Source organism: Prionailurus bengalensis, chromosome B2 (assembly GCF_016509475.1).
Source record: "Prionailurus bengalensis isolate Pbe53 chromosome B2, Fcat_Pben_1.1_paternal_pri, whole genome shotgun sequence".
Lineage (NCBI taxonomy): Eukaryota > Metazoa > Chordata > Mammalia > Carnivora > Felidae > Prionailurus > Prionailurus bengalensis.
In genome coordinates, this window is record NC_057349.1 from 17,267,612 (window position 1) to 17,339,700 (window position 72,089).

At 39.8% G+C, this 72,089-nt stretch overlaps 1 protein-coding gene across 1 annotated transcript; it reads right to left on the reverse strand.

Annotated features, from left to right (window-relative positions):
• Positions 1-12,743: 12,743 nt before the first annotated feature.
• TMEM170B (transmembrane protein 170B) lies at positions 12,744-44,660 on the reverse strand. Its single transcript, XM_043590825.1, has 3 exons — positions 44,059-44,660; positions 25,700-25,870; positions 12,744-14,749 (listed from the first exon to the last, which is right to left on the reverse strand). The coding sequence occupies exons 1-3, from the start codon at positions 44,375-44,377 to the stop codon at positions 14,619-14,621; spliced, it is 621 nt and encodes a 206-aa protein (XP_043446760.1). The 5' UTR covers positions 44,378-44,660; the 3' UTR covers positions 12,744-14,618.
• Positions 44,661-72,089: the final 27,429 nt, after the last annotated feature.

Consider the following 72,089-nt stretch of genomic DNA (forward strand, 5'->3'; position numbering starts at 1 on the left):
CCAATTTGACAATAAATTACATATTAAATAAATAAATAAATAAATAAATAAATAAATATTTTTTAAAAGCCCAAGTTATTGGTAGCTTTGGACAAAAGAAGTCCAGGCTGAATTATCCACAGCCAAGATAACTACAGAACTCTTTTTGAGGTGCACATCCAAAAACTGGAACCTTCCCAAACGATTTGATGTATTTCTGAAGTGGACATCGGATATGTTCTAACAATAAAGACACTAAATGGATAGTTTAAAAAAAATTCTTAGTTATTTCTAGCTTGATTGTTCTCATTTCAGCATATGGAAAAAGCCCTGATCCTATGACAGAACCTGTTTCTTTCTCTTTTTTCTAAGTTTATTTTATTTATTTTGGGGGGGGGGGAGAGGATGCGTGCCCATGAGAGCAGGGGAGTGGGCAGAGAGAGAAGGAGAGAGAGAATCCCAAGGAGGCTCCGCACTCAGTGCAGAGCCTGACACGGGGCTCCTCGAACTCATGAACCGTGAGATCGTGACCTGAGCTGAAATCAAGAGTTAGACGCTTAACCAACTGAGCCATCCAGGCGCCCCCATGACAAAACCTATTTCAAGGGCTTATTTTGTAAACTTTCGGGGACTATTCTTTTGCCAAAAAAATCTTATCTTCTTGATCCATCTCAATTCTGTATTCTGCACGTAAAGAAATCCTTTGACACTGGACCACTTCTGCCCCCCTTCCAGAGACGGCGGCGAGTGAAGACAGTTGATGTGCATTTGAGAAAGAAACGCTTTAAGAGATAAAATATTTGTAAAGTGGTGCAAATTTCAATGTCAGGCAAAAATTCCTTGGGACTTATTCACTGATTTATGATCTCTGCCTCTTGTTTCCTCCCATGTGAAGGAGCTGACAGAATGTTGAGCCTATCTTTATTTATGGGCACTGTTGTAATCTAAATTTTGGTTCAAGCTTTTCATAATTTTCCCAACGCTGTTTCAAATGCCACAAACGGATTCCTGATGTCACGGGTGGATATGTGTTCACTTAATTCTGATTCGTGCTGTCAACTCTTCCTATCAGAGCCAATGAGCCCACTGCTGACATCCTGCAGGCCCTGATCTACGGATGTCCCTGGAGCACGGATGTCCCTACTTCCCATCCCTATGATACCCAAACTACACCTTTGTCTTTGTGTCTCTTTTGAAAGCAAAATGTCTAGGAAGACTCAATGTTTTGCTTTGACGTGGCAACTTTTCCAGTCCAGGTAATTTGTGGTGTGCGTTGAACCCGTTAAGGTGAATCAAGAATCTTTGACAATCACGCCACTTTATTTATGAAAGTCATGGCCTGCTTGGTTGAGCTAACTCTTGGGAAAACCTTAGTTAAAGATGACGGCACTTCTACTGACATGAGCATTCTATCAACACTGGTGCGTGAGTCTTAGGACTAAACACATTCATCACAAGGGAGATATTTCTGATGGAAGAGAACAGGTTAACTCCCCAATAAGGTCTCGAGTGAATACATATGGGCCTTCTGCATCCTTTCTTAAAATGTCTTAAGCCAAAGCATTGTGGAAGAAGAATGAGCTAGTCGTGGGTTATCCAAGAAGTAATCAGTTTTCAAGGGGATCTCTTTGGGTCTCTGAGGATTACCTAACTCCAGGCAATGAGGATGCTGTGGCCATTCCCAGTCTGCTCTTATCAGCATTCGTCCAAAGAGCTGCCCATAAAATACCTGTGTTTATTCAGGCAAATGGCTTTGACTTAAAAAAAAAAAAAAAGAAGAAGAAGAAGACATTTAAAAAAATTAAAGCATTTTATCTTTTCCTCAAATAAGAGCAAATTATGAGGATAAAGTGAGATCATAGGTGTGAAAAATGGTTTCAGAGTAAAAGTTGAATATCAACATTATTATAAAGCTTACCCTGGGGCACCTGGGTGGCTCAGTCGGTTGAGCGTCTGACTTCAGCGCAGGTCATGATCTTGAGGTTCATGAGTTCGGGTCCCACGCTGGGCTCTGTGCTGACAGCTCAGAGTCTGGAGCCTGCTTCGGATTCTGTGTCTCCCTCTCCCTGACCCTCCCCCACTTATGCTCTCTCTCTCTCTCAAAAGTTAGTAAATAAACATCAAAAAAAAATTTTTTTAAAGATTATCTTATTAATAATAAGGGTTTACGTATTTCCTCCAAATACTTGTAAAAAAATGTTATACTTCAGGTTTGAAAATTTCTTTTTTACAAATGTTTTTTATTTTTATTTATTTATTTTTTATTTTTTTAATTAATTAATTTATTTTTTTTAATGTTTATTTATTTTTCAGACAGAGAAAGACAGCATGAACTAGGGAGGGTCAGAGAGAGAGGGAGACGCAGAATCTGAAGCAGGCTCCAGACTCTGAGCTGTGAGCACAGAGCCCGACGCAGGGCTCGAACCCACGGACCGTGAGATCATGACCTGAGCCGAAGTCGGACGCTCAACCGACTGAGCCACCCAAGGCGCCCCGACAAATGTTTTTTATTTTGAGAGAGCATGCACATGGGCGGGCAGAGGAGGGGCAGAGAGAGAAGATCCCAAGCAGGCTCCCCACTGTTAGCATGAAGAGCCCGATGCAGGGCTTGATTCCATGAACTGCGAGATCATGAGCTGAGCCAAAATCAAGAGCCGGGCGCCTAACTGCCTGAACCACCCAGGCACCTCTAGATTTGAAAATTTCATCCCTTCTCATTCATCTTGCAAAAAGCCTCCCAAGTTAAACAAGCTCCAAATAAGAAATCTAAAGATGAACTAAAGCTTGGAACTACAACAGATATGATATGGCAAATGTCAAATTCGTGATTCCAAAGTCATCTGGGTCCGTGAAAGTCCGTGAATGATGGATCTATACTGATGCTGCCCCCTTGAAAGTTTCAACCTGCATTTAAGAGAAGACAACAGAAGCTGATCTGTTTCCAGAAGAAACTGGCATAGAGAGATGGGGCCTCATGTGCCCGAGGGGTCAGAACCAGGGAGAAGTCCCAGATCTGATCCCTTCCCAGTCAGTCAATCTGCACGGAGCTTTCCAAAGTCCCCAGTCTCTCAAAAATGTCCCTCCCTCAGCCCTACATCTCCCACCATCTCTGTCCCTCCTCCTGTTGGCGGCATCAAAGATAACACAAGTGTCTTGTATCCCAAGTTGGGCTCACCCACCAACGCCAATTCCCGCGGAAAAAAAAATAAGCAAAGGGAAGGGGAGACGTGTCTTTTTATGAAAATCTGGTTGGTACCTTCTCTGGTTGCTGAAGTTCGGTCTCGATTTCTCAAGGACTCTGAGCGCAGGGGCATGTTTCTCTGCATGGCTTCTGCAGACCACCCTGTGTAAGGAGGCTTTTTTTTGTTGTTGTTGTTAATGTAATTTATTGTCAAATGGGCTAACATAACAGCGTGTAAAGCGTGCTCTTGGTTTGAGGGGTAGATTCCCGTGGTTCACCGCTTCCCTACAACGCCCAGTGCTCATCCCGACAAGGGCCCATCTCAGGGCCCATCGCCCATGTTCCCCTCTCCCCTACCTCCCCTCCATCAACCCTCAGTTCCTTTTCTGTATTTAAGAGTCTCTTATGGTTTGCCTCCCTCCCTCTGCGCTCTTAAGGTCCGAAACTCTAGAGCTGAAAAGACCGACACTTCCCTGAGTTTGAACTACAGGCTGTCTTTGCAGAACAATAAACAAAGCCACGAACCCCCTCTCACAACAGGATCTGAGGGCTCTGGGCACAGCTGACAGGAGAGTCACAGCCATCGTTGGTGGGGTGGGGGAGGGATTTAATTTATGTTGGCTGCTTTGGCTTCCTCATCTTGTACGTATTTGGTTTGTGGAATGCAAGGAATTTGCTTGCTGGGCAAGTTTAGCCATTCTTTCTTTCTTTCTTTCTTTCTTTCTTTTTTTTTTTTTTTTTCTTCCTAACCAGGCTCTTTGCTACTGAGGTATGTTTCTGAAAAATTCCCTCAGCAGATTGCTGCCAAAGCAGCACACGGTTCCGTGGGACAGTTTCAACGTGAAGGAAGCCCTCTCTGGAAATGCGCTGTGTGTTGTACGCAAACAGAATCCGGCTCCGACTTTGAAATACATAGCTAGCCGGGCTTACTACCAAAACTCAGCACAAAGTCTAGAAGGACATCCCCTTCCTGGTGCACTCAGTACACAAGAGGGAGAAGCCAATGGGACAGAGTGCTGAGCACCCATCATGTGCAACATGAGAGAACTAAAGGTCACAGAAGTGAAAACCCTTGGCCAAGTTCAAATACTCAATGGCAGAGCAGGAATTTTAAACCGAGTCTCATGATACAAGGCCCATAGCGTTACGCTGGTGTATTTGCTTTTTTTTTTTTCCAACAAGTTGACCAACGCTGTAACTCTTACTACAATATTGGCTATTAGATTAAAAAAAAAAAAATGTTTGTGTTAAGAGTCAGAATAACAAATTTGAGAAAAATACATAAATCAAGGTCCAGACTGATGACTTACCAAAATCGTACAATTAATGTGCTTTTCTGATTTGCAAATAACCCCTGAACGCGATCTTAACGTTCTCTGGCAAGTTAAATTGGTTGGTGATAACCTGTAGCTCTTTATTGTTCTCATATTTAATTTCCTCACGCGTATTTTTTTCAGAAACAATGAACATCAGATGTATCCTACGGAAAGGAATCCAAAAGCGCCCGTGGAGTTTGCAGGTAATGGCGAAGACAAAAGCAAGGGAAAATAAGATAGAACCACTGCGCCACCTAGTGATGAAACTCTCGCTGCGCAAGAAAACCAACTGATGGGATTCCATCTTGCCAATCCGTCCCCAGGATTCTCTGAGCCTGAAGGCTCTTCACAAAACTGGCCGAAAGAAAGATGTCTGATAACAACGAATAATGGAGAAATTAATGGCATATCAACAAGCACAGTGGAATGGGGAAGATTCTTCTGTTAAGATTCCCTTAGAAACTGGAGGTGAACCCAAATTCTACTCCTCAAAGATCTGTCAACAGGTCCCGCTAACCTTTCTCCCTGTACCTTAAAACGAATTAACAAGGGTTCAACTTTAAAATATGGGTGGCATTAAGTACCTATTCAGTAAGTCTGGGCTAGTCTTCCTCCACAAGTGCGACCCCGACCCATTCTCTGTCATGGAGCTCAGTGTCATAACTGAGCATCCTTCCCCCAGGTTAGCTTTCCTTCTGCTCTTGTTCTGCACCCATGGCAATAAATCTGAAACTGACATTTTCTCTTCCATGCTTGGTAAATAGCAAAATTCCCAAAGGTAGTTTACCCATTTATAAAAATGCTTCAAGAGCCAAAGATAACAGAATCAAAATGAAAATGTCTTGTATTTTTAGAGACAGAGAGAGAGCGAGAGCACGAGTGGGGGAGAGGGAAGGGGGAGGAGAGAGAGAAAGAGAGAGAGAGAGAGAGAGAGAGAGAGAGAGAGAATCCCAAGCAGGCTCCATGCTCCATGCAGAGCCCAACACGGGGCTCGATCCCAGGAACCCTGAGCCGAAATCAAGAGTTGGCTGCTCAACGCACTGAGTCACCCAAGCGCCCTGAAAATGTCTTTTTAATCTCAAGATTTATACTTTGCTCAAGAACTTTTTTAAGATGGAAGGGAATAATAATATTACAATTCTTATGGTTGAATGAAAAAGTTATCTAGAAAAAATAAAGTACATTTCAATTCAGTAATGACATGAATATGTCAGTGTACGTGAAAAAGAAAGTTCACCTCCACTTTGCACAGTTTAAAAATTTTTTTTCAACGCTTATTTATTTTTGAGAGAGAGAGAGCGACAGAGCACGAGCGGGGAAGGGGCAGAGAGAGAGGGAGACACAGAATCCGAAGCAGGCTCCAGGCTATGTCAGCACAGAGCCGGACTCGAACCCATGAACCATGAGCTCATGACCTGAGCCAAAGTCGGATGCTTAACCGACTAAGCCACCCAGGCGCCCCTGCTGGCACAGTTTTTCACGTTAGCTAGCTGTTACTCCCGCGGGGCTTGTAACAATTACAGTGACTGGCTCTGTTGGTCCCAATCTTTTCTCAGGCAGGAGAACAGATGAGCCTAATTGGGTACCTAGCCCTCGCCCCTAGAAATCCCTAACAAAAATTCAAAATATTCATTAAATTTGATGATACAAATCCTGAGTCGATAATTTTTCAAATCCCCAGAATGCCATCTGGTCTTGGTCAAGAATGAGATTTTATCTTACTACAGGTAGGAGCTCCCAGAATGCTCTGTAGAAACCAATATAGCACAGTGCAGAAACAATAGGTAATAGAGTAAGAAAACCCCGGCATAGCATTTTTAGCTGTGCGACCTTGAGAAGTTTCTCAAATGCTTTGTCTGTGAAGGACTGCCATAGCAAACCTTAGTAATCCACTTAAAGAATCCCCGGAAAGTGTTAAAGAATGAACGTGAAGTATCTGAACCGATAATAAGCACTCAGTAAGTGGTAGCCATTTATTAACAAAAGCAATAGTGTGCCTTTCAAGACAATCGTTCTTAGAAGAAGATGTTTACGTGGCCTCCAGCTGGTCCTAGGCAAAACTATAAAGTCAGCCGAGTTTGTCTTTAGGACCTCTCGCTTACTTTTCGGTGCCCCTCCAAAACCCGCACGCAGAACCGGCCCAGAAGAACCGACAGGAGGGTACGAGAAAACATTCGTGACTACAGGGAGTTGAAAAGCTCTGTCATCAACAGTCAAACGCCCCATAAAGCTTTTAAAGACAGGTTTATTTATATATAAGTGCATGAAATTGAATACAGAAATTTTATTAAAATACTGTATATTACAAATTTTTAATCCAGTAAATTTCATGTAATGACAACACTGAAGTTCTGGAGTTGCTTTTAACAGCTGTTTCATGTGTGTGTCGGGAAAGGGTTCGCTCTGTCTATTACAAAGAGGAGAGACACATGGGCCTCGGAAACGGTCCTGTGATTAGACAGTGGATGATACTAATTGTGCATCTTTTCTTGAAAGCAATGGGCTGGAACCTCGGTCTTGTCTTTGCAGACCAACTTTCTATAGTCACAAATAACTCACATGTTAAGTTTATTGCTGCCCTTTGAAGAAAATGAGTGGTGAAAAAGAATTTAAAACCAAGACCGACATCTCTAAGGCTAACCTGATGCTTACCACAATTGAGATAATTCAAGTTCGCTGCAAAATTTGTGTTGTCCAGGAAATTACGCTATGTACACAATGAGATTTATACATGAATTGGGAAATAAAAAAATTGCTTATATAAAATTAAAAATCAATAGTATACAATATTTACAGCTTGTTAGGTATTATACATAAACATAGTCTTGAAAATAATCCTTCAAAATTAAACGTATTATGTAAACATGCACAATACAAACACATACTCATACAGTGTAGTTTACAGTCTTAACAGAAGGGGGAGACCGTGTTCACATAATGTAGGGTACTTCATCACGTATGCCTTTGTTTTTGTGCGTTACCCCGTTCAACATGTATCCTTCCCGTCTTTGAACTTCACAGTACATTAAGTATTTCTATAGTAAAAATAAATCCCTGATGGTAAATGTATGCCTAAAGGTTACATAAAGTGTCTGCCCTTGAACTACAGTATAAAACTGACACGGCTCACACCAGAATTTCGAGTTTCCAACAAAACTAAATTTTAAAATCCCACGTTAACTTGTCTGGACTACATTTTTCTCCAGCTCAAGCTTTCTTGTAGAAAAGAAAAAGATACAGACCAATAGCACATCACGAAAGCGTAATGAGAAGAACTGTCATCTGTCAGAGTCAACGGCAAAATGGCTGATCTTTACAAACCACGAGGAGTAATTTCGATTACGCCGTCCCTAACCGCTAAGCCTCCAGTGACAATGTGCCAATCCTGAATCCTGCCACATTCACTTTGCAAACGTGTCTTAACTGCAAGGCACTAACGCATCATTTAGCTTTTAAAAACTGGACTGTTTTGCTAAACGATTCATCGGTGGTCTGAGACTTAACACAATTTGAAAGTGAGTTTTTAATACCTCTCGGGTAAACTATATTTTTGCTATTTAAATCAAGACAGTTTTGTTGGTGAACGTGAAGTTGATCCCCTTGTCCTAGAATGAGTAGAGTCAGGGGTTAATACTTCATGGTAGAATCCTACAAATTTTACCAAGTTATAGGACTAAAATGAAAAATACTGTGCACTTTTGTTTGTTCATCTAAATATACAGAGCTCGCACACGTGTGTGTGTGTGTGTGTGTGTGTGTGTGTGTGTGTTGAGAGCCAAAACTGTAAAAAAAAATCTCTCCATCGTAGATGCATCTGATATCACAAATACCAAGAAAGTGTAGACCATCAACTCATCCAGTATTGAAAGTAAATCACTTTTAATTACTTTTCCAACAAGTGCCTCTATTTTGCTCTCCGTGGAGAAAACTTTTAAATGTTCCTTCCCACAAGATACTTAGTGATGATGTGCAAATATTTTCATTTAAAAACAAGAGTAACTTAGCAGCAGCAATACTACCAAGTTCATATTCATTCGTACAGGGCTCTAAAACAAGAGATGATCTTTAGCAATTATCAGTATGTGTTTAGGAGAAAACGTGTTACCGTTACGGTAAGTGTGAATTATAGTTCCTCTTTCTATATGTATGTGTGACACAGCTTTCTAGTTTCAGTTGCACACCTAAAGACGTTCCCCAAGAGGAGACAGTTACATTACCACTGAAGGAACATCTACATAGGTGCAGAGTGTAATCTAAAACAACATGTAAGAGGTTCATGCTCTCTTGGCTTGCCTGTAGCATTTATTTTTCGGTAAGGTTACAGCTGCATACCTACCCATAAGGTGTTAAGAACATTTTCTTCTAAACCAGCTCTTTTGAGTCTATGAACGCACCGTACGTATGTTTAAACTATAACATATGACATCTGTATGGAATGGAGAGGGAGGTTTTTAAGAAACTCAAAATTAGTTCTCAAAATCCAGAAAGCGTTATTATGTAAGTTCAACATACGTGCAATGGCCGCAAAGAATGTAAAAGTGAGGCCTCTAAACGCGGGAGAGGAGACAGTTACAGCTCAGAGCTCAGTTCACTCAAAGAATGTGGGCGTTCCTGTCCATTAATAAAATATTAACTGGTACATCCCCACATTTACTGAAAATCCTTTTTATGTTAATCACTACTTCCCCAAACAAATTCACAGATAGGTTTTTAGATAACTATTTCAGCAGCCTCCTCAAAAACACTGTATTGCCTACACCGAACAGAGACCCTTTCATGAGAAAGGAAAACCTACCACACACGCGCGCGCGCACACGCACACACACACACACACACACACACACACACACACAAATGTACTAGGATTTCAAATGCTCTGTGGCCAGTTAAGCCTCACAAATAAAGAAACAGCATGTTTCAACGTGCAGGAGACTGACTCATACAGTGTAGTTTACGACCCTAACACAAGGGGGAGCTGTGTTCACATCACGTAGGGGCGTTCATCGCGTGCACCCAGGCTTTCCTGCGTTACCTCCCAGCTTTTCTTCCCATCTTTAAACACCCCGCTGCTACAAAATGCTGCCACGTGCTTGAAAAACTTTCTCATCTGTAATCAAATAATGTCCTTTTGCACCTGAAGAGTCTCCCTGCAAGACGTTATAAGAAGGACTGGGAGTTCGGGGACATTATGAGCCACCTGGTCTGACGGATGACCAGCCAACTGTCAGCACCGAGAGTCTCACCTCTGGTTCTTAAAAGGAACAACTGATGCAGCTGCCCAGCAAGTTTATTGCCAACTTCCCCGTAATTTGGGCTTACCAGAATTTCTTCCTAACTTTCCGTGTTCTTCACATCTTACAAGCAGGTAAGGACTCTCGGAAGAGACTCTGATTAAGACTTTTCTGAGAGGGAAGCATTTTAGTAGCAAGAGTGAAGTCGTTAGAGAATATTTCAGACAATATTCTTAGCATCTTGTGACTTCCTGAATTATAAAGTGGACATAAATGAAAAGCAGCAGTATTCCCTTGAAGTTGGAAACAAACAGGCTGGGCGTGAGCACCTTTGGTCCGTGGGAGGAAGGACTTGGCAGGCACTGAAGCCCAGTTCTCCTTCTGACACAGGAAGCCCAAAGGCCAGGGCGGCAGCTTGGAAAGATGGGACTCCTAAAGGACACCCTTTCCCATCCCTACCAGGATAGTAAGCTGCAGGTGGGAGAGATTCAGTGAATGTTGCCTGAATGATCCAAGGGAAGTGAGCAGGATAAGGCAAAGGAGTCAACGCCGGTTACCCTCACCCTTTTCCTCTTTTAACTAGTGGTGAACACGACTGGCAATTTAGCCCTGCTGGTCCTGGCCATTTCCACCACCACCACCTCCCAGAAGTGGTCTTAGAGGAGTATCTGCTGATTTTCAAAATCAAGACGGGGAGAGGGAGGCGCCCGGGGGACTCAGTTAAGCATCCAACTCTTGGTTTCAGCTCAGGTCATGAACTCGCGGTTTGTGAGTTCGGGCCCCGCATTGGGCCCTGTGCTGACAGTGTGGAGCCTGCTTGGAATTCTCTCTCTCTGTCTGCCCCTCCCCTGTTCACTCTCTCTGTCTCTCTCTCTCAAAATAAATAAACTTTAAAAACTTTTAAAGAGAGAGAGATGGAGAGGAGGTAAAGGAAGCAAGATTATTAAGAGACATTTTTTAGTTTCCTTCTTAAAATATATGCACGGAAAAGGTGGAAATTGAAGAAAACAGATGAATTTTATAAAACAACGTATTCAGTTGGTATTAAAAAATGTAATTAAAAAATTCTAACGACCATCTATTGGTCATTTGCTACCAGACATGTACTGCTTTGCGTTCACGAACAAAACATCAACGAATGCTGTGCCCTGGATGGAAATCGATGTTGCTGGCTTAGTATTCTCTCCACTCTGCCCCAGTAATGAGATCTCGGTTGCAGATATTTCCTTTGGTGGATAAGCTGGGAAAAACAGAATTTGAGGGGAGGGAACAGGACTTAAGCTCTCAAACCGAAACTCGGGAAGCCAAGTGTCCCAACCTTTTTAGGATTTGTATTCATCTTGCCGGCTCTTGGAGGACTCAAGGGCAGGATCCATCTCGGTCATCCCTGTACTTACTACAGGAAACACTCAGCACAGCGCTTTGAAGACAGCAGATCCACCAAAAACATTCACAAAATTGAGTCAGTTGGTGAGTGTCGGCTTCACATGGCGGCCCCGCTCATGTCTTCATTAGATGTTCTCTAACAAAGACCTTTTCGACAACACTGATTTTAACTTACCCCTCTTCCTTATATCACAAATGCATGCTATACAGGGCAGCTCATCTCCTTAGCTCTCACTTCAAGTACAGACAAAACCCTTACTTTGGGCTGTGGAAACCTACGTTGCAAATACTAAGAAAGTATACTGGGTAATAAACCATAACACTGGCCAGTATCCACTGAGATCCAGAGTAAGAGAGACTAAGCCGCAAACACCGAACAGGGCCGCCTCCTGTTCCTCCTCCTAGCAACCAGTAGGAGTCACCCCTCAGTGCAGAAATCTCCTCCTCCTAGCAACCAGTAGAGTCACCCCTCAGGTGCAGATTCATTGCATCTCTTGCATTGAAAAGGGTGATTTATTACTTGTAGCTTAGATGGCTCCGCGCCCCTGATTAATTCTGCTCTATGGACAGTTCTCATCAGTCTGTTAAATAAGAATTTGTTTGGGCACTGGGCCAGAGGTCTTTTCTTTGGGGAACTGATTTCACTGTCAGTGGTATTTTAATAAACACTTTTTTTAAATAAGGAGTGTAAACGCTGAAGGATTTCCCCCTTCCTTCCCGCATATGTCACATAGAAAGTTTACTGCTAGATCCCATATAAATTTTAAGAAGGTGTCACCCAAATACATCAATAAGGGCTTCTGTCATATCATTAAAAAGGGTCTCCAGCATGACTAAACCAAGAAAAATTTCCCCAAATTCAAAAATCTCACACATCCTTACCTATTTAAAAGATCACTCAACTGAACAAACACAGAAAATTCTCCACTAGAACATGAAAAGCGTTCACTGAACAAAAGCTTCCCAATTAGACTATATTCATATATAGCAGCTTTAGATATATGTATGTAATGATATATACGTGTGTGTAGATACATATCATCAAGCGTCTATTGTCTCTGTAGGAAAACCGATTAAAAAAAATCTCGCCATAGAAATAGCTATTAAGACAATTTCATCAATTCACTCTATTCAGCTGCATTTCAAAACATCAAGAGAGGGACAGTTGCACAAAATCCCAACGAAAAGAACTAAAAACAGCAAAGAAACCAAAAACTCCCCTAATGTTTCAAAGTATACACACACATACACACACACACACACACACACACACACACACACACACACACTTCATCACGTAAAGCAACCTGATGGGGCAGCTGCAGACTAATTATTCTCCATCCAATTATACTTCCATTCCAGAGTAAAAACAGGAGTTAAAATCTCTTTGGTCCACACCTTGATGGATTTAATGTGGCTAATTTTGGATTCCAAACCATGAGTTCCCTATTCCCTTACCATGATAACTTTCCTAAATCATGAAATAACCATATGTTGAAATAAATACCCATTTTGTAGATACATCTGAAACAATGTAAACACATTATCAGTAATTCCTCTCAAAGAATATGAACACTTGAAATTATTGACAGAATAGGCAAAGTAAAGAACACAATTCAAGTCTGAAAGAAACGGAGAAATCAAACCGACTTGGGAAATGTATGCCTACATTTAATTTAGGAAAACATCAGGAATAGAAAGAACACATGAACATAATTCTAGGCTTGTACATAATAAAAAGAATCAATTTTAAGATTTACTCCAAAGATCTCTAGGGATGCATAGTTGCTTATTCGTTTCTTTAAAAACAGATTTCCAAGCCACAGCATTAGTAAACCCCCCAAATTGGCCTCCATACTGGTAAAAGTATCCCCTACCCCAACTCCTTATTGGTAAATCATGCATACATATTCTGCTTTTTGGTGGACAGAAGTAGTGTGGGCAATGAATTTCTTACATTTGAACAGGACCTAATAGAAAACTACTTTTTACCAAATCATTTATAAAACAGTGAGGCTAGAGTATGCAGATTATTTTCTGAATTGCCCTTAAGATATTTTCTGCAGTGGCTTTTTGAGTTAGTACATTTGTAAGAATACCTGGTATTTTTAAAAATCTCAGTAGGAGACAAATTCAACCAGGCTCTGTGTTTTCCCTTATTCCTGTACTCTTAAAAACGATTACATCTTGCCAGAATCTCTTAAAGTGTTGTATGCTCAGGGCTTTTTCATTCTAGTAAATTTAAATAATAGCATAAAACAAGAACTGAACAACAGAATCACTCTACTACATGCTCAGGACTGTACTGATATGCTGAGATTAACTGCCAAATTTTAAAATTATGTACTATATACCCCAATTTTTACTTAGCGAAATCATGTTACCACATGCCCAAAGTAAGATAGTTTGTTACTCTTCGTATATAACTTACTTGTTACTTATCTACAAATGAGGCTTTTTGTTTTCACAGCCTAATTTAGGCCACTCTTTAAATACAGTTAATACTCCAGAATGAAAGATTAAAGATTGTGTATGTTTTGTCAAAAATCAAGATATGTGCAACAAGTAATATAATCCCACCAAGATACTAGTTATAAAGATGTTTTCTCCATGACTCACATGGCAAAAACTTTCTTTAGAAGGGTCAAAGAATGCAACATGCATTTCAGACTTCTTTTCTTACAAAGGTTATAAGAAAATTTTCAAATTATATTTTCATGACACACAAACTACAATCAACGTGTGTGACCCATAAAGTTTCTGAATTCATATCAACAGAATAGTTTCGTAGGAGGGAAACTATTAAAAGAGTGTTATTTAAGTGACTGGAAAGGATGCACCCTACAGGTCTACTTTGAGTCCTTAAAAGAGTTTAGCTAGTTTTCCATTAAGTATTATTTTCCACATAAATTAAAGTAAATAACAATAATGCCTAAACATATTAAAGCCCTAAATCCCAGAAACGCTCAACGTGAAAAATCAAGTAATTTCCCTATCATATTAAATGATCCGGTATTCAGCACTCATACGGGATTTAGCGTTACACGACAAAAATCTCACTAGTTACCTGAATTCATGTCGGATGTGGTTCACAGCACTCGTCTACATCTACACTTGCAAATTGTCACATGATCAATGTTAAAAAACAAAAAAAGAAGAAGAAGAGGAGTTTGGCACATATATCAATTCCTCCAAACGTCCCTGTAACTTAACACAACACTGTTAACAACGGTGATTCAACACCAGTGTTAACCTGATTGGCAGCTAAACAAGGTGCTTCCTCTCGTAGCTTCCGGTAGTGTAATGCGCCTGGCCCGGGACGGAGGCACGTAAGGTGCAGTGCGGTAGTGCAATCACTTGAACACCAGAGGGCGATCTTTGCACACAGCTCAAGGCCTTCCTTCGCTTGTGACCCGGCTCCTTCCACGTTCGGGTACCATTTCACTCCCGCCCGTTAACAACGCCATTTTCTGAGAAGCTGTACATCTGTTTCCTTCGGTGACGTGAGACATTCCCACCGAAACCTCAGAGTGTGGCGAGGATCCTTGAAAAGGAGATGATTAATGTCAATACAGTCTGTCCCACGCCCCACACCAGCGCTTCCAGGGGGGCCATGTTCTTCCCTGCTACTCTGTAGATGCCGGCGACGGCTGCACCTGGACGAGAGAGGGGCAGAGAAACAAGATCACACACGCATTCCCTCCGTGACCCCCTGCTCCGAGGCGACGTCGGTGTTTGCATTTCAGCAATCGATCATTTTCATTTTGTGAACCGTCCGCGGAAGTTTCCCTGGGACTGGCAAAAGTCACACTTTACCACGTCACGTAACTGGAAGACAGGCCTCTTATTTTCCTATTCAACTGTAAAATACGTATTTATAGTACACGCTGTCACTAGGCACCGAACAGGTTCATAGAAAAGGAATAATTTGCTATTGGAATCTCTCACCTGGGCGTTGAACTGGCCAGACATCACCACTACTTGTATCAACATACAATGCAATGTATTAATAATTATTAGTGAAAAGAGAAAATTACAGAAGTTAATCAAAATTCTAAATTAACTAAGAAATTTTTTAAAAAATTAACTCTTAGGTGTCATATAAGATAATCAGAATAGCAGACTGCTACATTTCAGAATCTACCATATAAAGTAGTTTATTGTAGTTCTTAATAAAGCATACACCTGTAAAGTTATTTAGAAACTAGTATCTTGACATCTAATAAAAATGGAAGATGAACTCAACACCTGTTCTGGGAGAAATGTTCAGATGATGCACACTTCTGAGAATGAGAGAATCCCAGAGATTCTCCAGGAGAATTCCTGAGAGAACTCCCAGGAGTCACAGGGCCCATATGATTGAATACTTCACCTTGTTAATATAATATATATAATGCAACATTTAAGTTACAGTATGCCTTCTTACAGACTGAGATGGCCTTAAAACTTTCCTCTAGAAAAAAACTGTCTCTCTATCCTAGAATGACCAAACAAAAAGCAAGACCAGAAGTAGAGGATTCAGAGACACTGAAATGACCATTATTTGAGATAGAAATCCATTCATAAAAATTAGCTAAGAATTATCTCTGTACTTCTCTTAAAATCTCCCAAATAAAAGGAACCATATTTCTCTAAAGCGATACACAAGGGAAAAACAAATTATTAATCTAAGCCAAGGACTTTATATGCACATTTTTAAATGTTTGTTTGCTTATTTTGAGAGGGAGAGAGAGAGAGAGACTAAGCTGGGGAGGGGCAGAGAGAGAGGGAGAGAGAGATCCCACGCAGGCTCTGCACTGTCAGCATAAAGCCCGACGCGGGGCTGGAACTCACGAACTGTGAGATCATGACCTGAGCCGAAACCAAGAGTCGGATACTTAACTGACTGAGCCACCCAGGCGCCCCTAGACACATTTTTTAAGAAGGAAATTAAAATGTGTATCATATTTCCTACATACTATGTTTCTTGATAGTACCTTTACAAATATTACCTGGTTTAAATATCCACACCACTCCAGGGTATTATTACCTAAAGATAGAAAACAGAGGTTCACAGAGGCTCAATTACTAGCCCGTGGAAATACAGTAAGTACAAGAGCTGGAATTTCAACCTAGGTGAGTCTGGCTGTAAATCCCCAAAGCATTCTATCATTTCACATTGACACTATTTGAAAGAGAGAACAAGGAATTCAGAAAATCATAAAGTGAATAATTATCATCTCAACATTAAATAAAACTTCTAATGGCACCTGCATTTGCTTAATCAAGTAATAAGCTTTACTAGTGTAATTGGTGATATCCTCAAATCTTAGAATTGGATAACAGTCTTTAAAAATTGTAAAGATCTGGGGTGCCTGGGTGGCTCAGTCGGTTAAGCGTCCGACTTCGGCTCAGGTCATGATCTCACGGTTCGTGCGTTCAAGCCCCGCGTGAGGCTCTGTGCTGCCAGCTCAGAGCCTGGGGCCTGCTTCGGATTCTGTGTCTCCCTCTCTCTTGGCCCCTCCCCCGCTCATGCTCTGCATCTCAATAATAAGCAAACGTTAAAAAATTGTCAAGATCTTATGCTTTCTCTGTTATCAGAAATTATATTAAACCTGAGAAATACTCTGCTTTTATGAGGATTTACCCCAGATTTCCAAGACTATCGCCAATTTTAAAAACACCATTTGGCCTCCATCCTTCCAGCATGAAGTTTTCAAAAATGATCCAAAGGAGAGGAAACACTGAGCACTCAACTAGCTCCAGCGGCCTAGGGAATGGGAAGCAAATCTGTCAAGTCAAACTTCTTCACACGTTTACATGACGCGAAGAGCGTGGGTTCTGGAGCCAGACCTGTGGATTAAAGTCTGCGATCCACCACCTTCCAAATGGGCCACCCACGGCAATCACTTCCCCTCTTGTGTGCCCTGTTTCCTCAGCTGTAAAATGGGCGCGGGTGAAGACGAACAGGTGACGCTTGGTAAATCTTGGGAGAGTGACTGGTCCTAGGATGCGCTCTCAACTTTGGCTGGTAGTTGCCACAGTAGTGGATGAGACAGGTGTTTCCCATGGGTCATTCGGCATTCGGCAGATGGTGCCGGAACACGTGGCTGCCACTGGACGCCATAAATCTAGGTCCCTACTTCAAACCGCTCCCCAGAATAAATTTCAGATGGGTTAAAGAGCAAAATGTTAAAAACGAAACTACGAATGTAGATTTTAAAGTATAAGAGAATATGGGGCGCCTGGGTGGCTCGGTCGGTTGGGCGTCCGACTTCGGCTCAGGTCATGATCTCACAGTTGGTGGATTCGAGCCCCGTGTTGGGCTCTGTGCTGACCGTGCAGAGCCTGGAGCTGCTTTGGATTCTGTGTCTCCCTCTCTCTCCCCCTTCCCGCTCATGTTCTCCCTCTCTCTCTCTCTCTCTCTCTCTCTCTCTCTCTCTCTCAAAAAATAAATAAAAATGCTAAAAAAATTTAAATATAAGAGAATATATTTATGATCTTAGGAAAAGAGGACTGCTGAAAGACTACACAAAAATAAGCAGAACCCATCAAGGGACAGACTAGAACACTTGATTAATATACTTGATTAATGTCCAGAATACAGACACACATATACACACACAAACACACATAGAATAACCGAGGCAGTACTTTTTGTAAAAGCAAACAGAACAAAACAAAACAAACAAACAAAAAAAATAAAAACACAAAAAAGAACCCTGAAACTCCACAAAGTCAAAAGCAAGAACCCAAGTCCATCAGCCTGGAGTGGTTAAACTATACCAAGTCCACACCATGAAACCCATACAATTTCAAAGGAAAAATATAAACTTTATGAACCAACTCAGAAAGGACCTAAGACATGTCATTTATGCAACAAAGACAATGGAACACAAGACTATATATTCTCCACTAGTACATACACCCGCATGTAAGTGCACCTATATGTAAACATGTCTATAGGAAAATACAAACAAATGTAAATAGAAATCTGGGGAGATACATACCAAACTGAAAGTAGGGATTACAACTGAGCAGAGCACTGATTTGGGGGTGTCGTCAAAAGAGTGTTATGCAGAGAATAAAACAAATGAGAATATAAATTTCATTTTCTTTCCTGTTGATAATCAGCTAGGGACCAGTTTGGAAGTTACCACCTCGCTCCAAGAGAAGCAGATGTGCAGAAGTCCTGTATGATTTCACACCCAGAAGCACTGGTCAGAAAAGACTGCGTCAGTGGAATTCTCGATCTAAAAGATCTGCAGGCAAACAATTTCGTGTGCCTCTTAAATGTACTTGGGAACACTGCTATTGAATAGTGAGCAGATAGGAAACAGTATTTATAAAACTACACGTAGGTTATAAAATAACAAATTCCCAAGTACTGTTATCCAGCTGAAGAAAAGAACGTCTCTATTTCCTTTGACGTTCCCGTGGACTCTGCTCAGTCACGTCCCATTCCCTCCCTGTATTTGTTTTGTTTTGTTTTTGTTTTTTGACCATTCCTTTGCTTTTCTTTGGCTTTACCACCTTCCTGTGTCCTAAAAATATATATGACTTAGCTTTCTGAATAAACTAATTTTTTTGTAAACGGATACTGTGCACCTTACAGGTCTGAAAGGTATCGTGCGTGTGGCGTGGGTATAATTCATGCATTTTCGCTACTGCATAGAATTCTACCCGTGAATATACCACAATTGATCCATTCCACTGCCAACGACCTTTGTTTCCAGTACTGAGCAATGACAAACACTGCTTCTGTGAACATCCTTGCGTGCAACCCTTGGCACACAGAAGCAGTCAAAAGTTTCTCTTCATCACACGGGTGAGAGTAGGACGGCTCCGTCTCATGTTACGGGCATTTTCTTTTTTTTTTTTTTTAATTTTTTTTTTCAACGTTTATTAATTTTTGGGACAGAGAGAGACAGAGCATGAACGGGGGAGGGGCAGAGAGAGAAGGAGACACAGAATCGGAAACAGGCTCCAGGCTCTGAGCCATCAGCCCAGAGCCCGACGCGGGGCTCGAACTCACGGACTGCGAGATCGTGACCTGGCTGAAGTCGGACGCTCAACCGATTGCGCCACCCAGGCGCCCCATACGGGCATTTTCAACTTGGCTAAGGTGATGCTAAACTGTCTCCCAAAGACGTTGCCCCAGTTTATATTCTAGTTACTCCATAGCTTCAGAAGCAGTTGGTATCTTTTTTTTTTTTTTAATCTCTGTCAGTCTGATGGGTAAAAGGTATCTCTGTGATTAATTTGCATTTCCCTGATAATAATTAATGTGACTGAGCTTTTCTTCACATATCAATGGCCAGTAGGGTTTTCTACTTTTACAAAATGTTTGTCACATCTTTTTTTTTTTTCTAATTTTTTAAATTACGTTTCTTTCTTTTTGAGAGGCAGAGAGAGACAGACAGAGTGTGAGTGGGGGAGGGGTAAAGAGAGAGAGGGAGACACAGAACCAGAAGCAGGCTCCAGGCTCTGAGCTGTCAGCACAGAGCCTGATGGGGGGGCTCGAACTCACGAACCGTGAGATCGTGACCTGAGCCAAAGTCAGATGCTCAACTGACTGAGCCACCTAATCGCCCCAGAAAACATTTGTCAAATCTTTTGTCCTTTTTTCTACCAAGTTGTCTTTTCTTATTTGATTCGTAGGGTTTCTAGAATATAGTTTGGATATTAATCTTTCTATATTTATATATGCTAACAAAGGTCCTCCCCCCAATTTGAGCTTTAGTTTTTACTCTCTTTAAGGTCTATTTGGCTGAACACTAGCCAGCTGAAAGAATACAAATATTATGGTCTTTATTTTCTTGGGGAAATACAAGGCTAAGGTCTGCAAGAATGAAGAAGACACAAGCAAAACAGGATGTTTGAAGTAAATGATACATGTTCGGAACTGCCCCTCCCAACAATGGCAGACAGAATCAGTTAGAAATAAGGAAAGACCCCATGAGGACCAAGGGACTAGCGAAGGCTGGCAGAGTGAGGATGAAGTGGGGAAAGCAATGCTGCGATGGTGTGGAGGCCAGTGAAAGATACGAACCTACAAGGACAGGAGAGACTAGACGAAGAGCCACCAGTGGACAGAAAATGTCAATATCCAACAACACAAAGGGCCCACGGCGCCACACCAGTGAAAGTGATTCGGGTCGCCCTCCATAGTTCCTGAGAGAGAGAGTGGACGTGAAGGCCAAGGCAGATTTGGTTTTAACAGTGTGGGTTCCGTCAGCTCGTGCGGTCGGATGAGGGGCTGGCAAGCGGTGGTCCGTAGGTCCAGCCTGCACCCCGCATCACATGGACGCGGCATGGGAGCTAGGAATGGTTTTTACATTTTTTAATGGTTTTGAAAGAGTCAAAAGAAGAATATTGCACGATGCATGAAAATTACACAAAATTTAAATTTCAGTTTCCATAAATCGTCTTTTCCTGGCATACAGCCATAGTCATTTGTGATCCCAAATTATCTCTGTATTCCTAGGATAACACTCACGAGGTAAATGAGCCCATACCCTCCTATTCTTGTGCACTCTTTATGCTGCTTACCCATATTACTTTGGCCTCAGCAAATAAGCTGTGCACAGCTTTTTCTCTTTCCGTTTCTGCAATCATTTGGATAAAACAGGAACTAAACCGTTCCTTCAAAATTTGGTAGAACTCCTCTGTGAGCCCCGTTTGAGCCTGGAGTTCCTTTGGGAGGAGAAAGTCTTCAACATGTCAATTGTTTAAATATACTGATTGTCCCATTCATATTTTCTTTCTTCTTCTGCCAATTTTGACAGTTTATATTTAGGAATATATCTCTGTTCAAAAAACTTTTATACTTCTTTATTCTACATTATTGAGTATGTAGTTATTTATTCTATTTTGTCTATATTTTACTTTTCTGCCTTCAACTTTTTTAAATGAGTTTGCCAGCAATCTATTCATCTTAGTATCTTTCCAAAGAGCCAGTTTTTTGCTTTGTTAATCTTTCAGTTAATTCAGAAAACTGAACGGTGTTGGAATGCCTGGGTGGCTCAGTCAGTTAAGCGTCTGACTTTGGCTCAGGTCATGATCTCATAGTTTGTGAGTTCGAGCCCCCCGTCAGACTCTGTGCTGATAGCTTAGAGCCTGGAGCCTGCTTCTGATTCTGTGTCTCTCTCTCTCTCTGCCTCTCCATGTTCACGCTCTGTCTCTCTCTCTCTCTTTCTCTCTAAAGTAAGTGAATATTTTAAAAAATTAAAAAAAAAAAAGAAAACGGAATGGTGTTTCTCTACACCAATAAAACTAAGCAATGTCCTCGAAAGATACCAAGCACAACCACCATAATATAGGAAGAGTCTGAGAATTAAGTTCACCAAAAGTATTCAACCCTCTTGTTGAGAAAAACATTTTTAAACTCTAACAAAAGACTAGAGAATGACCTAAATAAATGGAAATCTATTAAATGTTGTTGGGTGGAACAGTTTAATATGCCAGTTCTTCCCAAAGCAACCTCTCCATTCAATTAAATCCCAATAAAAACCATAATTATACTTTTTGAGCAACTGAGTAGACATATTCTAACATTTATATGAAAGAATAAAAGCCCATAAATAGCTATGCCGACTTTGAGAAGGAAAAGAGATGAGCGGAATCTAGCCTTACCAGGTACAAAATGCCACAAAACTGTAGCGATAAAGAAAATGTGACCTTGCTGTAAGAACGCATAAAAAGACTAACAAATCAGAACAGGGTTCAGAGACAGACCCTTGTACCTTGAACATAATACGCAAACAAGGTGAATCAGTGCGGAAATGATGCATTTTTTTCCAGTGGGTGGTGTGGTAGAAACTGACTTACTATGTGGGAGGAAATACCTGGAATGCTGTCTAATACCAAACCCAAAATGAGACTCACCAGGACCCAAGTCAGGAATTGATGAAATTATGTCTGAATGCCAGGCACCTGTTTTTGTAAATAAAGTTTTACTGGAAAAAGCCATGCCTATTCATTTACACACGTCTATACGTGCTCTCACACTACAATGGCAGGGCCGAAGAGCTGTCACAGAGACCACCTGGCTTGCAAAGTTTAAAATATTTCTTATCCAGGGGCGCCTGGGTGGCTCAGTCAGTTAAGCGTCTGACTGCTGATGTCCGCTCAGGTCATGATCTCACAGTTCATGAGTTCAATCCCTGCATCGGCTGACAGGTAGAGCCTTCTTGGGATTCTCTCTCTGTCTCTCTCTCTCTCTCTCTCTCTCTCTGCCGCACCCTCCCCCCCCCACACTTGCAGGTGCTCCAAATAAATAAACAAGCAAACATTAAAAAAATATTTCCTATCTAGCCCTTTAAGAAAATGTTTACTGACTCTTGTTTTAGATGAAGTAAAGATCTTTATATCAGAGGTAAAATTATAAAATTAACGTTAGAAAATATATCAGCATATATTTTGACCTTGGTGTGGGGGAGAACTTCTTAAATTAAATCATAGACCATAAGGCAAAACGCTCTTTGAGCTGACCACATGGAAATTAAGGATTTCTAGAGGAAGGTAACTGATAAAGGACTGAGAAGTTCCTTGTGAAATCCAAAACCAACAAGGGACCCGTATCTCAAATGTGTAAGAAACCCCTGTAGTTTAATGAGAAGAAAAGAAGAACCCCCAAGAAAAGTAAACACATAACTTAAGGAAGCAATCTGTAGGAAAAGAATTCTAAATATATAAGCATGGGAAGAGAAGTTCAAACTCATTAGTGATCAGAACAAAGACATGTCACTTTATACCTTCAGATTTGCTAAAATTAGCTCTACACTGCCAGCTGATGGCATTATATGGAAACCCAGTTTCTCCCAACTCTCATTAATACCAACTAAGATGAAGGGTGCCTGGGTGGCTCAGTCGGTTGAGTGTCCGACTTCGGCTCAGGTCATAATGTCACCATTCGTGCGTTCAAGCCCCACATCAGGCTCTGTGCTGACTCAGAGCCTGGAGCCTGTTTCGGATTCTGTGTCTCCCTCTCTCTCTGCCCTTCCCCTGCTCACACTTTGTGTGTGTGTCTCTCTCTCAAAAATAAATAAACATTAAAAAAATACCAACTAAAATGAAAGATCACTGTATTCAGAATAAAATCTAAGAAGTAGCAAAATTTAATAGATGTATCTATATTCAGCCAATTTTCCCATTCAGAATAGATATTAATCAATCGTCTGCAGACCTGAATATACAGCTATGAGTGCACAGACACAAACATTGAGAACATAAATATAGTTAAAATATTCACACTTCGACTAGTTTTCTTAATTCAAGTATCTCCAGGTCAAGAGATTAGCCAGAAGAAATTTAAATGTTTTATTGCTAACCTGGAATCTTTACTTGAAATTATGCCAGACTATTTATGTTTTTAAGGGCGTAAAATATAAGACTGCCGTCTCTAAAATCATTGGCTTATTTTATTCTTGGATGAACTGCAAGTAGGTAATACATACACAGATGCATCATTAGAGATAAATGGAAATAGAAGGACATTTCTCCTGCTCTCTAACCTTTTACAATAATTTATGCCAGTAAACTCACGTATATCCACACACTACTTACAACCTCTGAACAAGCTATCCCTTCTTCCCTCCTCTGGTGGTGGGTCCACAATTATAATAGTGGTGCACATCAAAAACACTGGCAGTCCCTTTCAAGCCTCTCTGTATGACACCACAGTGAATAAAACCAACTCGGATTTTTTCCCTTTGCCGTTGTCCATAGGTCATCTCCAACCACACCTAGTTTAGATCCCAGGCTCAAGTTCAGATCGCAGTTAATGCCTCTCAATCCCTCTTCCTTCCCCTTGTTTCTCCCTTCTTCTCTCCCCCGTTTCTTCCTCTCTTCCCTTTGCACTTCCTCCCCTACTCCATCTATCCCCCCAACCAGTATTTTCTGAGTATCTATTATGATCCAGGTATCCTTTTATTGTTGGGAATCCAGTAGGGACGAAGGCGCTTTCAGAGTGCTTTCTCGGTCCTTTACACATATAATCTATTAAAACATTTTTTTCCACTGGACTGCTTTGTTCCTTGCCAACCCCATTCAAGACTCTCATTTTCCATGCCCTGCAGGAAAAAAGGCCCAAATTTTCTGGCTCACCTTCCAAGATCCTCTAGGATTTGGCTCTACTGGATCTTTCCAGCTGAATCTCTACTCCTTTACTATGCATATCCTGTGCTTCAGCTATACTGGAGTACTTGTTTTAAAGCCTCTTTGCGGCAGGGGTGCCCGAGTGGTTCAGTTGGTGTGTCCAACTCTTGATTTCAGCTCAGGTCATGATCTCACAGTTTGTGGGTTCGAGCCCCACATCAGGCTCTGTGCTCACGGTGCAGGGCCTGCTTCGGATCCTCTGTCTCCTTCTTTCTGGCCCTCTCCCGCACATGCTCTCCCTCTCTCTCAAAAATAAATAAGCATTAAAAAAGGTTTTAATAATCATAAGGCCTGTCTGTGGCAAGATGGACGACATGCCATATGATAAAGTTATAGGCTGCGGGGAGCAATGACGAAAACCTAATACAGAATAACACAGAAAAACCAGACGGTAAATGAAGGATGAAAAAACAACTATTTCGTGACTGTCATATCAGTGCCACGGGACAGAGGCAGAGACATGGAAACAGGGCTCTCCTCCCAGGGTGCAAGGTATGCCGGTCACTCTGGGAAAAGGTGACGGTGGGATACAAAAGGAGGCCTTCGAACTACAGAAGGAAAGGACTCACTCTTCTCTCGGGGCTACGAACCAACCAGAGAGTTCGACATCCTTGTTGTGGCAGCAGTGAGCCGTCCCAGAGGGACAGATGGAGGCCGGAAACTAAGGGCCACGGGAGCCCCCACTATTCACTGGTTGTGACAGAGACCAACGGCAGCAGAGCCGAGCAGCCACTGTCTGCAGGGCCCTGCCCTGGCAGCGGCTGCAGTGTCCTCCGGTCCCAACAGGATGCAGCTGGGTCCTGGCTCGACCGGTGCAGGAGCTGGAACTCGCTGAACCAAAGGCAGAGGCTGGGGCCTCCGTCCAGTGTTAAGAAACGGCCGGAGGGGAGGCACCTGAGGAGGGCTTGTAGGAAACGCACACGGGGTGGTGCACTAGCAAAGTTGTACGCGGCCAGGGGACCTTCTCAAGGGGCCAATTTCTACTAGGTCAGGGGACATTCGTGTCATAATAACTTGTGCTTCAGAAGAAAGTGCGGTTTTATTTTGTAGGCACAGGCAGAAAACGTGAAGGACCTACGGGCTATATTTTCACTTTTTTTTTTTATGACAATTACCAAAGTCAAATTTGTGTGCCTACCTCTCTCCCTTACTAGACGGGGAGTTCCTTTAAAGCAAAAACTACATCCACTAGACGAGAAATTTTCCCGTGAGTTTCTTCGCCCCTTGCCAACGTTTACAAGTTTTTCTATTTCCCACCAAACCTTGCGTAACGAGTCTTCACCCAGAAGCACAAAAACTATCTGGTCGACGAATAAATGAACTGATCTTTCCTTCCAAAAGTGTGATCAGGGCTGAATATATTCCACACGGAAGATTACACTACCGTCACATGCATCATAAGAACAGAGTTACTAGAACCGTTAGGTGCACATACAATTAGGTCCTTGAACAAAACAAAATCAACTTACTAGTGATCATCGCTCCAGTTACAGAAGCCAGAAATCCGATGCTGACTGCAATGACAGAGATTACTCTCCCCTGCCTATGTCTCTGCAGCATTACAAACATCAACACTCCTGCAGCACCGTGGACAAACAGAGAGGAGAAGAGAGCCCAGAGAAAGATCCAGTACCACATCTCTGAAAGGAAAAGCAGAGTGTTAATAATTCAGTTGAAAACACCCGGGAAAATTCGGTTTAACAAACGGTGAGCCCCCACGGTCTGGAGGAGGGTTAAGTGAGGTAACAGGTATAAAAGCGCCCAGTACAGTACCTCATACATAGTATGACTAAATACTAATACTAACCACTGGTTGGCAGTTATCATCGTCACTAATGCTTGCTGGGGAAATAGTTCCAGGACTTCAGAAGGTTAAGGCTACATTCTAATTTCCTCTAAATGTCTCCATCATTGAGCTATAATCCATCAATGTGTCTGACGAACCCCTGATATATTTGCAGAGCTCTTGGAACAAAGTTAACGAATTGCTGTTTGACATGTCATTTTCTATGTTCTACACTAAATAACAGTGTTAAGACATTTCTGAAATCTACTCCTTAATTCAAATCGTTCCGGAAATCAGTCAGTGATTCTCTTTTATGATTTTAAGAATTTCAGGCAATTCCCCTCTTGGCTTTCAACTTTATATACTAAAGCATCACTCGGAATTTTTTTTTTTTTAATTCTCTGCCTCAGATCATTTTAAACGGTCCTTACCCAGACCTTTCCAAGCACCACTGTCCTTTCTTCAATGTGGCCTCGGTTGCTGTCCATTTTAGGTTACAGTTGATAAGCACACCTTTCATTCTGTCTCTCTGCTCATTCCCTTTCTTTCTGGCTACCTACTGCCTCCCAGTCAATCCACACATCTCCTGATGGCTTTGCCAGGTCCTTGCATTGACTCTGTCTCCCTAACCAAGTCTGTCGTGAGGTACATCATGGCAGGCAACTGGTCCCAGCTAGGCCAATCATTCCCTTCCCCCAGGAATTCTGGATTGGGACCACGGGAGCATCTCAGTCATTGGGTGGCCGAAGGTTTTGTGAACAGCCATTTCATCAGCACATGAGGAAAGCCGCGATACAGGATCAAAGGAAAATGGATCCCTCAATGAGATAGCCAAGTCCCTTATTCCAGTGATTTCTAAGGCCTGCCACATCACTACCCTTAGGTTCAATGTAGCACCTCCGTTTCCTTGTAATCAAATTCCCTTTTTACCTAAAATGGTTCAGGTAAGGTTTCTGTTACTCATACCGGAAAGAGCGGACATCAAAATGCTTGGATGACACCTTGAGAATCATCCTTGGTGTGCAAACATTCTATAATGCAAAATATCTGCTATTTGTGCTAGTGTTCACTAGCAAATGTGAAGGAAAAGCCAACAAAACAGTCATGAAATAAAGAGAACAGAAATGGAAGAATTAAAACTTGTTCATCCCAACATCATTCAAGTACAGGTATACAGTGCTGATGGGAAAGGAAAATGGTGCAGGTGCTATGGAAAAAGGACGGTGGTTCCTCAAAAATTTTAAAAAAGGACTACCATATGATCCAGTAATTCCACTTCTGGGTATGTATCCAAAAGAATCCAAAGCAGGATCACACCTGTGTTCATAGCAGCATCATTCACAACAGCCAGGAAGTGGAAGCAGCTCGAATGTCCACCAGTGAACGAATGAATGAACGAACAGTGGGCTGCACGTGCACACGGAATATCATTCAGCCTTAAAAAAGGAAAGTACTCCTTTCCTGGGGAGTTGCTGTTTAATGGGTACAGAGTTGCAGTTTTATGAGATGAAAAAGATATGAAGATCTGTTATACTCGATGTGAATGTACGTAACACTACTCAGGGGTACACTTAAAATAGCTAAGATGATCGGGGTGCCTGGGTGGCTCAGTGGGTTGAGCGTCCGGATTCGGCTCAGGTCATGATCTCGAGGTGCGTGAGTTTGAGCCCCGTGTCGGGCTCTGTGCTGACAGCTCAGAGCCTGGAGTCTGCTTTGGATTCTGTGTCCCCTCCTCTCTCTCTGCTCCTCTCCTGCCCATGCTCTGTCTCTCTCCCAAGAATAAGTAAAAAAAAATGTTTTTTAAAAATAGCTAAGATGATTAAATTTTATGTGTTTTCACCACACTAAAAAACTAAATAAATTTTTTTAAGTGTGGCTATAAATTTAAAAGATGATTCTTTTAAGTCATGCCCACAAATGACTAGAAACAAGCAAAAAGCTCGTTAAGGAAGGAAGGTGTGGATGTAAGAAACTAATACTAGGGACCTTTGTGGCAATGGAACTATTCTGAATTTTGACTGCAGTGGTGGACACGTACACAAGGGATAAAGCTGTACAAAAATATGTAATACACACACACATAAGTAAGTACACATATACACATAATCCTGGTGAAATGTGAATGAGGTTCATGGATCAATGTCAGTATCATGGTTTTGAAATTACACCGTGGTTTGCCAAGATGTTCCCATTGTGTAAACTGGATAAAAGGTACACGTGTTTTCTCCGTATTATTTTTTACAAATGCATGTGAATCTATAATTTTCTCAAAGTAAAAAGTTTAATTTTTTTAAAAAAGGATACACAAAAAAACAGATTTTAAAAACAAAATCATTTCCACCCTGCCAAATTCTTAAGAATCAACACTCAGAATGGACTCAGATAATGTGAAATCATTTGGAGAAAAAGACAGCAGGTGTATTTTCCAGTGTGTGGTGAACTGCCGGGCCTGCTTCTCAACGGCCTAAGAGACAGATGCTGGTCATTAAGGAAAAGTGGACAAAGCCTGCCTTTTAAGGTCTTTCTCTGCCAGCTTTCAGGGAAAGCGTGCTTCTGGACTGTCACTCCCAAACAACCGGCTTCAGCTGATAATAAATGCTTTAAGGACACAAAGGCTTCACCTGCTCAGAAGGCATTTCTATTTTAAAATATATAATTTTCTGAAGCGAACCTAATAAAGCGGGAAGAGAAAGGAATAATAATATGGAGCAGGGCATTTTCATCAAGGGAGCTCAGAGATAAGGAAAGGTTCTACAGCAGCAAGCACATACTCTTAAACAGAAGTCAATAATCAGCCTCAGCTCCCAACCCCCGTTCAGACAGCTTACCAGATCTATGTTGTTCTTGAAATACAAACAGAACGAAAAATTTCTTGACTATATTTAACAGTATGTGTGAGGGATTATTTGACATTACAAGTAATGGTGTCTGCCTAGTGACTATACAGTTCTCGGCCTCAACCATAAATTGACCTAATCATTGGGGAATGTAAATTTAATGTTCTATAAAGCCCCAAGATATCAAAGACATTATACAGCTAAAATAGAACCTCAAATGGTCCTCTCATGACCAGTCCAGGGTTATTGCTTGGGCAGACTGAGCACAAACTATATAAACTCAAACTTATTTTCCCATTTCTCACTCTTTTTTAAAAACCTTATTATTTCATCGTAGAAAACACTGAACTCCGCTGAGAATATCTACAACTAACCTAGGTTTCAGGTTACTACTATTCTTGTCAATTCTCCGCTAGATGCACACAACCCGGTCAGCGGACAGGGCCTAAGACCTTGATCTACTCTGCATAAGGCAAGTCTGTCTAAGGCCCCTGCTCACTATTGGCAAACTCAGGAAACCTACTGGGCTAGTTCAGGCAAAGAGAACTGCAGTATCCTAAGAGCAGAGCAAGAACATACATCCGCGAGGCCTAGAGGAAGGACAGGTACTAAGAGGACAGGTATGAAATATCGCCACCTTTTCTTAAACAGCCCGGGTCGCACAGCTAACGTAGACACCCACAGGCCCACTGGTCCATCTGCCGCATCCAACCTTCTAGAAAGTGAGCAACAGTGGAAAGAGGATGCCAGAGGGAGCCTTGGCTGGTGCTAAGCAAGATGCACAACAAAATTTTAAAAATACAATGCACAAAACCGAAAACTCTGAAGCATGCCATTGTACAAATCACCTTAATTCACTGGAAGGAAATATTCCTTCTTCCTGGGCACACCTCCTGAAGTCCTCTCGTTATTTTTTCCCAGTCAAGGCTACCATAAGCTTCAGCCTAGACGAATTTTGCCTGGATTGTTGCACTGTGTTTGTTGCCGGAGAACTGTGATGTGTCCCGGCCTCCAAACGAGACTAGAAATAGCCCTGCTCCCAATCTCTGTCTCTCATCAGCCCCCGTTGCCAAGTTGCTCAAAATTATCTTCTGTGCTTTTGTTTTGAATCCTTGGACAAAATTATTTATGAGAAATGGTTTTCGCTAGATGTTTAAAATATACTAGCTGAGTAAAAACAAGTCAAAGAATGGTACCTATTGTATGATCTTATTTGCTGAAGAATGTTTGTATATGCACAGAAAAATACACAAACAGAAGACAGTGGCTATCTTTTAGAGATAAGAGATGGGTTATATTATTGTATACATTATTTTTAGCACCTGCCTGAATATATATGCATATATATATATGTATATATATATATAAATTTTGCTGCAAACATACTGTCTTTAAAAAAATAGTTTTGATTCTAAAATTCATCAACGAAGACGCCCCACTAGGCCAAAGGTTCTCAACCCAGGCTGCTCGCAAAACTTAACCTATAGAAAAGGAAAGCAGCCTCTAGAGGTAGGACGTAAACAGCAACACTGCCGTCAGCTCTATCAATCACAGCACGAGACAGAGACAAATCACTACTCTAGGCTAAAGTTACTTAAGAGATATTTATTAAAACATCCAAAAGTCCTAGAAACAACAAAACCATCTCATTAGACAAATACTGAACACATTTTTTAATCCTCCAGAGGATATTTGACCGTTCTAATAAAATCATTAACCAACAGATATTGAGCCCTAACTGTGTACTCAACATAGTCTATGCACCAAGCTGAAAATACCATACCAGTAAGCCCATAGTTTGAAACTGTTTATGGTTTCTACCTTCTTTATAGAAATGGTGCACATTACGGGGCGCCTGGGTGGCTTGGTCGGTTAAGCGTCCGACTTCAGCTCAGGTCATGATCTCACGGCCCGTGAGTTCGAGCCCCGCGTCGGGCTCTGTGCTGACCGCTCAGAGCCTGCAGCCTGTTTCAGATTCTGTGTCTCCCTCTCTCTCTGCCCCTCCCCTGTTCATGCTGTGTCTCTCTCTGTCTCAAAAATAAACAAACGTTGAAAAAAACATTAAAAAAAAAAAAGAAATGGTGCACATTATATGTTTAAACAGTCTGTGTTCACATTAGGTTATCTCAAGCTTTGTTCTCATTCCAGCAAACCTAAGGTGTGGAATCCACAGCCTTTAATTTCTAACATCAGTGACTTCTCAGTTTGGGGATATGTCCCATATAGGTGGCTTATTAGACTCTCTGGGGGATGATGCATTTAAAAGTTGAAAAAGTCCCCTCAATCAGACGTCAGCAAAGTATGGTCCATGAGCCATAGCTGGCCCACCACCTGTTTCTGTATAGCCTGTGCGCTAAGAATAGTTTTTACATTTCGAAGTGGTTGAAAAAAAATCAAAAGAACAGTATATCACGACACATCAAAATTAATCCGAATTTGAATTTCAGTGTCCATAAAGTTTTACCGAAACACAGTCATACTCATCCATACTGTCTATGGCTACTTTCATGCTATAAAAGCAAGCTGAGTAGCTATGACAGAGATAATATGGTCTGCAAAGCTGCAAATATTTACTGCAGTACTTTAATTTTGTACAGCACTTTCATATATTAGCAAGAGCTGACACTTTGAATCTTTAGTTAATGGTACTTCAATAGGATATATTCTAATACCTCGGGCTCTTCAGAGCACAATAAGTAGTCGATCTTACGGGAAACAGAGGCCTGAACAAGAAGAGCAATGGCAAGAAAGGCCCCAGGAGAATTCACTGCCGTGTCTGAATTAAAAAAAATAAATTTAATTTAACCAAATGATAAACATACTGGAGATAGAATGAGGGTAAAGAAAATAAGAAAAACAATCTACTGTCAAGAAATAAAGCAATCAACAGAACCAGACTCAGCAATGATCCAGATTTTACAACAATCAGACAGGGATGTTGAAATGACTGTAATTTACACGTTAAAGGCTCTCATGGAAAAGGTTGCAAACTCATATAAATACATGGGGAATTTTAGCAGAAAAATGGAAATTCCAATTAAAAGGCAAATGGAAATGCTGGAAATTAAAAAAAAAATCATCATCAACAACAACAACAAAAACCACGATATCTGAGATGAAAAATTCCTTCACTGGTCTCATCAACAGACTTGACACAGTTAAGCAAAGAATCGGTGAACTTAACAATGGACCAATAGGAATTATTCAAATTGTGATAAGAGAGAGAAAAGAATAGGACCAGAGGAGGAGGAGGAGGGAAAAGAGGAACCATCCATCTAAGAGCTATGGAATGATTTCAAATGGTTTAACATAATGTGTAATTGGAGTCCCAGAAGGAGAAGAAAAAGAGAATGGAGAAGAAAAATATTTGAAGGGATAGTGGCTGAAAATTTTCTAAAAATAATGATAGATACCAAACTGCAAATCTAAGACTCTCAGAGAATCTCAAGCAAAGATAAAGACTTCCCAAAATAATCAAAACAAAATAAAATAAAAATAAGCGCCCCCCACACCTAGATACATCACAGTGAAATGAATAAAAACCAAAGATAAAGGGAAAATATTGAAAGTAGTGAGAGGGAAAAAACACATGACATACAGAGGAAAATAGATAAAAAGTACAGCAAACGTCCCGTCAGAAACTATCAAACAAAAACAATAAAGCAACATTTTTTAAAGACCGAAAGAGGAAAAAATATAAACCTGTAAAGCCAGATATCTATATTCAGGAGAAACAGCTTTCAGAAATGAAGACTTTTTTTCAGAAAGAAAAAAAGCTGGGAGAATGAACCACCTGAGTACCTCCATGACCTATTAGAGGAAGCTCTTCAGACAGAAGGAATATGATACTAGATGGAAGCTTAACTCTACACAAAGAAATGAACAAAAAAGGTTAAAATGAATATAAACATAGAATATATTTTCCTTATTTTTAATCATTCTCTTTTTTTAATTTGGCAGTGATGTTTTTATTTTACTATTTTTTTCAAATAGAATTTATTGTCAAGTTAGCTAAACATACAGTATATACAGTGTACTCTTGGCTTCAGGAGTAGATTCCCGGGATTCACTGCTGACATACAACACCCAGTACTCATCCCAACAAGTGCCCTCCTCAATGCCCATCACCCCCGCCCCATCTCCCCCACCTCCCCCATCAACCCCCCCTTTGTTCTCTGTATTTAAGAGTCTCCTATGGTTTGCCTCCCTCTCTGTTTGAAACTATTTTTTCCCCTTCCCTTCCCCATGGTCTAAAGTTTCTCGAATTTCACATATGAGTGAAAACACGTATCTGTTTCTCTGACTTATTTCACTTCTCATTAATACCCTCAAGTTCCATCCATGTTGTTGCAAATGGCAACTGCATTTCATTTTTTCTCATTGCCAAGTAGTATTCCATTGTGTATAAACCACATCTTCTTTATCCATTCATCAGTTGATGGTCATCTGGGCTCTTTCCGTAACTTGGCTATTATTGATAGTGCTGCTATAAACATTGGGGTACATGTGCCCCTTTGAAATAGCACACCTGTATCCTTTGGATAAATTCCTAGTAGTGCTATTGTTGGGTCTTTGGGTAATTCTATTTTTAATTTTTGAGGAACCTCCACACTGTTTTCCAGAGCGGCGACACCAGTTTGCATTCCCACCAACAGTGCAAGAGGGTTCCTGTTTCTCCACACCCTCGCCAACATCTGTTGTTTCCTGAGTTGTTGATTTTAGCCACTCTGACCTGGATGACATGGTATCTCAATGAGGTTTTGATTTGTGTTTCCCTGATGATGAGCGATGTTGAGTATCTTTTCATGGGTCTGGTTGGCCATCTATTTTTAATCACTCAACATATTAACCAGACTTAAAAATAAGCTGCTGCATTTGTCCACTCGAAACCTCATTTAACACAGAAGTTACATCTACTGTAAATATTTAATAGCTGTCTGCTTCTGCTTCTTAAAGAAAGCAAAAACACTAGTTTTTAAATTTAATTGTGACACCTTCAAGAGCTGCTTTAATATATCGCCCTTCTCAAAGCTTATGGCAACACTTGTGTTATTACCCACTTCTACGAAATTACCCTTTTTCCAGCTAATTATATAATTTCAAACTGTAAATTATAGTACTTACCATTGAATACTAAAAGAAATTTCTTAGAAAAGCAAGTTCTTAATTTAAAACAATCAGAGTATCATTGCTTTAAAGAAATCAGGTTAAGGCTATTTAAAATAGTTAAAAAACTGCTCTATATTCAAGTCATAGCACTGTCTTCCTAAAAGATGTCATTCAATTTGTTCTTCCTCATAATTGATTAGCTACTCAGTTACAAAAGTGTAAGAATTAAGTGTCAAAATCTGAATCTATTATGAAATTATAACACAGCATTTTACAATGGTTTTAATTGTCATCACTTGTGGGTCCTCAAGTATCTTAAATTATACATGCCACACCAAAAAAGAAAAAAAAAAGTCAGTAACAACATGTTTGTTTGAATCAGTTACTGATCTAAAACGTCTTCTCAGCAATTGTCAAAATGTTTTACAATCTCATGATACAGTATTTCCAAGGGATTTTGACACTGAACACTGAAAAATGAACTTTTTACATCAACGAGCGTATTAATGAAATTCTCAATATAAACAAATTCCTAAAGTTAAATCTAAATAAAGGACCAAATGAGTGACAGCTCAGAAATAAAAGCACAACCAGGAAAATTCAGCAAGTAAGTAATGGACGTGCATGGTCAGGACTGTCACACTGTGGCTATATCACTGACAGTGATCCTGAGGAAGCAGTCATACTGCACAAGGATAAACAAAACAAAATAAAACAAAGACATAATTTCAGAACTAGAAGGGATCTTCCGATACTGAATCCAGAGTTTCCTAAACCAAGTTTTAAGAAGGCCTAATTTGGGGTGCCTGGGTGGCTCAGTCGGTGAAGCATCCAACTTCGGCTCAGGTCATGATCTTGCAGTTTGTGGGTTTGAGCCCCGCGTCGGGCTCTGTGCTGACAGCTCAGAGCCTGGAGCCCTGCTTTGGATTCTGTGTCTCCCTCTCTCTCTGCCCCTCCCCTGTTCACACTTGGGGCCTCTCTTTCTCTCTCTCAAAAATAAACATTAAAAAAATTTTTTTTTAAATGGCCTAATTCTATCACTTACGTAAAACACCCAGTGCTCATCCCAACAAGTGCCCTCCGTAAATTCTACTCCTGAAACCATTAGTACATAATATGTTAACTAGTGTGAATTTCAATAAAATTTAAATTAGTTAGGTAATTAATTAAATAAAATACTCCAGACTCTCCCCTCCCCTATGAAAGAGAAAAAGTGAATCAAGATTAGCCACATTTTAATAACTGCTGAAAGGGGATGATGGGTATGTAGGTCTTAGGATTCCCATAATAAAAAATTCTTTATAAAGTAGTTGGAAAAAAAAGATAAAATTATCACTAAAATGAGACAGTAAATGTCTAAGAATGAACCTAAAAACAAACAAAAAAAAGGCCTAATTCTAAGAGTTCTTAAATGATGTTCCAAGAACAAAGAATTTCTAGGTCCTAAACCTCACCCTATTAACGGCCTGAAGAAGCTCTGAAGAAATTTAAAAATCTTTTAATTTTAAAGATTAAAGAAACAAGTTTATATGCAAATGGTAAGAGTTTCTCTTAACTCATAGTTACTAAACTTTTCTCTCAGAACTTTCTAATTTTTAAATCAGCCTTCCCTTAACATCAACATGAAAACTGCCAACATCAGACTGTATTACCCAATGAAGAAACCAAGGCCTGGGAAATAATGTGGCTTGTCTAAAGTACAAAAACCAATCTGTAGCATTTAAGGATAAAACCAAGTTTCTTGACCCATAAATTTCGAGAATCTATTGCTTCTTTAGACTCTATTTGCATACAAAAATCTAACAGAACCCCACTTATTCTGTAGGGGAAATTCCAATAACATTATCTAAGTGTTTACATAATTATTCTTAATGTTTAATTCTCTCATGTACTTCAGATGTAACATACATAAACCACCTCGAATTTTCAAAATCCTATCATTTAATAGGAATCATTCTCTATCGCTAGTAGTACATATAAAGAAAACATCACTAAAACAGTAAAATATTAATAATATTAATAATTAATAATATTAAAAGATAGTCACTTTTTAAAAACTGGGTTTGAGCAACCTCTTGGAAATAAATGAGTCATTTATATTGAAAATTTAATAAGTCTTCAGTTATACTAAATACTCCATATTAATTTGCTTTATATATCACAACACAGCTACAAACTGATCACAACGAAACTTAATTTTTAAAAATCGGATGGGGGCGCCTGGGTGGCGCAGTCGGTTAAGCGTCTGACTTCAGCCAGGTCACCATCTCGCGGTCCGTGAGTTCCAGCCCCGCGTCAGGCTCTGGGCTGATGGCTCGGAGCCTGGAGCCTGTTTCCGATTCTGTGTCTCCCTCTCTCTCTGCCCCTCCCCCGTTCATGCTCTGTCTCTCTCTGTCCCAAAAATAAATAAAAAACGTTGAAAAAAAATATTAAAAAAAAGAAAAATAAATAAATAAAATAAAAAAATAAAAAAATAAAAAAAATAAAAATCGGATGTCCCCAATCCTTGAGCTCTCAATAACAAAATCACCAGAAGGGCTAGCTATAAATGTAGTTTCAGATTTAAAAATATAGGCTTGCTCCCCAAATCCCCATTCCATAAATATGGACCGGGACCCTGGATCTGTACCTTTAACCAGACCCAGGTGATTGTGATAGGCAGCAAGGTTCAGAGCTATGTTGTATCAAAGTAATCGACCGTAGGAAATGGGAGAAGGGAGGAATTTTATCATGAAAATCCAGTGTCACAACCCTGACAAAAACATCTTAGCTAGACACTTTTATGCAAGAGTAGTTAGCATACAGGTATCCCCTGCTTTTCAAAAGCTTCCATTATACCACTTCACTTTTACAAAAGACCTCCTAGATCATATCCCAAGATTTATAAGAACGCATTCAACTGGACCCACGTAAAAGTTTGGTTCTTCCTACTTGTACCAAGTTTGGTGAAAAATCTCCTTTTCTTTTCAAGTTTAATCTACTTAGCTAAGGTTACTGGAATTTGAGAGTCTAATGAGATCTTTTTCAAATGGTTCCACTGCTACTGTTTATTCTATGACCAACTTTTATTGCTGGAATACTCAGTCACTAAAAACACAACTAGCCTATGGTACCTGATCTAATCGTATACATTTAATAAAGCAGTAAGTTACAAGGCCACTTCAATTATAAGAAAAGAGATGCGTGCAAAATGCTTTGCACAGTATCGGGCCTGCAGTGAATATTCAATGAACACAACTATTTAAGACTTCTGGAATTTATTAGAATTTTTCATCTGATACTATGGTAAATTCAACACGCTGTATTGGGGCGGGGGGGGGTTCTCTTCTTACATCTGACTTTTAACTGAAGTGTTGTTGACACACAATGTTACATTAATTTCATGTGCACAACACAGTGACTGGACAAGTCTATACGTTATGCTGTGCTCCCCCCAACTGTAGCCACCATCTGTCCCCATTCGATCCCCTACTAGAATACCATTGGCTATACTCCCTCTTCTATACCTTTTGGCTGGTGACTTACTCATGCCACAACCCGAGGCCTGTATTTCTCGCTCCCCTTTACCCATTTGTCCATCCCTCCATCCTCCTCCCCTCTGACAACCATCAGATTGTTCTCTACATTTACGGGCCTGTTTCTTTTTGTTCATTTATTGCTTTGTTTTGGTTTTAGATTCCACATGTAAGTGAAATCATATGGCACTTGTCTTTCTCAGTCTGACTTATTTCACTCAGCGTAATACCCTCGAGGTCCATCCATGTTACCACAAATGACAAGATCTCACCCTATTTTTATGGCTAAGGAATATTCCACTGTATACATACACACCTTCTACATCCATTCATCAGTCAGTCCATCAGTTGGCCAATGGACACATGGGTTGCTTCCACATCTTGCCTATTGTAAAAAAATGTTGTAAATGATGCTACAGTAACAATAGGGGTGCGTGTATCTTTTTGAATTAGCATTTTCATTTTCTTCAGATAAATACCTAGTAGAATTACTAGATCATCCAGCATTTCTATTCTTAATTTTTTGAGGAAACTCCACAGTTTTCCGCAGTGGTTGCACTCATTTACTTCCTACCAACAATGCATGAAGGTTCCTTTTTATTCACGTCCTCACCAACACTTGTTATTTCTTGTCTTTTGATTCTACCATTCTGACAGATGTAAGGTGATGTCATTGTAGTTCTGATTTGCATTTCCCTGATGATGAGTGATGTTGAGCATCTTTCCATGAGTCTGTTGGCCATCTGGATGTCTTCCTTGGAAAAAAATGTCTATTTAGGCCTTCTGCCCATTTTTTAATTGGATTATTCATTCTTCTTATTTATTACATTCCTTATATATTTTGGGTATGAATCCTTTAACAGGTAGATCGTATGCAAATGTCTTCTTCCATTCAATAGGTTGCCGTTTCGTTTTGTCGATGGTTTCATTTGCTGTACAGATGCTTTTTATTTTGGTGTAGTCCCAACAACTTGATTTTGCTTTTGTTTCCCTTGCCCAAGGAGACATAGTTAACATGTTGCTACAGCCCATGTCAAAAAGATTACTGCCTCTGTTTTCTCCAGGAGTTTTATAGTTTACATCTAACTATTCTTAATCCCAATTTCCTTTCCTGGCTCCAGTGACTCCTCCCCATCCCCGACCCATCCTTTCTCCTCTGTTTAGGCTTCCTTTCTACAAGAAAAAATAGCTCCAGTCATTTTGACTCCTCCTCGTGAATTATCTTACTTTTCCAGTCCTTCCTTTCAATTACTAAACAAAGCACAGATAAGTTTATATTCTGGTAGTTAGCTACGAAAGAGTCACAATTACAGCTTACCCAGTCCTAAGGCTTGTCCTGAAATTGCTTTAGGTTTAAGAAATGTCACCTGGATGTCAGACTTGGTATTGCCAGAGGATACGGATGCATGAGTCAAAGATAATGAGATGGAAATTAAGAAAGAACCTGAAGATGACAATTCCGGTTTTTGAAAAATTACAGTAGCTTCTTTCTCAATAAGATACACAGGTAAAATTTCCAAAGAGCAAAATCCTATAAAGTACAAATCATACCACCACTAATTTACTGGCTCTGTACCACAAAAGAGTAAGGAATTTTTCACCTATATTTCAGGAAAAACCTCCTGTAGTAGAGCATTTAGGAAGAACTTAACCCAATGAGAAGCTGGGGCACAGGGCACCCCGGAAGATGCATACCTACTTGGGAACATACTGAGGGTGCTGGCTATACATGTGAGTGTGAACCATTCCAACTACGTACAGTAGATACAAACTACCCCCCCTTTATTTTTTTGCTGACAGTCAGTATTAACACTACAGTAGCTTAGCAACTATAAAATCTAAAAGGGAACTTACTGTAAGTGTATGTTTAACAGAAAAATGAGCACATATATATTTTATACACAAAGACATCTGACCTTCTTTCCAGTTTGAATCCCCAGCTTCTCAATGTTTGCACCAACAGAAAGAGAGGAGCACCCGCCCTACATCTGCAGCTGGTAGTGAGAAAGGAGATGAGCCTGAGGCCAGCCTGTGCCTTTTTTCTCAGGGACCAGTTATCCCTCTCCCAATACCAGCCTGGCTCTGTGTTTACCCACGGGCTTAGGGATCCTGCCTTGTGGTAAGCAAAAAATTCTCCTCTAAACTCTTAGCAACCAAATTTGGGTCAGAACACAAAGTTGGAAGCCAAAGTAGATGAAGAAAATAAAAGTAAAGCAAAGGAATGCATGTCATTGTAGATTATTTTTTTAGGTCAAATTACCCATAAAACGGAAAGAGTACATTCATAGACTATAATTTTAGATCAGGGGTGGGGGGGTTAGAACATATGGAGAGAATGAAAAACTATTTCATAGGGGAAGGCATTTATCTCTACTTTGGTAAGCTGAAGAAGCATCTAACCTACACACAGTTAACAATTTTAGAGTCTTGTGAATTACACGGTTTGGGAAGTGGCGAATACAGAAGAGAACTTTAGCAATGGCGATTTACTGAAGGGATGGGGCCTCCAGATACGAATCTGTTCTACAGGCAATCCCTATACTAGGTCTTCAGGAAGGAGAAAAAATAAATAGACCAAATTTGGTAGGATTTCTAAAACCGGATATATAATAAATATGGATCACTAACTTTTACACCAGCAATCGTTAACTTCAAGTTTGGGGAAAGCATTATTATTCAATCATATCTTCCATATTCCAGTATCTTTTATTTGCTGGCCAAAACTTAGTTGCATTCACACACTCTTGGGCTCACTGGGGCGAATACTGCCAGGCTATTCTTAAGTATATTAAGATTTATCATCAGACGCGTCAGAGTTAAGAATCTATGTGGAATCAAGTGAGAGGGACAGAACTAAAAGTCAGTGAACATCATCCCAAGGCCTGTCTCTGTCACTAACTGCCCCAGCCATGTCACTTCCATGATGATGTGTCACTATTTCTAAAATGAAGTAGTCAAACTACATAACTTCTAGCTCTAAAGTTAGTTCTAATTTCTGGTTCTTATTATCACTTTTTTTATTATCACTTTTTAAAAATTTTATTTCTATCAAAGTAATACGTACACAAGACTATTTTCTAAAGGTCTCTAAGAAAAATAAAAGTCAATACAAAAAGGCGTCCCTGCTGGGGCGCCTGGGTGGCTCAGTCATTGGGCGTCCAACTTCAGCTCAGGTCATGATCTCACAGTTTGTGAATTTAAGCCACACGTCGGGCTCTGTGCTGACAGCTCGGAGCCTGCAGCCTGCTTCGGATTCTGTGTCTCTCTTTCTCTGTCCCTCCCCCATTCACACTCTCTCTCTCAAAAAAGAAAAAAAAAACATAAAAAAAAAAAAAACCAAACTTCCCTGCTTCACGTCTGGGATAAAATACAAACATAAGAATAAATAACACCTGTCGGTTTGTGTCAAGAAAAAAATAGAAATGAGAATACATTCTCCTTTTGTTTTTTGTTTTTAATTAACCAGAATTCCTACTAACCAGATTTCTATAAGTCTTTCACACAGTCACTTCTTAAATCCAAATCAGTCTGGTTCTACACTACGCTTTTTTCTGTATTAGCCATCTCAGCTCCAACTTTATATGCCTTCTGAGTTAATGTGTTACCATAATCTGAAAAAAGGTAATAATTTTTCACATATTAGCTATCAGAGCTAACCAAATTATTCTTGGCTTCAATGTCTGAATCCATAAAATAAGGATAAACAATCATCTTTCTCCAGATTACTAAAAAGATTAAATAAAATATAAGAACACATGGTAACTAGCCCAAAAAAAGTGCATTTAATAGGCATATGTGTGGTTTAAAGGTATGGCCATCTATCCATAAAAGTTGCTTAAACGACTCATTTCCTGATTAACAGCACATTCACTCCAACAGACGTGTCTGGAAAATAATGCAACTAGAATGTTTAAAGCATGCAACTGTTAAGTATTATTTTGGAACCGCAATTCAAAAAACATGCATTGAGTATTTATACGTACTAGGTAGAATGCTAAAATTCCAGAATTCCATTGATTATGACAATGACCCACCCTCCAAAAGCTTACAGTCTAGTAGACACAAAAATTATAATATAACTGAACAATATAATAATAAAGGCATATACATGGAGCAGAAGTAGCAGGGGGAAGCAAGTAACTCATTCTGCCTGAAGAAAGTAAAGAGGAAGAGTAAAAGTCACGTGAAAAAGCGGAAACAGTAATTCTGTGGACAAAGCCTGGGGTTGAAATCCTAGTTCAGCCACTTATTAGCAACAGGATTTGGGGCAATTTAATTTCCCTCTCTGGGCCTCTCTGTAATTCTACTTTGGAAAGTTATTAAGATTAGAAATCATATATATGTTAAGTGACATATATATATGATATATAGCAGGCACTCACTAAGTGGTGGCTGTCTTGTTCTAGGAGGTGTATTTGTTTTTAGTAGACCAAATTCTAAGTGGCACTGTAGGGAGCATCTCTTGACTAATGACCAAGCTACATAAGGGATCACTAAGGTCACGAGCATGAAAAGGCCATAAGGAACCACATCACAATATTACCACTTTTAGAATCCACTTTTTTCCATGTGAAGTGATTCCTAATATGTGGTATGCCAACCTGCTGGCAAAGAAGACTTCTAATCTATTATCTCCCTCCGTTTTTATCCTCACAAACTGAATTTTGCACATTCAGACTCATTATTAGGAAATAAAAGAGGCCCCCGTGTTCCTCAGTCCGACCTGAGGAACTAGTTTTGGATGTTCAGCATATCTTGCATGAAACGGCAAAGTCTGATGAGAAAATGATTATTGAGATTATATGAGGGGGAAATGAGAGCTAATCCTGGGTTGAAACTGCTATTATCAACCTAATGGGGGACTTGAAGAACTGGAAGCCACTATAATGACTGGAATCTTATTAAACATTTAAAAAATATTGTCAAATCTGGCCAAGTGGGAAGTTACATTTACACTACTCTGTGACCCCCCCCAAACTAATTTTCTCTAAATAAATGATGAGCTAAGCCAGTCCTTAACATATACAAATACAAACTCTTAAGTTCTTTTCACTTCACTCCTACAAACACTATCAATACAATATTTGAGAAATGAATGGTGGATAAATACAAGCAGAGCCAGAAGTAAGAGAACATAAGGTATCTCTAAACTCAACTGAATCATGAAATGGTCTTCATGTCGATGTTTTGTTTTGTTTTGTTTTTTCTGGAAATAAAAACGTATTTCTGACCCTCAACCATCATGTAAGGTCAGTTTGCTCCAAAGTAAATAACCACAGATTCAAAGTGAGGACACCATGAATCAACCCAGAACCGATGTTAATTTTATAGTTGCCACATTCAAGAAAATCAGTGTCAAAAAAATCAGTGCTCAAGAAAATCTGTGGTATAAAATTCCATCAATTTTCTTTTCTACAAATATCTGAGAAATATACATATACAAGACAATATACATAATTCACACATGTGTATCTTGTCAGGACAGGTTATATTTGTAAAATACTCTCCATACTCTTAACCACTTTGACATAATGGATTTTAAAATACTAATGGTCTACCAAAATTAGCCTTATATGTTTTCAAGAATTAAATCCTGAGTATGTTTCTAAGTTTTTTCTCTGAGAAGCAGAGAACTGAGGAGTCGCCAAATTGCAACCGAATTTCCTTCTTGTAAACACTCATCTTTAAAGGGTATTTTTAAAACTCAGAACTCAGAGTGTAAGAATCTCCACCTTAACAAACCTGGAAGTTTCTTCACAAAGCAAACCTACAGATGCGATAAAAATATATGGGCATTACTGCTCACTTTTGCAACTACAACTTAGGTTATTATAATGTAGTGAAGTCCAATTCCCTCCTGACAGCCTTGACGAATGAAGGGAAATACAAAAAATGATAATAAGTAAATAAATAAATAATCAAATGTCACAGAAGCGGCAGCTTGAGGCCAGAGGGAGAGAGACAGACAGACAAAAGGAAATAGGAACTAGGAGGGAGGAGATAATACGGTCAAAGCTGAAATGCTTAGAATGCACTAGACCTTGGCCCAGTCTCTGGCCCACTATACCCTACTTCATTAGTCATCTACAGCAACAAAAATTTAACAGGTGAGGCAAACTGATCTGATCGTTTGAACACAGAATTTAAGCCCTGTATCCGGTCTGAGATGTGTCAGAAAGAAACAGACCTAAGCATCAAGAAGCGGAGTGTGCGTGCGTGTGTCTATGTGCGTGCGCGCGTGGATGGGGGGCTGGTAAATCCACGCGAACTGTGCCCGAGACTCGGCACTAACGCTATTCGGCGCGTACTACACTAGGCAGCGCCGTCGGGAGCCCTCCCCGAGCCGGGCAGGAGGCGGGGGTCGGGGATTCTCCGCCCGCGATCCAGACCCTCGCAGCGCCCCGGGCACCGGCGCGAAGTGCACCCAGTTAACACCTTCCTCTCTGGGACCAGGGGCCGCGAGCCGGAGAGCGGGGCGCGCACGGGGGTGGGGCGGCTGAAGCGCGGCCCCTCTTCGGGAGGGAGAAAGGAGGCAGGGGGCGGCACCGCATCCCCGTCCCCACCCCGGGCGCATCAATTACCCGTGAGGTTCCTCAGCACCGTCCCGTGGGCCCAGAGGCTCAGGACCTGCTGCACCGACAGGTTGATCATGGAGTGATCGCCCCCTTCCGCCTTCATCTTCCCCGGGGGGCGCCCGCCGCCCTCTCCTCGGGCGCCGGGTGGCGGCGGCGGCTGCGAGGCTCCGGGGGCGGCGGCGGGTGCGCGGCTCCTCCAGGCCGCCGCCGCCGCCGGGGAAGGCTGCGGGGCGCCGGGCCGGGCGCTGCTGCTGCCGCCGACGGGCCTCCGGGGGGGGCAGCTCAGCGCGTCTCCCAGGCAGCCCCCTCCCCGCCGGGGAGACATTGAGGACGGCGGACGGGGGAGGGGAGGGGGCCGGGCGCTCTCCCCGCGCGGCCCCCGAGCGAAGACTCGGGGCGGAAGAGGCCGCTGTCGCTCCCTCTCAGGGGCAGCCCCGCGCCGCGGGGGCCGGGCACGCGAGGAGGCCGAGGTCACGCAGGGAGGCCCGGGGTGATGGGCAGACGGCAGGTGCAGCCCCCGACGGGGCCCAGCTCATCACCGCCGGAGGACGAAGAGACCCGAGACCCGGAGGAGTCTGCGGCGGCGGCCGCGGCGGCACCTGCCGCCAGCCTGCCCACCCTCCGGCCGCCGACACTCGAGGAACCGCCCCCTCCACCCGCGGCCGCCGGCGGGCCGCTCGTGCGCGCGCGCACGGGTCCCCACCTCCCCCGCCGTCCCCGGAGCCGCTGCGCATGCTCACTCTCCCCCTTCTCGCGACCCGCCGCCCTCCGACTGCCGGCCGGCCCCCAAAGCCCTCCTCCTCCCCCTTCCCCGCGCGCGCGCGAGCTCGCGCGGCTGACGGCGCCCGGCGTCGGCCCGCAGTGGGGCGGAGGGAAGCGCGGCCTACGTCACTAGCGCCACCGCCCGGCCCCACTGCTGATTGGGTGCTCCGAGGGAACCGCCTCCACTCCCTCCCCGCCCCCAGGCCCCGGGGGCGCGCCTGGTGAGAGCTGGAGTCGTAGCCCGGGGAAAGCGAGGCACCGAGATGCTGCGAGATGCTGGAGCCCCAGCTTGAGGGGCAGCCCGACCCACCTTGCGGTGGTGTGAGGGATGCTCAAACCCGTGTGATGGATTCGGTGGCATTTCAGATCTTCGGCCTCGAATAAAATGCTTTTGATAAAGATGTTTGCGTACAAGTTATTATTTTTTTTAAAGGGCGTAAATATCTCAACATTTTAGATTCATTTATTTGCGGGTTTTTTTAAATTTTTTTTCAACGTTTATTTATTTTTGGGACAGAGAGAGACAGAGCATGGACGGGGGAGGGGCAGAGAGAGAGGGAGACACAGAATCGGAAACAGGCTCCAGGCTCTGAGCCATCAGCCCAGAGCCTGACGCGGGGCTCGAACTCATGGACCGCGAAATCGTGACCTGGCTGAAGTCGGACGCCCAACCGACTGCGCCACCCAGGCGCCCCCGGGTTTTTTTTTTTTTTTTTTTTTTTTAAGTAAGTCAGGTGGTCTGGATAGGTCACTACCTGCGGAATGCATTTTTAAGCCACTGAAACAGAAATAGACCCGTTTTATCTTCATCCAGTCCTTCCCTCAGCAAGAACTTGGGCCTCCCGTCGCTCTAGCATCTGAAATCACCTATTGATACGAGGCTTGGCAGGTGTCCTACTCCTCCACGCCATCCCCTGGTCTAGTTTTTTGTTTTTTTTTTTTTTTCCCTCCCATTGCGGTATTCTTTTTATCTAAATTGTGAAAGTCTCCCGTTATTTTTTTCCCCCTACCACTGAAACTAGACTCTCTTCCCAGGGTTTGCTGCCTTTCTCTGTATCCAATATTAGCCGGAGGAGCTAAATTACAACCACAGCGAACTAAACTCCTCCTTGATGTTTGAAACCTTTTAACTTGCAAAATAAAAGCTCAGTTTTGGCGATAGCATGAATATGCACAAGGCAGCTTTCTGCACCCCTCCTTTTTCAACCCCTCCGTTGTACACATGTATGCACTACCTGCCTGATATCACAAGAAAGGGAAATTTTTGGATCATGATTTGGAATTGAGCCAAAACTCATAATGTGGAGTTTATCTTCCTCTACAATTTAGAAGTATTAGATGTTAATCAATTTAATATCATAGAATATGACACTTAAAAGAGGCTTTAACATTTTTCTAATTCATTCCACTTTACAGGTAGAGAACTCATCCTGCAGAATTAAGTGATTTGACGTAGGTGACGCCACTTCAGAGCCTAGTTTCTGAAATTCCTAGTCTATGAATTCTTTCTTGCTATGACATTACCTTTCTCAACTCACTAATTAACTCCATAATTTAAGGTGCTGAATGGGGACGTGCAGGTTACCTGGTGGCAACATTAAAAGATTTGGCATTATTTGATTAGTGATATTAGAGAATGTGGTCACGTTCCGTGAAGGGTTTATAGCAACAGCTCATTAAATTCTCACATCAGGAACTTTTAGTCAGTTAACACGGAATCAATTGGGGTTCTTATGGTTACACACTATTATATACACATAGTAGCATTCATTAAATACATATATTTAAAATATTCAGAACTTGGGGCAGTGCCTAGCACATGATGTTCAATAAATATTTGCTGAATGAATAATTGAATGAACTTCATAGAAAAGTCAGCATTTTTTTGTTCCATATATATATATTTTAAACTAAATCTTAGTGACTTCAGGAATTGAGAAAGTAAGACGCAGCAATGAAGCCTCAAGTTGTGCTTTCATAACTTGACAATTTTCCCACTGCTTTACAGCTCAATTTAATAAGCATTTATTTGGCACCTACTATCCATAATGTTCTATGCTAAGCAGAATCTATAGGATTCTGAGGAGACTAAGGTCATTACTCTAGGCTAATGCATTGCATTTTACTTGTCTTTGCCTTGATAAAGGTAATGATACCTACTGTATTGGAAGCCTATGTTCTTGAGAGAATTGAACATTTTCCCAATAGCCAGAGTTATGAAACTCAAAACTGAGTTAATGCAAGTAGAAGTTGTATAATTCCTTTCCTTGCAGATTTTTGATATTGAATAAATATAACAATCAAGGAATGGTTGAGTCACATTCCTGCCAGAAGTCAGAGAACACACGAAACGAACCCTAGAGGTGTCTCTCAATCTTGTGCACTTGAGTGTGACATAAACAGTTCTTGGTTTATTTTTTACGTTCAGATAAGGGAACATCCATAAGTCTTAGGCATCCTATTAATTGTCCAAAGAGGGCTCAGAAGAAAGCTCTCAAAATCAATTGGAATATAAAATGATATTGATCCTTGGAGAAAAACATTATTGAGGGTTATTTCCCTTCACTTTATTATCGTCCTTTCTTGCTATCCAGGACTATAGCACAGAGTCACATTATGTAGGCAACCTAATTTCATGTTCTTACACATTTCACTGGGTTCTAAACCCTGAGTGGTGGGGTAGGTTCAATAGATTGATTACCTGGAAAATATGGCTTGAACACTGGCTCCAAGACCTACTAGCTTTAAAATGGGAATAATGATAGTATCTCTCTCTTGAAATTTTTGGTGCCCTTTAAGTAACAATAACACAGACCTCCTTCCTTATGCTAGGCCCTGTGTCAAATTAAAACTATAGATTCAATTGTCACAAGGATGAGTTGAAATTTCTCAATACTATTAGACTATTTTATATTCACAATCCATATACAAGGCTGTGCAAATCTTTGTACACACACACACACACACACACACACACAGAAATGAGAGCACTGTTGGTTATTTTTGAAGAAAAGAAAATTCAATTGGAAGAAATGACAGAAACAAAAGGAAGAAGGAGTCATATTATTATTCTAAAATAACTACGCCACTGAAATTTACATGTTGCAATGTTTCTCAGCATACCTATTAAAGCCAAGAGACATTTTCCATCACAGTAAATCAGAGAAACAAAGTACAAGACTATTTCCTTCTCAAAAAGCTCTAATTCTAAAAACAATGCCGCAAAATGACATTGTGGAAATTCACGTTCTAAATGTAGTTAGTCTACCTACTAAAATTGTATCATTCCAATTTGCCCACCTTGGGAATTTAAAAGGCTGAAATTTCTGGGACCAGGAAATACAAAGGTGTGTCCTGTTTTATGTCCCCAGTAAGATACGACACACTTAGGATGCCAAGCTACTTTATGGGGCTGCCCAGAAAAGGAAAAGCTGATCCATATTGGCAATGGATATGACCTCCATCCACAGTCATGAAGGGTGAGGGGCATGTTTGAGATGGCAGGACAGACAGATAACTGCCCATGCCTCCAATTCTATTTTCCACCTTATTTTTGTGCCCTCCCTCTACCACCTTATTTATTATCCCAAGTCTTAGAAAAAGAATGCATAATGATGTTTGGACTCCGAGAATTCGTACTTTGAAGGTTAATATGAGCATAAGAAGAAAAATACTGCTAAAATCACACACACACACACACACACACACACACACACACACACACTTCTGCATTTACAACATATGAGATGCAGTTTTCACCCTAAAAATCAGTGTCTACAAATTACCCTGCATATACCCTGGTCATATCATAGATGAAAGGCCAAATATTTTTTTAAAAAAAAAATAAAATAATGTGTTAACTAAACAGCATCTGTAGATGTGTGATACATAATCTACACTACATTTCAGTTCTTAAATTATTTCACTATTGAGCTAAACATCAGAAACCATTGTATACCAAGATCAAAATGGTGAAAATGGTATTTCGCTGTATTTTAATTAACATTTTTCTGATTTTCAGTAAGGTTACACTTTTTTTTTTACGTGTATAGGAACTTTTGGATTACCTTTTCTAGGGACTTTCACCCGTTTTCCTTTCACATAATTTATCTTTTGAAAACTATATGTAAGGGCTTTTATACATTTAACAAATTAATCTTTGTGATATGCATTTCATTTATTGTTTCCAAAAAGTTTGTCGATTTCTTTTAATTTTAATAATTTTTTTTTGTCATACAGAAATTTCTGATATTTACATTGTCAAGCTTTCATTTTATGGTATCTTCACTCATGCTTTAAAAAGTCTTCCTCTTGGGGCGCCTGGGTGGCTTAGTCAGTTAAGTGTCCAACTTCTGCTCAGGTCATGATCTCAGGGTTCATGAGTTTGAGCCCTGCCTTGGGCTCTGTGGTGAAAGCTAGAGCCTGGTTTGGCTTCCGGATCTTCCTCCCAATTTCTCTCTTTCTCTCTCTCTCTCTCTTTCTCTCTCAAAAATAAACAAACATTAAAAGTTCTCAGATTTTATTTTTAAACCTTCTTATATGTTTTCTAAATATTTTATGGGTGTTTTTGTTTACAACTTTGGTCCACTTGGAATTTTTTTAATGTAAGGAGTTTGGTAAAAATCCAATTTTTTTTTCCCAGATGGGTACTGTTGTCCCAAATCCATCATTTTCCCACCTAAATACCTAAAATATGTAACTACCTAAAATTCCAGCTATATCGTGTATCAAATTCTTTATATACTTGGATTTATTTTCGGGTTTTCATTGTTTTAGCTATTCGTCTGTTCATGTGTCAGTACTACCCTGTTTTTATTTTCTTTAACAGTAGAATTTCCTTCAAAACCTGAAATAGTTCCCCCTTGTCTATTACTCATTTTCAATGTTTTTCTGATTAATCTTGAATGTGTATTATCCCAGGGAAACTTCAAAATCAGCTTCCTAAAAAGTAAAATAAAATAAAATAAAATAAAATAAAATAAAATAAAATAAAATAAAATAAGGTAAAATAAAATAAGCTTCCTAATTCTAAAAATGTTACTGGTTGTATTTTTAGTGGAATCATGTTTAATTTACAAATGAGTGTAGTGTAAGTTGAGAAATCTTGATCTCTTATTTTAAGAATTTTGATTTTGAAAAGTTGTTGAAAATGTCTGTTCAGCATCTATAGATATGACCATGTGATTCTTCCTTTGGTTGTAAGTACACGGTGAATGATATTAATGTATTTCCTAATATATTCTCTTTGTGTCCTTGGAATAAATGCCACTTGGTCATGGCCACGGTGTGGAAGTTCCTCAAAAAATTAAAAATAGGTCTACCCTATGACCCAGCAATAGCACTGCTAGGAATTTACCCAAGGGATAGAGGAGTGCTGATGCATAGGGGCACTTGTACCCCAATGTTTATAGCAGCACTTTCAACAATAGCCAAATTATGGAAAGTGCCTATTTATTTATTTTGAGAGAGACAGAGAGAGCGCAAGCTGGGGTGGGGCAGAAAGTGAGGGGGTAGAGATCTGAAGCAGGCTTCGTGCAGACAGTAGAGAGCCAATGCGGGACTCGAAGTCACCAACTGTGAGATCATGACCTGAGCTGAAACCAAGAGTCAGATGCTTAACTGACTGAGCCACCCAGGCACCCCTTCCCATTCCTTTAATATGCTACTCAATTCTGCATCTTAATCTTTTATTAGAATTGCACCATTGATATAAGTGAGATTGATCTGCAGTTCTGTTTAGAGACATGTTTGATTTAGGTTTTTGTTTGTTTGTTTGTTTTCTAATTAATTTTGTATTGGCTTTATACAAAATACTTAGAAACTGTCCTTATGTGGGCTTCTCTTTTTCTTAAATGTTTGGAGCAATTCAACCATAAAACTGCTATCCATGCTTTGGGGAAGCAGTTCTTTTGTCAACTTTTTAATTTATTATTTTTACTTTTTACTTTTTATTATTTTTCCTAGGTCAATCAATATACTTAGATATTTTTTCTCTTCTTGATCCTTTTTCCTATATATTTTTTTTATTTTGGTCTATTTTTAGCTCTCTGACACCATTTTGAAAAATAATTTTCACAGTTAACCAATGCCTCCTGTAATTCTTCTAATTTCTCTAACACATTGCTCATTTTGTGACTTTAAGCTTTCCCTCACTTTATCTCAATTATATTTGCTGTTCATTTTATATTTTTTCCAGTTAACTGGGTCTTAAAGATATTTGTCAGTTCTTCACGTATCTATATATTCATTCACATTATTTGAATTTTATCATTATCAGTTTCTGCTGCTTTCCTTTGCATTGTTTTGTTGTTTTCTATAAATTTTATGTTAGCTGTTTGATTCATTTACTTTTATTCTTACTTGTTTCTTAGGAAGTACAAGTATTTTTTTTTAATTTTTTTTTCAACGTTTATTTATTTTTGGGACAGAGAGAGACAGAGCATGAACGGGGGAGGGGCAGAGAGAGAGGGAGACACAGAATCGGAAACAGGCTCCAGGCTCTGAGCCATCAGCCCAGAGCCTGACGCGGGGCTCGAACTCCCGGACCGCGAGATCGTGACCTGGCTGAAGTCGGACGCTTAACCGACTGCGCCACCCAGGCACCCCAGGAAGTACAAGTATTTTAAGTTTGTTCACTGAGTGCTACTTCAGTGCTATCCTGTAGCTTTCGAGACATAATGTTCCATTAACATTTTCTATTGTTACCTTCCAGAAATTCTGCCACTTTCGTTTTGATGTCTACTTTAAAATTACTTCAAATAGAGACTCCCTTCTCATTTTTGACTTTTAGGGGAGGAGCTTTTATATTTATTAGCAGTTCAGAATGCTTTTACAGTGTGGTCGAAGAATGTTATCTATACTATTTTCTACTTTGGGGAATTTATTCACGTTTTCTTTATGACCCAGTGTATGGTTAACTTTGGTAAGTGAGTATGTACACAAAAAGGTGTATTCCATTTTTAGGGAATAGTGTGGTATATACATGAGTAAGATCTACCATATTTTTTGTGTTACTAACAGTCCTCGCCATCTTACTTTTATGTGCTAAATCTACGTAGGCTGTACCTTAGATTTTCACTAGCCCATGCTGCGTAACAAACAAACTCAAATTTTCATTGGCTTAACAATACATCTCGTTGCTTGTCTGTGGTGCGTGAGAACTGCAGATCAGTTGCTGTTCCCTGGTACCTGCTTGCTCTGGCTCAGTCCAGCTCCGGGCCTTTTCATTTCAGATGCAGAACTGGAGGAGAAGCCACCCTTTGGGTTCAGGCCGTGCTCATGGTCTAGGGCAGGAACTAGGGTCACAACCAGGGCTCTTGCCTTGCAGACAAATTTTAAGAGGACTCCAAAAACTCAGGGATCAAGATAAATGCCATTCTCACTCAATATTTTTAACATCGATATTAAGACAAAAATCCATGTAGAACAGCATGTCAAAATGTTTACACGGAACAGAGTCTCACCCTGAACTTTCATGATCCTACCTCACCCACCCCACCCTGATCCCAGTGCTGGAGGGAACGAGTTTGTCAGTTCCAGGCTAAGCAGGTGCACTTAAAGTTTGTGAACAGATATGGTCCACGCACATACTCCCATTCCTTCGGCCAAAGCACGTTGCATGATCAAGACCGAAGTGAATAGGAGAAAGAAATATATTCTACCTACAAGTAAAGAGGGGAAGGATGGGTGTGTAGAAGCAACAAATAATTGAAACAGATGAGACAGTCCAATACAGGCTGAGTGAGGTCAGTCTCCTACCGATACTCTAATTCTACATATTTCTCCTATTTTTATGGTTTGACCTTTATGAATTTCGATTCTATATTTTTCAAGTCTATTAGAGTCTGATTATGATTTTTTCTTTTGTGAAAATTAATAAAGAGAAACGTCACTAAAATGGAGTCGGGAGGTTGGATCAGGGGAGCCCTGGGGCCCTACTACTTGTCATCAGACGGACCTTGCACATGGACACTGCTTTATTATCCCAGCAGGAGGAAGAAAGGTTTTCCTCCTAACCTGGCAACAGCCCAGCCAATGAGGATCCACTACACTTAAAACTCCCAGTTTACTCCAATGGAATTTTTGTTTATATCAGCCTCCCCTCTACTCTATAAAGAGCATTCCTCTCCTTTATTCAGCCCACTTGCCTTTGGTTTTTGCCTAAGTTTGCTTAACAGCTAATTCCCAAACAAAGCCGTTTTTGCTGGTAAAATAACTGGAAGTTTTACTTTTAAGGTTAACACCTTGTAATTAAAAATGTCTTAATTGGTAGTATAGACGTTTTTAAATTTAATATAATCTTATCTAATATTAAGGTTCTGGCTCTAACAGAAATATTTTCTGCTTGTATTTGCCAAGCATAATTAAAAACATTTTTTTTAATGTTTATTTATTTTTCAGAGAGAGAGACAGAGTGCGAGCATGGGAAGGGCAGAGACAGAGAGAGACACAGAATCTGAAGCAGGCTCCAGGCTCTGAGCTGTCAGCGCAGAGCTTGACGCAGGGTTTGAACCCACAAACCACAAGATCATGACGTGAGCCCAAGTCGCACACTTAACCGACTGAGCCATCCAGGCACCATTGCCAAGCATAATTTTGTCCTTTCTTTTTCAACTTTCTGAATAACTTTCTGAACAACTTTCAGGGATTCTGTTGTTGAGTTTGACTTTATGATTGATATGCCATGAGACTTTTTAAAAATATTTTAACAGTATTGGTAATATTTTATTTATTTTTCAAATACAATTTATTGTCAAGTTAGCTAATATACAGTATAACCAGTGTGCTCTTGTCTTCGGGAGTAGATTCTCATGATTCATCACTTACATACAACACCCAGGGCTCATCCCAACCAGTGCTCTCCTCAATACCCATCGTCCATTTTGCCCTCCCCTGCACCCACATATCAACCCTCAGTTTGTTCTCTGTGTCCAAGAGTCTTGTATGGCTTACCTCCCTCTCTGAAACTATTTTTTCCCCTTCCCTTCCCCCAAGGTCTTCTGTTAAGTTTCTCAAATTCCACACATGAGTGAAAACATATGACACTTGTCTTTCTCTGCCTGACTGATTTCACCTAGCATAATACAGTCCAGTTCCATCCATGTTGTTGCAAATGGCAAGTTTTTATTCTTTTCATTGCCAAGTAGTATTCCATTGTGTGTGTGTGTCTCTGTGTGTGTGTGTGTGTGTGTGTGTGTGTGTGTGTATACCACATCTTCTTTATCCATTCATCAGTTGATGGATATTTGGGCTCTTTCCATAGTTTGTCTATTGTCGATACCGCTGCTATAAACACTGGGGTACATGTGCCGCTATGAATCAACACTCGTGTATCTTTTGAATAAATTCCTAGTAGTGCTATTGCTGGGTTGTAGGATAATTCTATTTTTAATTTTTTGAAGAACCTCCACACTGTTTTCCAGAGTGGCTGCACCAGTTTCCCACCAGCAGGACAAGAGGGTTCCCATTTCTCCATATCCTCCCCACCATCTGTTGTTTCCTGAGTTATTAATCTTAGCCACTCTGATCAGTGTGAGGTGGTATCTCAATGTGGCTTTGATTTGTATTTCCCTGATGATGAGCAATGTCGAGCATCTTTTCACGTGTCTGTTGGCCATCTGGATGTCTTCCTTGGAAAAGTGTCTATTCATGTCTTCTGCCCATTTCTTCACTGGGTTATTTGTTTTTTGGGTGTTGAGTTTGGTAAGTTCTTTATAGATTTTGGATACTAATCCTTTATCTGATACGTCATTTGCAAATATCTTTTCCCATTCCTTCGGTTGCCTTTCAGTTTTGTTGATTGTTTCCTTTGCAGTGCAGAAGCTTTTTATCTTGATGAGGTCCCCCAAGTTCATTTTTGCTTCAATTTCCCTTGCATGAGGCTATTTTAATAGAGGAATCTAAACCATTTCTATTTGTTGTTATAAAAGGTATGTGGTATTAGTTGTATCACAGTTATGTTATGATTTCTATTTTTATTGCTTTTTAAAACAATGTATTTAATTAGTATAGTTTGTATTTCTTTTGCTTTGTCTGTGCATTCCTTATAATTTAAAAGGGTAAATTCTGTTTTTATTTTTTATGATAATCTCTATCGCCATCACTGATATATATGCACATCGTCTTCTGTTTGGAATGTATCTATTGACCCACTCCACACAATCCTAAAACTACTTACCTCCATTTCCTTACATCTGTTTTCCCTCCTCTTCCCCATTAGATTATAGCAGATTGTATGTTTTTTCCACTGTTTACTTCTACTGCTAAACTACCCGGGTCTAATCCTACTTTGACTGTTTTTCCAGATGTGAACATTTAATGTTAGGCAAATTACTTAACCTCTCTAATCTCCGATTTCCTTATACAATGGGAAATACATGTATATTTATTTATACTCTTCATTTATATATTACATATTTTATTTTAATATTTCCTTGGGCTAATGTGAGTGTCAGATAAGTACTCAGAATGGAGTCTGAGAGCTATAAATACTCAATTAATGCTAGCTTTTTACTATTAGTGTATTTAAATATTAATAGATTTTTATAAAACCATATGGAAATGCCAACTTTTTGAACAATATTTCTTCTAAAGAATATGCAAAAAGGCCTTGTAAAGAATTCTTTTTTTAATTAATTAATTTGCTTTTGAGAAAGAGCACAAACAGGGCAGGTGTCAGAGAGAGAGAAGGAGACACAGAATCCAAAGCAGGCTCCAGGCTCCGAGCTGTCAGCACGGAGCCTGACATGGGGCTCGAACCCACAAACCATGAGACCATGACCTGAGCCGAAGTCAGACGCTTAACCGACTGAGCCACCCGGGTGCCTCAAGGATTCTCTGGATGGGCAAGCATCTACTTCTATTTCTTCTCACCCCTTTTTTTAATGTAATACATTCCCATGGCTGAAAACTCTCATCATGTGAAATGTATTCAGTGAAAAGTCTTCTTGAACCCTATTCCCAAGTACCACTTTGTACCCCTCAGGCAACCACTGGTATTAGCTCTTCTGTAGATTCTTTCTAAATCTTAGCCACGTTAAATATCATTTCAACCCAGTTACGAAAGGTGAGGAAATCTGAGTACTTAAGCATTCCCTTCCCCCTCTTTCCCTCCCAACTCTATACATTTTCATAATATTCTTTCATCATTGACATTGAGAATGTTTATGGAGGTGCCCGAGTGACTCAGTCGGTTGAGCGTTTGACTCTTAATTTCAGCTCAGGTCGTGATCCCAGAGTCGTGGGATTGAGCCCCTCATGTCAGGCTCCACGCTGAGGGTGGAGACTGCTTAAAATTTTCTCTGTCTCTCCCTCTGCCACTCTTCCCAGAGCATGCACTCCATTTCTCTAAAATAAAATAAAATAAAATAAAATAAAATAAAATAAAATAAAATAAAAAGAATGTTTATGGAAGGGGTGCCTGGGTGGCCCAGTCAGTTGAGCGTCCACCTCTTGACTTTGGCTCAGGATTTGAAGTGCCATCGGACAGACCATTTGTGTCCTATATTTGGCTCCTCTCGTGTTCCCTGGCCCAGGCTTGGGACAGCACAGAACTTGGACGGGGACATAGGCATCAACGGAGAGAACATCAAGGAAAGTCCTCTGGCTGTGGTTTGAAGAGCAGGAGAAAGAGCCCCCCCAGCTTCTTCACCTGATTGGATGAGGCCCATGCACATTAGTGTAGGCAACCTGCTTTACTCAGTCTACCTTAATCTCATCTGGAAACACCCTGGCAGAAACGCCCAGAATAACATTTGACCAAATATCTGGGCACCTCATGGTCCAGTCAAGTTGACACATGAAATGAACCCTCACAAAGGTAACCCAAGAAATTCAGGAGATCTGAAGACACCTGGGTTATACAACATATTCAGCAGAAGGGACATCCCTCATATTACTGAAAGCAGCTCTGAAATGAAAAGAGGAAGCATTACAAACAGCTTAAAAGCTACTATTTAACACTCTCTGTCTTCCATGGGCTGGACTATGACCTTCACAACACTCTTTGAAGGTTCTGCTGTTATTCTACTTTTCGAATGAGTGAAGTGTAGCTCTGAGCAGCCAGTAACCTTTCAAGGTCACCTAGCCTAATGCCATTTGACTTCAGCTCCCCGAAACTTAACTGCTACTCCCCAAAACGACTTATTTTAGTAAGATTTCCGAGACTTGAAATTTACAGAAACCATAGAAGCAGACCTGTTTGTTGTATGACCTTTGTGGCGTAGACATCGGCTATTCACTGAATTCTCTTTTTCTCATCCTCTGAAGGCGAGATGCGTTCTTCAGACTTCCTCAGCGTTAGGGACAGCCATGAAATGTGCCCAGCTGTGATGTGTGCCCCTTCCTGGCCTGGCATATAATAACCTCCCAGAACTGTCCCTTTACACTCTTTCATTTTTCTGACCCGTTGGGCTGGTGATACCCAAGCAGCTTGGAAAGCCACAGGTTGAAGACATCAAAGCGGCCATCAGCTCGGGTTCTTGAAAGAGTGCACAGAACAGGGCACAGAGCACCCCTGTTGATCTGGAACCTACTTTGAACTTTCTCAGTGCTGAGCTATAGTGTTGTGGGAGTTTTGTTTTATCAGTTTAGCTAACCTAATTAATACTCCAATACTGTTCCTATTAGGAGTGCCTTCGTTTGTACTTGATGTTTCCAGTGACTTTATTTCCTGGCATCTACTGGTGAACTCAGTTTAATAATCAAATCTAGGTGATCCAAATTTTCTATCAGGCCACAAAACAATCTGAGTTTATCACAGAATGCTGCTAACTCATCCAGGCCAGAATCCTCTACCCATTCCAACTGCCTAATTTTTTGTATCACCTACAGAATGAAGGTTACCCTGCTACGTCATGCCCTCTTAAAGTTCCATCTGATTAAGTTACCATAGTAGATTGAATTCAACTGGAAATATCTTGCTACATTAAAGAAAAGCAAGAACTCTGAATATAAATTTTTCAGTGGCCATTTTTTTATGCCATCTTAGATAATATAACTGTTTAACTTCATATAGTAAATATCTGGGGTAATTGGGAACATAATGAGAATATCCGGCCCATTGTAAAAGCACAAGTTTGAACCCAAGTTAATAGTTTTCATAATTTTCTTTCATTATTTTAATCATAATCCTTTTTCAAAGAAGCCATTTTTCCTACCCTTGAAGACCTCAGCATAGGTTTAAGGGAGAATAATACATTAGAAACAATAAAAAACCAGTAAAAAACAACCTGTGACTGAGTATACACTAACATTATATATAAAATATACATATATAATATACGCATATTAAATACACATATAAAGGGGCGCCTGGGTGATTCAGTCAGTTAAGTATTTGAGTTCGGATCCAGTCATGATCTCACGGTTTGTGAGTTCGAGCCCCACCTTGAGCTCTGTGCTGACAGCTCAGAGCCTGGAGCCTGCTTCAGATTCTGTGTCTCCCTCTCTCTCTGCCCTTCCCCTACTCATGCTCTGTCTCTGTCTCTCAAAAATAAACAAACATTCCAAAAAATTTAGGGGCGCCTGGATGGCTGAGTCGGTTAAGTGTCTGACATCAGCTCAGGTCACAGTCTCAAGGTTCGTGAGTTTGAGCCCTGCATCGGGCTCTGTGCTGACATCTCGGAGCCTAGATCCTGCTTCGGATTCTGTGTCTCCCTCTCTCTCTGCCCCTCCCCTTCTCATGCTCTGTCTCTCTCTCTCTCTCAAAAATAAATAAACATTAAAAAAATAAAAGAAATAAATAAATAAAAACAAAAATAAAATTTAAATACACATATCTAACCTGTATTATCATACATTTATATATGATATACAATCAAATTATTATTTACGTATAAAGGTATGTATATGTAGGGGCGCCTGGGTGGCGCAGTCGGTTAAGCGTCCGACTTCAGCCAGGTCACGATCTCGCGGTCTGGGAGTTCGAGCCCCGCGTCAGGCTCTGGGCTGATGGCTCGGAGCCTGGAGCCTGTTTCCGATTCTGTGTCTCCTTCTCTCTCTGCCCCTCCCCCGTTCATGCTCTGTCTCTCTCTGTCCCAAAAATAAATAAACGTTGAAAAAAAAATTTTTAAAAAAAGGTATGTATATGTATATGATTATATATGTATTGTATATAATATGCACAGTAACATGTATAATAATATACATATATGTATTATACATAATGTGAATAATATCTATTATATATTTTATGTATTACATAATATATAAAATATAAAAATGTAAGTGTACATGTATATACACATACATATTGCATAAATGCTGAGGGAATTATAAGAGTGGAATAGGATAAATCAGTGCTCTCCTTACAGCCCAGGTCACGTGACTCAATTCCAAGTATGAGAAAAGGTTGTATCAACTAGAGCATTCAGTTCCGTCTCTTAATTTATTGTTACCAATGACCAAAGGAAAGGAAGACCGTGTCTTAAAAATCAAATGAACAGATTTTGATTGAGCAAGGCACTGTGTTTGGGCAACAGTTGAATTGGTGGCATCTCTCAGAATTAGGCCAAGGGTTGTGTGTAAGCAATAAATTGCACAATAAAATGCAACTTCCTCTGAGCAACCAGGGAGCATTTCTTGCTTCTCAAGGTCTGGCTTCCAAGGGAACCTCCTCTTTTATTTCAACCTCCTTGTATTCATCCTGGATTTCCAAGCTTAAATAAAGTGCAGTTTAGTATTTTACTGTGAAACATGATGCACAACATGCAGAAAGATGAATACGCATTTTCATTTACTCCAGAAAGAAGATCAGCAGCGAAAATTTTATGGTCCATGTGTACTAAGAGGCCTATTTAAAAAGATCTCATTTCAAACAAAGTGACGTTTTTTGTAATGATAATTTTTGTTTTTTGTTTTTGTTTTTGTTTTTTTTGGTCTGGAAACTCTGGGGAAGTTACCTAAAGTGGGGGCAAATGAAAGACCCTTTTTCCTTTTGCTTGTCCTTCATTTCTAAAAGTCTGAACACTGGCGCACCTGGGTGGCTCAGTCGGTTAAGCGTCCAACTTCGGCTCAGGTCATGATCTCACAGTCTGTGGGTTCGAGCCCCGCATCAGGCTCTGTGCTGACAGCTCAGAGCCTGGAGCCTGCTTGGGATTCTGTGTCTCCCTCTCCCTCTGCCCCTTCCCTGCTCACTCTTTGTCTCAAAAATGAATAAAACATTAAAAAAATTTTTTAATAAAAGTCTGAACATGATGTGAATAGATTATGAAGCATTTTGAAATCATTATTTATTCCTTTCTATTTTTTCTAAGACTTTGAAAAATAGGGCCATTTCCTTCTCATACATACTGAGGGCTAACGGATGAGAAGGAAGGAATAAATGCATGTATTTAAATTGATCAGTTACTTTGAAATTGTTGAGTCGACCTCAGTTGGAAATACATCCCTGAAAATTTTGTCATTGCTTCAGTAAAAGTAGCCAGTCAGGGATAACTGCTCAAGAATCTGGGAAAAGACTGACATACATTTTTAAAAAGTTATGTGAAAAAGCTTTCTTGGTTTGAAGTCAAGCATTTATGCCCATAAGGTTGCTTTTCTATTTGAAATCAGAATGTTTTTCTTCATATTTGGGTATTTAAGGCTAACTTTAATAAACAGCACTCTTTTTAAAAATGCTGCATCAATGGTGCTAATGTTTGCCATTTGAGGCTGGATTTGTTATTTGGAAATAATCAGAAGTTACTTGGTATAATGTCAGTTGAGTGACCAGCCTGGGAAAATCTTTCTTTTGATGTCAAAAGTGAGGTGTAACGTAAGTGGTGAAACTTTTGTCTGCATAGTTCATAACCTGGTTTGAAAGAAAATTAAAAAGTATTTTAAGTAATGACAACATCATTAAAATAAGAATCTAACTTTCCAGAGTATCTTCTCTGAAGGGTAATATAAATGATAGTAAACCTTTGAAGTATGTGGTCTGGAAGACATTAATGAGAGAAATTAAAAAAGACACAGATAAATGGGAAGATATGGCATGCTCATGGATTGAAGAGTATTTTCCAAATACCCATGTGACCCAAAGTCATCTACAGATTCAATGCAATCCCTATAAAAAATTCTCATGGCATTTCCCCTCAAAATAGAACACCCCCCCCAACTTGTATGAAACCACAAAAGACTCTGAAGAGCCAAAGCAATCTTGAGAAAGAACAAAGCTGGAGGCCTTGCTCTCCCTGATTTCAAACCATATGACAAAGCTATAATAATAAAGACGGTACGGCATAAAGACAAACACATAGACCAACCGGACAGAATAGAGAGCCCAGAAACAAATCCACACATATGTGGTCAATTAATATATGACAAAAGAGCCAAAAACATACCATGGGGAAAGGACAGTCTCTTTAATAAATAATGTTAGGAAAACTAGACAGCCGCACAGAAAAGAATGAAACTAAACCACTATATTTGCAGTGACACAGCCCCAGTCCATGACCTCACTGCTTCATGGAAGGATTACTACAGCAATGCCCTAGTTAGCCTGCCAGGCTCCAGTCTCCACCTTTCCCATGCATCTTTCATGACCTTTGTGGAGCTAATCTCCCCACCCTCGATTTTCATCCTGTTATTTCTCTGCTCAGCAATTCCCTATGCTCCTTATGTTTAAAATTCTCTGACTTCTCTTTAGCCAGCATGTTCACCCACTCTTGTTTCCTATGGCTTCCAACATGCACTTATGCTCTAGTAAAATTAACTGCTTCTCTGCAAAACTGAGTGTATCCTTATCTCCATACTTGGGCGTATATTGTCCACTTGGCAATTTATCCTTTCAAATCCTGTCTCCTCCTTCAGGCCCCACCTCCAATCCCACTTTTCTAGAAAGTTCTCTCTGACCATTGAAGTTTTAGGTCATTGTAGTTAAGCCCCAAGAAAGGAATGACAGAAGAATTGTCAGAAATACAAAATGTGTACTCTCTCTCTCTCTCTGTGTCTTCTGTACTGAGCTTCTATGTTTACTTTTTCCCATCTCTCTCTTCAGAACTTCTAAAAATCAGCATATATATCCCTCTGCACTGTTTTATTACTGTTGCTTTATGTCTCTTCCCATCTACTTTACCAGACAGAGGGCAAAGTCCATATCTCACAGAGAGGGGTGGTTTCTTATAACATTTACACCACCTAGCACTATGTGGATTATTTATTGGTAAGTAATTTTTGTTTGATTACCTTCATTTAATTAAGTTTCACAATAGTTTGAGAGTGAAGAGAAACCAAGTTTCTAAAATCAAATATGCTCTGCAAACTCGCTTTCTTAGCTAAAAATGTTTCACCCAGGGCAGATGGAGTCTGCAACACGAATTGTAAAGATAATTTTCCAAGTCCTGTGAGGAAAACCTATCAGGACACTTTAGGGTTGTGTTAATTCTCTACTGTCTTTGGTTTTCTAGACATGCCCTTAGAACTACACTAACCAATAAAAATGATGCTGGTCAGGTGAGCCCAGACTGGATGGGGATGGGTAGCTTGGAAGCCTTCTTGTGAGACACCTGGGGTGATCCTGAGTCTACTGCTATCTGGAACCAACAAAAATAAAAAACAGTTATATTGGTAACACTGGAAAAAATTTTATTTAGCAAGGTGAGTGAATGTCATCTTTGCGTTTGCCTGAGTCACTAAAAATATGTCAATTTGTGCTTCAGCCAAGGCAAAATTTCTGAAGAGAAAACTTACTGCCATTCGGAAGCCAAAAAAAGTCAGGTGCTTCGTCCCCAAAGTATTAAAATTATTAAAATTAAAATTATTGACTACCTCAGAAATACTTACTGGTAATACTTACCAGGCAAACAAAACTTGATTGCCTTTCTGGGAACAGCTCAAAGAGATTCAAATTAAAAACTAATCCGAAGGAGTCACTGAATATCAAATCCTGTGCATTTTCTGACAACGTACTCTCTCACTTCTGGAAAATACACATCGAAGTTTGACACTGAAGCTGCAAAAGAGCAGAGGTGATCTGAGCGACTCTATACTCAGCATCTTAGTGAGTGAGCAGGGAGGAGGCATACAAGTAGTGAGTAGCAAGGAGCATATTAGTAAGTCGGGGCCATATAAGTAGTGAGTAAGGAAATGTGGGGGCATATAAGTCGTGGCTAGCAGGGGGCACTATAAAGCTAACATGAACCTTTGAGGAAATAGATCAGAAAAGGGCCCTCTTCCATGGGCCAAGCCAAAGACTGTCATAATCATGAAGAGGGTTGGTGGACGAAACCTCCCATAATCCATATTTAGTTTTGTATTATTGGGGCCTCTTTAGCAGAAACTCAGTGTGACAAAAACAATTGGGGAGTCGGGTATTGCAATGATTTGGGGGTTTCAAAGAACCCCAAGTCAGGAGCGCCACTGGCATTCCGGAAGGAAGTGAAACCAGCAACTGACAGCTGACAGAATCCAGGAAATGCTCTTGGTCCATAACTGTTTCTTCTTTGTGCATTTCCTCCTGCTTCTTTCTCTCTAAAGACCGCCTCTCTCCGGTCTCCAGGCCACAAAGTGGGTTATAATTGTGAGCCACATAAAGAGGCAAACTTTACTCTGGGCTTAATTTTGAAATTCCTGGGTGAGAGTATAATTGGCCCATTTTATTCATGTTGCCAGCAATGTATAGTCAACTGTGGTCTTAGAACAGGTTAGCTACTGTAAATCCGGCTGCCTAGAGACTGCTTCTGTGTTTTTTCTTGTGACAGGATATTAAATTTAATTTTGAAATGCTCAGTTTGTGACCTTCCCTAAATTTCATCAGGGACAAGAGAAGAACTAAGCAGACAAAATCAATTTAAAGTTTAAATTTAAAACAAAATTTGTCCCATGATCACTTCTCTGAGCCATGCTTTGTTCAACAGCAAAGTTACATTGTGTGTAGGGGATTGTGAAATGGGCGGTTTCCATAAAAGAAGAGTCATTATGGATCTAACATATACTCCAGAAATGTCTATTGGAAGAGTAATTGGGGTATAGCTTGCAGTTAAAAAAATTTTTTTTTTACATTTATTTATTGTTGAGAGACAGAGCATAAGCAGAGGAGGGGCAGAGAGAGAGGAAGACACAGAATCTGAAGCAGGCTCCAGGCTCTGAGCTGTCAGCACAGAGCCTGATGCGGGGCTCGAACCCATGGACCGTGAGATCATGACCTGAACCAAAGTCGGATGCTTAACTGACTGGACCACCCAGACACTCCGAGCTTGCAGTTAAAATTTATGTCTTCAGAAAATGCAATTATAAATGTCATGAAAATATGTTGAAATGAAAGTTATTATTGTCACATTACGTGCAAACAAAAATAATACACTCTTAAGGAGTCCTGAATAAAAGAAAATCACATGCAAAACAATATTAGGTTGCAATGCATTATACAAATTTTATGACATTATATATAGAAGATTAGAAGGACGACCTCAAAATGTCTGGATTGTGTGATCATGGGTCATTTTTTTTTTGTTTACTTTATACTTTAACATTGGAACTTTCGTTAATGAAAAAACTATTGCGGTTGTAACTTAAAAAGGTTATTTTTATAAAAAGATAAAGAATAGTCCTGCAGTGGGAATATTACTATGATGGTGGAAATAGTGCTTTGATTAGCTGATATCACATTACTAATGTGTAAGTAGAAAAGGATAATACATCGGATTAGTGTATTGGACAAGAGCAACACTAAAAGAAAATTCAGGTTCTCTTTGGGCAAACATTTGTCACTTGAACATCCAATTATTCCAGTACCTTTTATTGGAAAGATTTTCCTTGCCCTCTTGTACTGCTTTGGTGACTTCACTGAAAATTGATTGATTATATGAGTGTGAGTCTGTTTTTCAGTTCTGTATTCTATTCCATTGGTATTTGTTAGTCTTTATGCCAGCATCACCCTGTCTTGATTAATGTAGCTTTAGTAAATTTTAAATTCAGGGAGTATAAATCCTCCAACCCTCTTCTTATTTTTCAAATTTACCTGAGTCTTCTAGTCCTTAAACATGGTATATATCTCCACTTGTTTGGATTAGCAATGTTTTGTAATTTTTAGTGGAGAGGTCTTACATGTTTTTAATTTATTTCTAAGTATTTTATGTTTTTCTTATTGTTCTCAGAAATGGAATTTTAAACTTTTACTAGCAGCAAATCAATGTTATATAAAAAAATTACTTACAATATTGTTCACATATCCTGCAATATTTAAAAATGTCTTTATCGGTTCTATAGTTGCTTATACATTCTCTAGAATTTTCTACCCAAACACATATTTGCTCTTTATTTCATTTTCTTGCCCTAGTCCACTGGCTGAAACCTCCATTACAACATTAAGAGGGGAAATCTTTGCCTTGTGTCCAGTCTTATAGGGAATACACATAGTACCTCACCATTGAGCATTATATTAACTATATGATTTACATAAATATTTACATAAATATTCTCTATCAAGTGAGGGAGGTAGCCTGCTATTTCCACTTAGACTCTTTTTTTTTTATATAAGAAATGAACTTTGTAATATGTCAAGTGATTTTTATGCACCTATTGAGAAGGTTCTACGGTGTTGTTCCTTTATTTTGTCAATATGATGAATAATATTGATTGACTTTTAAATGTGGTACCAACTTTTAATTCCTGGGATAAACTACTTTGTTGGGTGTATCATTCTTTTAATATATTGCTATATTTCACTTGCCAATATTTTGTTAAAGAGTTTGATAAAGAGTTTGTTTTTGTTAAGGTTATAACAAAAAAAAAAGGGATTTTTTTGTAATTTTCTTTTTTATTTGGTAATTTTCTTAAAAAACAAAATTCACATTTTATTTAGATTAAAATACATTGTTCAAAATTTGTTTTTCTCACCAAATATAACACAATAATTACTATACTATTTTTATGAAAACAACAAATTTCTATTTTCCCCAGGTAATTTTTATAAACCAAGACAAGGTAGGGGATATGGTTATGGAAAGAAAGCAAATATATGGTCAGTTATCTTAGCCTCTGACCATGATACAAAAGCGTTCAATGTACACCTGTTAGAAAAATTTTTATGACTCCTTAAGGTATAAATTGAACAAACGAATGTAAATAAGGATCAGATGTGAAACAACAGTGAATTGCTTTCTATTCAAACTTCATTTTTCTCGTTATACTCATTTAGGAGACAAAATCTACCCAGAGATTTATTTCTAAATCTCTATTTGGTGATTTGGAGCTCACAATTCTACTTGTGGGTAATGCCCTTAACTTCCCATTGGAGATTTATAACAACATACTAAAACACCTATTAGTCAACGGTCGGTCCTGAGCTTTATCGTAATATTCTATAAAATATATTCCTTCTCCCCTTACCTCGCCAATATTTACTTCTTTACAGAACTGGAAACAAATGCCTGATGATTAGTATGTGGCAAAATAATGTTATGTTCAAAATGACTTCACTAAAATATCCCCAGAGTACCACCAACTGAAATCACACAGAAATGAAACATTCTTCCAGTGTTGTCTTCTGAAAAGAAAGGTCTTCAAAGAATGAGAGTTCAGACACTGGCCACCTAACAGGAAGTTTATCGATGTTTGCTGAATTCAGGGGAAGGCCCAGGAGCAAATAGCTAGTGTCCTACGTACCCATAACAGATATTTCTTCCAAATATCAAATATAAGGATAAAACTCTTTTCAAAACCTCTCTTAGGTATTTCCGGTGATTTTTTAAGTACTTGGAAGCTCTGACTTAAATGTATAACTTGATATATGTGTCTACCATTAAGTCAAGATCATATTTCATTTCAAGATTTTTGTTTTTAAAGACTTATTTTTTAAATTTTCCCTTGAGAGAGAGAGAATGCAAGTGGGAGAGGGGGCAGAGAGAGACAGAGAGAGAGAGAGAGAGAGAGAGAGAGAGAGAGAATCTTAAGCAGGTGCCATGCTCAGTGTGTAGCCTGATGTGGGACTCGATCCCATGACCCTGGGATCATGACCTGAGCCCAAATCAAGAGTCAGATGCTCAATGGACTGAGCCACCCAGGCACCCCTATTTCAGGATTTTTGTTACGCAAAATTATTTGACCTCTGGTATGTTGAAGTATTTTTTAGATATGCTTAAGATGTTTCCATCTAAGTTCAGAGCTGTCCTTCTCAAACCTCATCGAGGAAGAATATACAGGCTCTTCTGCAATACATAGACGTTAAGAATGATCTGGAAGTGAGACAGGTAGGGACCTCGTTCCATGGGAGGTGGAAGCTCTATGCCTTCTCCTCTATGTTTTGGCTTCATCCTCTAACCAAGAAATTTGGCAGTGTATCAGGATTAGATAAGTTACTTCCATACATGTAGGCATGGTGTTGAGTGCGAGCTATTCTATGAGGCTACCAAAAGGTAAGCATTTAAGATCTGTGAGGTACTATTCGAAGAAGATATCCTTAAGGTCCTGAATAATGTCCTTCAGTGTTAGAACACCAAGTATTTCTTTACAGCAATTTGCAATGACTTCCTGAGATTCTTGAGTATCTTGCTAAGCCCCGAGGAAGGAAATGTCACTTAAATATCAAGTGGTGATGAATCTGTGGCCTTCTCAAACCAAAATTTATAATAAAGCTGACTATTTTCCATTCCGTCACAAAATGCAACTTTTGAAGTCAATCTGCTGGCTGCAAAGACTTTGGAGGTGTGGCCATGGAGATGTTTTTCTAAAGGCACTTTCCAAAAATAGGACATTTTAATGAACAACAATGATGGTAATTAAAACAAAATCTGTTAATGCGTTACAAAGAACAGAAGTTCAACCAGCTATGAAGTTATTCCATCTAACATTTACATCATTATTTATACCATCTAAACATAAAAAAAGTATTTGCAGGAGATGCACAAAAACTTCAAAAGCGTCACACCTGCCTATACACTGAGAACGGCAAATTTCCTTTAGTTCATTTGCCTTTTCTCCTTTTGTTATTCTGAAAGAGGACAGAAATTCCATCGAGTTCTAAAGCAGTTGTGATCGATAAAAAAAAAAAAAAGAATATCTTTAATCACCTGCAAAGCAACAGACACTCCTACAACAGACATTACCTTTGAAAACTGTTTAAGGTACCCTCTGTCTCTAAATAAATACATAAATAAATAAACATTTTTTAAAAACCAAAAAACACTTTTATACATGTTTAATTTCTCTATCACTTACATGTTTTCTGTCTCATTGAGCTCTTCTCTTTATTATTTCCTTCTACTTACTTTGTATGTATTTTGCCCTTCTTTCTCTAGATCTTACCATAAAACCTTAGGTCATTGATTTATACCTTTATCCTTTTCTTACCTAGGCTTTTAAAGCTATAGATTTCCCTCTAAACACTGCTCTACCTATATCCCACAAATTTTGATATGCTATGTTTTCATTATTATTCAGCTTAAAATATTTATTTACCTATTTATTTTTAATGTTTATTTTTGAGAGAGAGAGAAAGAGCTTGAGTAGGGGAAGGGCCAAGAGAGAGGGAGACACAGAATCTGAAGCAGGCTCCAGGCTCTGAGCTGTCAGCACAGAGCCCGATGCAGGGCTCAAACTCATGAACCTTGAGATCATAACCTCAGCCAAAGTTGGACACTTAACTAACTGAGCCATCCAGGCACCCCTGAAATATTTTCTAATGTATCTTGTAATTTTTCCCCTTAATTCCATAGATTATTGACAAGTATGTTGTTTAATTTCCAAATATTTGGGTTTTATTTCTCCTACATATCTCATCGTTATTTGTTTCTAATTTAATTTCGTTGTGGTCAGAAAACATAGTCCACATTTTTTCAATCCTTTTCAATGTATTAAGACTTATTTCATGGTCCAGTATATGATTTATCTTGGTTAACATGCCATGTGCACTTGAAAATAATGTTATTCTCTCAGTTATTAGGCGTCGTGTTCTGTAAACGTCAATTAAGTAAAGGAGGCTGAGAGTGTTATTTAGACCTTTTGTCTATTTGCTTTATTGGTTACTAAGAGAAAACTCCAACTAGCAGTGTGGATTTGACTCTTTCTCCCTTTAATTATGTTATTTTTTTATCTAACGTATTTTGAACCTCTTATGTTAGGCATAAACATGTATGATTATCATGTGTTTTTGTAACTTTATGCTTTTATTTGTTCTAATATTTTTCTCCTTCTCTCTGGTAACACTCTTTGCCTTGGCATCTATTATATTTCATGTTAATACAGTTGCTCCAACCTTCTTAAGTTTATTGTTTGCATGATTTATCTTTTCTATCACTTACTTTCACCCAATCTATGTGTTTATATTTAAAGCTCATCTCTTTGGGGCGCCTCGGTGGCGCAGTTGGTTAAGCGTCCGACTTCAGCTCAGGTCACGATCTCGCGGTCTGTGAGTTCGAGCCCCGCGTCAGGCTCTGGGCTGATGGCTCGGAGCCTGGAGCCTGTTTCCGATTCTGTGTCTCCCTCTCTCTCTGCCCCTCCCCTGTTCATGCTCTGTCTCTCTCTGTCCCAAAAATAAATAAACGTTGAAAAAAAAATTAAAAAAATTAAATAAAGCTCATCTCTTAAAAGTAAATAAAGTTCATCTCTTGCAAAGAAATTACATTGGGTCTTTCTCTTTTATTTACTCTGAGAATTTCTGACTTCTAGTTAGATCGTTTAGCCCATTTATATTGAACCCAATTATTAATACGAGTTTATGCCAATCATTTTACTATTGTTTTCTATTGGTTCTATCAGTTTTTTTGTGTTTGTTTTTTCATTCTCTGATTCCACGTTCTTAATTTCGTTTGGTTTAGAGAATCTTTTAAAGAATTCTTTTCTAAAGGGTTTTGGCCATTACATCACTTTGCATTATTTAAAGTGGCCAGTCTATGGATCACAATACATATATTTAATTTTTCACAGTTGACTAAGATTTAATATTGGACTATTTAATATAAAGTATAATAACCTTTAGGGCACTTGGGTGGTTCTGTCAGTTAGGTGTCCAACTCTTGATTTCCGCTCAAGTCATGATCTCATGGTTCGTGGGATTGAGCCCTGGGCAGGATTCCATGCTGTTAGAAGAAACCGCTTGGGATTCTCTCTCTCTCCCTCTCTCTTGGCCCCTCGTCTGCTCTCACGCACACATGTGCACTCTCTCTTTCTCTCTCAAATAAATAAACTTCAAAAAGTATAATAACTTTTTTAAAATACAGATTTTTTAACTCCTTCATTTTTTAGTTACTGTATGTATTTAATCTTAAATCCTACAATAAATTGTCATAGTTTTTGCCTTAGACAATCATGCACATTTCTAAAACATTGGAAGGAAGAAAGCAATCTTTTATATTGCTACACATGTACCATTTTTGGCATTTCATTCTCTTCTAAAAAAGACTTGAGGGTCCCTTCTTCTTCCCTGAGGAACTTCTTTTTAATTTTTTGGTACGCAAGTTGGCTGATAAAAGTTCTCTTGGTTTTCATCTACCGGAAAATGGCTTCAGTTTCATTCTTGAAGATGATTTTCACTGCCTTGGGTTGACTTATTTTTCTTTCAGCACGTTAGAAATGTCATTTCACTATCTCCCTCTGTCCATTGTTCCAGATGAGAAATCACTAATCTGCATCACTCCACTGCATGTAATAAATTAATCTGTGGTTAATCTGTGATTGTTTTCAAGAATTTCTTTTAATTTGTGGTTTTCAGAAGTTTGATTTTGACCTGCCTAGACATGGTTTTCTTTGTATGTATTTTTCTGCTTGGGGTTCCCTGGACTTGTTATATGTGTACATTTATACTTTTCACCAAATTGGGGGAAATTATTACCACTACTTTTTCAAATGTTTTCTCTCTTCTCTTATTCTGTGACTGTAAGTATATCTGTGTTAAACTTTACACAGTGCCTTCATAGCTCACTGACAGTTCATTTTTTCCAATCTTTTCTTTCAGTTTTTCAGATTAGACTTTTTTTCTATTGATCTGTCTTCAAGTTGACTGACTCTTCTTGTTTCAGTCTGCTGTTAAAGTCATTTTGTGAATTCCTAATTTCAAATACTCTATTTTCCATTTACTGTGTTTTCTCTTTTGTGGTTTTAATTTTTCTGCCAAGTTGTTCTATTTGTTCATTCATTATGAGCATGTTTTCCTTGAACTCCTCGAGAAGATTATAACAGCTACTAATTCTGTCTGCTAATTCTAACATCTGGGTCATCTAAAGATCTGTCTCCAATTACTTCCTTTGTCTTGAGTTTATATCACGTTTTCCTGTTTCTTCCTAAGTCCAGTAATTTTGAATGGCATGAACAGTATGAATAATACATTGGAGAGACACTGGATTCTGTTATGTCTCTCTGAAGAGTATGTTTTCATTGTTTATTTGTTTTTGTTTTTGTTTTTGTTTTTCTTTTGAGCAGCTGGTTAATTTGACTTTGACTCAAACTCTGTCAAAACTCTTTTCCCTGCAGTGGAGCAGCTGAAAACTCAGTTCAGTATTTTTTTTTAACAATTTAATTGGCTTATTTGGAGTTTATCCTATGTGTATGCAGTTCAAGGATCAATCAAAGATTTGGGCCAAGTTTATATACAGAACCCCCCTCCCCCCCCCCCCGTCTATGGCTTTCACTTTTTAGGATTTTCCTCTTCACTTTTCAGCTGTGTTGTCTCCCCAGACTCTGTCCAATGGCTCTTCTAGCCAGTAAGACTGGATTTTCATTAGAATTTTAGCCACGTGGCAAGTTGCTCCTAAGGCCTAGCTTGAAACAAAAAGCTATATAAAAACAAGAAAATTACCTTGTGCCATTTACTTTTTTCCAATGTAGATGTGCTTCCAGTTTCTTTTAGTTCCTCTGGAGTGCCGTTAGATTATTGTATTTCAGATAGAGTTTATACCTGTTATAGGAGAGTGGGTTGACTTGATAGAAACTATTTCTCCATTACTGGAAACCTATTTGCATTAACTTTTCATTCCCTGAGAAATCAAGGTTTATGAATGGGTTTCCCCAGTACTTCCGTGTAGCAACTGTCTGGTGTTTATGGTAAGTATATCTCCCCCTACTCTGCCACCATAAAATATTTTATTTATTCATTGAGTGATTTCTTACATATTTATTTATATACTGGATATATAAAAGTGAATAAAAGTGAATAAAATAAAAAGTGAATAAAGATATAGTCTCTGCCCTCCCAGAGCTTAGAGTCTACTGCTACCTTGTCCATCATGGTAGTTTATAGAACACATGCAGAACACCTCCATCCTCTGAAAACTTTTAATGGGCTTTGCGTTGTTGGAGAAGAAGATTTGCTTATCACTAAAATATAGAATGCTAAAATATAAGAATAGCATTATGTACAGGTA

Coding starts and splice junctions, on each gene's coding strand:
- TMEM170B (XM_043590825.1), bottom strand. CDS start 44,377: ATGTCTCCCCGGCGGGGAGGGGGCTGCCTGGGAGACGCGCTGAGCTGC. Junction 25,871..44,058: donor GGTGCTGAGGAACCTCACGG/GTAATTGATGCG, acceptor TTTTCCTTTCAG/AGATGTGGTACTGGATCTTT. Junction 14,750..25,699: donor AACTGGAGCGATGATCACTA/GTAAGTTGATTT, acceptor TCTCTCGTCCAG/GTGCAGCCGTCGCCGGCATC.